Genomic DNA, 72,089 nt, shown 5'->3' on the forward strand with positions numbered 1-72,089 from the left:
TAATTATTACAAGTTATCTTAACATGATAGGTATAAGTCAATATATATATATATATATCAAATAATATATATATATATATATAGGGGTGAGATATTTTGAGACCACCTCTTATTTTAGGACCAACTAGGACCATTGATTTTTGTACACCATCATCTACTACGATATACAAGACTTTTTTGTAAAAACACTAAAACTTTCCGGCGACGAGCCCACCAGAAAATCTTGTGAAAGTAACTTACACGTGTAAGTTAACTTACACATGATTTTTCTGTGGGTCCGTCGCTGTAAAGTCTTAGTGTTTTTACAAAAAGTCTTGTATATCGTAGTAGATAGTGATGGTGTGTAAGTTACGAAAATCAATTGTCCTTTTTTGGACTTTTTTTAGTTGGTCTCAAATTATCTTTCCCCTATATATATATATATATATATATATCAAATAATATGTATATTATAGTGACTTAACAATTTATTATGCTCCGATATGATTTTTTTTTTTTTTAATGTTTTACATTTAAATGAATGCAATCACATTAGGCAATTTAAAAGTTCTTGTAAAAAAATAAAGTTTCTAAAATGAACCCTAACATACACACACACATATATTTACATCGAGGTTGGAGAACTCGGGATCGGAACGACGAGGGGGGGGGGGGGGGGGAGTCAGAATCTTTTGAAAACTCGGAATCGGATCAGAGAGAAATCAGATTGATTTTTTTTTAATATAAAAAAGTAATAATTTATGAAATTATACGTAGTTAGAAACATATACATAATACTTAAAACTTCAAACAGTTAAAATAAACTTAAGCAATTTTGGATTTTATATAAAGCTATTAAGAGGGAAAAAAAAAGTTGACCAGAGTTGACTTGATTTTTGACCCGAGTTGGCCGATTTTGACCACGGCCGAGTTTTACCAACGTTGACCCGATTTTGAGCTGTTGACCCTTTTTTAGTCCGATATGGTCCGGATTGTCTCCCGAGATGGACTATCCCCGATCCGATCCCGATTTCTCTGCCGGTCTGGCCAAATTTTACAACCCTGATTTGTGTGTATATATATATACATGTTTAAAGTTGAATTTCATTTGAAACGTTATAAAAATGTATGTTGTGGATGAAATTTTTTTCCAAAACCTTATATATATCTATTTGTTCACATGTGAATGAAAACGTGAACAAATTCATTCACAACTTCACAATGAAGGTTTTGGAAATTTTTTCTGTAACAACATACATTTTCATAACGTTTCACATGTAAATGAACTTAAAAAATTTGATCCAATACATAATTAGGAGTTCTTACGGTTCTTACAAACAGAAGGGTTCTCGAAATAAGGGATGATTTTATTTGTAAATTTGATTTACGCCAAATTTAAATGTTTTTGAAATATCATCAAGCACTGCGCATTCCACGGGTGCTATTCTGGTGATCTAGTCACTATAGACTATATGAAACATCATTTCCTGTTCATTTAGGGTTGAGGTAATCTGATGTTCTCTCTTTATTTGCTTTAACAGAACCCTCATACCGCTGGTTTTGTATTGGAGGACTTTGATACAGTTTTCGCAAACAAGTTTTACCATAGTCATCTAGATGATCTGTGTGAGTTTACTCGAATTTCGTATACACGTTATCTTTCAGTCATCAGTCTTCAATCTTCAATAATATACTTAGGCTTAGCTCAATCTTATCCGAATTCAACTTTTTTGTGTAGCTAATATAAATTCTTCAGCCATAGTGGCGGCTGCTTCCCTTGTTGCTCGAACACTTTACATTCTTGCCAGTGATAAGAAAGATCCAAGTGCTTCATCCTTGAATGCAGTCAAGGTCAACACCTCTTTGGTTAACGAACTTTTGGGCTGCTTATTAAATTGTGATCCAGGTCTGTCATGTGATCTGGTGAACTATTATATAAAACCATTCTCTACCTGCCCTAGCCATTACGTTGGTGTTATTCAAGGCGAGCCTTCTTCAGAACCCAATCTTGGTTATGTGGGGGATGTTTCCAGATTTGTGTGGAACTTTTTGGCTGATAAAACATCTACCCCTTTAAAAAATGTTAGTCCTTGCTCTGAAAACTGCAGCAAGTCAGGTGGAGTATGCATTAAACAAGAAATAGATGGGAAAGGAGTTTGTGTCATCTCCACAACCAGGTATCTTGCATTTATAGCGTGTTATGAATAGATGCGGTAAAAAGGGTGGTTCAGGTGTATTTGGTAAATGGGTCAAATCATGTAGGTTTATTATGCATTTATGCAAAATTGTTAATTTCTCATACATTTACTGCATACAAACCTTCATATGCATGAGATGATGACACATGGCAAAATCATTAATATGTATTAATATTAAAATGTTCAAATTGTAACTTAGCTGGAATGGCTAGGGTTGAGTTGGCCCCTAACATTTTCTTTAATCTAAATTTTTGAGTTTTATTATCAAATAATTAAAGTTTTAATTTCTTGATTTTTGAGTAAAGTCTGAGTTTTATTTTTAATGCCCTTGTAACTTTAATTTCTTGACTTTTCTAATGAAGTTTATTCTTTAATAATCTAAAAATTAGATTTACTAAATTTGATATTTATCTTTAAAAAGATGGTAACTCAACTAAAACTTGCCATTTATAGGTAATTTAATAATCTAAAAATTAGATTTACTAAATTTGATATTTATCCTTAAAAAGATGGTGACTCAACTAAAACTTGCCATTTATAGGTACATGGCATCCTATTCCACTCGCCTGAAATACGAGTCAGAGACCGAGGCCTGGAGTGTGTTGCCTCCAAATTCTTCAGATCCCATGGGGGCATCTGATCCCATTTGGACAGAAAGCAATTGGAATATAATTAGTCTGCGCGTTTTCTCAGTTCAGAGTGATACTTATGATCATCTTATTTTGGCAGCTGGCTTTGCTGTAACAACATTGTCGTACATCATAGTCGTTATTGTAAAAGCTTTCATTGCAAAAGCTCTAAAGCAAGATTGATTTAAGATACATGAAGATGAAACCTTACATTTAGGGGGTGAAATATTCAACTGTTGATCTCAGATCCCAGTTTGGCATTACTTGTCCAAAAGAGTTTGTAAGATCAATAATTGTATCTAGCAAAATTTTGTAACCTGAATTATGTAGCTATGAATAACATATTAACATGAGAATAGGAGGAACTTTCTGATTCACTCGTATTTTGTGATTTTATAATTTTTGTATCTTTTGATAAACTTGAACTCTATTTCCATCTTCCTTTTCAACGGTCATATTTTATTCTTGGTACCGATGTTAAAAACAATACCCAATTTCGTCGAAAGCCAGGTATGACTGTATGAGGAATGTAAGAGTATCTTGGCGTAGGGATAAAAAAAAATTATGTGTTAAAAAGGATTTTTAAGCCAAAAGGGGTGAACTTTTATGGGCCAAAGCGGCAAATTTCACCCCTCTGGGTTGGTCTCATTTTGCACACTTTTCTCTTCCTATTAAATACAAATTTCCTTTTTATTAATTTTTGGTCCATTTTTTTCTTTCTTTTATACTTTTACATTATTAGTTATATTTTTCAAATGAATATAAGTATTTGTCATTTCCAAAACAAATGTATACAATCATAAATGGTTGAAAATATTATTTTATGAAAACTGTTATGTAAAATGACTATTTATTTAAACGAATCATGTCTCAAATCATATATTTTTTAGATAACATATATAATTAAATTACTAAAACTTCAACTTGACTGTAAACGAACTGAACAATTTATGAAAAGTTTATAAACCGAATGAAATACAACAAATATCGTATATTACAAAACCTAATTAAATAATACAACAAATCTCATTTTTCTCATATTTAACGTTTTTAGATGTCATGTAGATTTATAAAAATTAAGTTCCATTAAATAAGTATATAAATAATATTGACTCAATTATTTTAACACACAATTTAAGGAGTTATTCTAAATATGCAAACTGGTACTTTAATTCAATTTACCCTAATAATATAATATATGGATAAATATTGATTGAGATATATAATAAATCTAAAGTATTATTAAGAAACTTTAAATTAAGAATTTTTTTATTCAATTTCAAGTAATCATAAGTTATTTATATTATTAACAAAGATATATTATAACTTATGAAACGTATATAATCATAATATAAAAGTTAAAACGTTAGAGGTTATTAATAAAAATTATCAATAAAACAAAAAAGAGTTTCATGCCTCTTTATTATGTATGTATGTGTTAGTTAAGCCCACCATTTCAAATGTGTAGTGATTTGACCATAGCAGAAAGGGCAAATGGGGCAAATTTCGTCCCTTCTAGGGTAAGATGTCAATAGATACACTCCATGGCGTCAATAGCATGACCCTTCCTTTTTTTTTGGTAAATAGGAAGATCCCCGTACGTTGACTTTTATAACAACACCCAAAACATTACAAAACAAGTAGTGTGACAAAAGATCATGCTGGTTCATATACGGGACATACCCCATATTAAACAAGGGAAACCAAAGAAAAACATAGCCAAATAACCAATACAAAGCCAAAATAGAAGAGTACCCTAACTCATCACAACAATTAAGATAGACATAAAGCAATCAACCTCAGCCTGCATCTTGAAACAATGAATCCCCATTAATTTGCCAAGCATCGAGCATAGCAACAACTCGAGCTGTCTTTATGAACCTCAATCTCCACAACCTTGAGCGAACTGTATCTTTAATAATGTTGCAAAGAATGTCAGAAGGTCGGGCATGATTTGCAAAGAGCCTATTATTTCTCTCCTGCCAAATGAAATAAGCTGTAGGAGCTACAATAAGTCTTCCCACAACATTAGAGATTGACTTGAGTTTGCTTTAGAAACAAACCAGTAAGTAACATCCTCCCATGAAGTCGAAACAGCCTGCATACTTGCAAATCTTCTTACATTGCACCAAACATGTGAAGAGTAAGGACAATCAAAAACAAATGTACGTGGATGTGAATCAAAATCAGCCGTGCATAGTGAACAACACATCATGTTCATATTCCTTCTTCTTGCAGGTGACCATTGAAGAATTCTATCTTGAGTTAAGAGCTTTCCACGCATTATAAGCCACAAATTGAAGGCATGTCTTGGTTTACATTGCAAAAACCACACAGCCTTCATCTAATCAACAGATTGCTCCCTACTACGAATTAATAGACTTTAAAAAAATAGTAGATAAGAAAGCTTTTTCTGTATTGTATCGCTCCAAATCAGTTCATCTCGTTTATTCACATGTTGTGTTATCGCTCAAGATCAGCTCATCCTGTTTAAAGTATTTGTAAATTCAAGAGAAATGATAACACCAATTCCGCAAAACCCTAACTTTCTCTCCCTATAACAATAGCGACTCCCCTTTTCTTCATTTTTCTACCCTAATCTCGTAATCTTGGACTGATTATGGAGGTTGTGTATGATCATTTTACTCTTTTGGTGATCTGATCATGTTTAAGTCTTTTTTTTTTGTTCAAAATTCACGTGTTAGGATTTTCTCTTCTTTTTCAGTCGTAAAACCCTAGTTTTGTTATTTCTCTTTTCTGATTGATTACCAAGCTTGTGATCACGGCTAACTTGATTAGTCCAGCTAGATCAATTGAGTTTGTTAATTGATTAATGGATTTGATTCGCTAGCTTTTAAAATATCTCACTACCCCTTTTGATCAATTATCTCTACATCAACTTACATTACTCGACACCACCACCAATTGTTGCGTCATGACCACTTGTCGCCGACACCCCCAGACCACCGTCACAACCACCACCACCTTATTTGGTCTGTAATATTTGGAGTTAAGCAATTAATTTTTTTAAACGCTACAAGAAAAAAGTTATCCAGTGACAAAACTTAACCTTATTTGGTCTCTAATTAACTGTGATAATGACCAAATTTAACTTGTTAGTGACATAAATGGGTTAGAGTTTATTTTTGGATTAACTGCTCTTAATTTAGCTTACTTCAATCATTTTACTTCTGGTTTTCGAGTTTGCATGGTTGTTGAGTTTAATGAAAGGATCGACTAATGCTAGGGTTTTTGTCCCTGGTGGAGGGTTGGCGAGTAAAGTGAAGGAAATCGATGGAAAAATTCCTGCTCCTGTTCGTGGAATTTTGAAAAACCCTAACCCTAAAAAGGGTTCAGGAGATTCAAAACAAGTGTTGACAGGTTCTGATGAAAAAGTCACGATCAAGGATGGATCTAATAATGCTACAAACCTAGGTGATGGAGTTTCCATCAATAAAACTGCTAGGGAATCTGTTTTGGAGTCGGGTATAAGGATGATGAATCGAATATTGTGGGTACTCCTAGGCAGTTGAAGCAAGATCCTGTAAGTCCTTTCCGTTCAGATGAGATAGAACTAGATGAATACTACTATACTAGCATCCAATTCACGATGAAAGTGCACCAAGGGTTATACCAAGGGTTATACCAAAGGTTATTGTTCATCTACAACCAACTAGCTCAATTGATGATGTTAATAAGACAACTAGTGGTGAGGAGATGGTTGATAAAGTTGAGTCGACGTTATTAGGTGGAGTTGATGCGGTTGATCCTAAGCCTATTGAGACAGACACCTCCAGGTCATGAGGGGGTCGAATCTATAAAGAAAGCATGAGATACAATAAAGGCTGGTAAGAAACATGTTGAGTTTGAAACCGAGTCGAGTGCAAAAGGTGGTGAATCTACTGGACAAAGCACGTCTACTTCCTATGCAGCAAAGTTAAAGGTTGGATCAATTAAAAAAGTGGTTAATTTTTGAAAATTTGAAAACTTGGTGTTACCAAAGTTTGTGTAGTTCATGATAAGTTTGCTAATACCTTATTTGGTTACTTCTTAGGGGATAGGCTGGCCTACCCAGTTGTTGAATATTTTGTGAAGACTAATTGGACGAAACATAGGTTGCAAAAGGTTATGATGAATGCTAATGGTTTTTTTTCTTTAAATTTGCTGATAAAAAGGCGATGACAGATGTGCTAGAAGAGGGACCTTGGCTTATCCGCAATATACCCATTTTTCTTAATGTACCAAATGCGAGACTGAAAAAGAAAGATATTAAGGAGGTGTGGATATGGATCAAAATTCATAATGTCCCTATTGCAGCTTATTCAGATGATGGTTTAAGCAGGCTTGCGTCTAAACTTGGTACCCCTAAAATGCTTGATGCGCATAGGAGTGCTATGTGTACTGAATCTTGGGGTCGAAGTAGCTATGCCCGAGCTTTGATTGAGATTTCTGCCATGTCAGAGTTTAAGGATACACTTTCTGTTGCAATTCGGAATTTGGAGGGGAATGGCTATACCAAGGAGATTATGCAGGTTGAGTATGAGTGGAGACCACCAAGATGTGTGTTGTGTCTTTGGCCATCATTTTAATGAATGTTCAAAGAATGTACAGGCTGCTAAGCAAAAGGAAAAGGTTGATGAGGATGGTTTTACCGAAGTGATTGGAAAAAAGAAGAATGGCTCCAAACTGGTTATCAGGTGGCAAATGCCAAGGTTTGAATATAGACCGGTAGTAAACCAGAAGAATTCCAAAGATAAACCGGGTATTTCTAAGTCAAGTGCTAGTGCTTCTCATGCTAATATTACTACTAGTGAATTCCAAAGATAAACCGGGTATTTCTAAGCCAAGTGCTAGTGCTTCTCATGCTAATATTACTACTAGTGAATTCCAAAGATAAACCGGGTATTTCTAAGCCAAGTGCTAGTGCTTCTCATGCTAATATTACTACTAGTAACTCTTTTGCTGCTCTTAATGAAGATAAAGAACCAAAGGTAGACGATAGTACAATGAATGCTAAGTTTAATGTTTCCATATATTCTGATGGTGAGGAAGTAATTGATAATGAAACTGCTAAATTTATGACTTTGGGTACAGAAGTTAAAACATGGGCAACCACTCCTGCTTCCGTGGGTTTAAATGGGTAGTATAGCTTCATGGAATATAAGGGGGTCGAACCGCCCTCTGAAACAAAAGGAGGTTCAGCAGCTGGTGAAGGATAATTAGCGATACTGGAATCTTGTACGGATGTTTCCCAACTCTTTAATGTTTGTAAAAAGATTTGTAGTTCATGGTATTGGACGTCCAATGGCGGAGTGTGTAGTAAAGGGACACGCATTATGGTGAAATTTTTGTCAGTTGTCCCAAGGCCTACAGTTTTAGAGACCATGAGCTTGGAGAAGATTAAAGAAATGCTTAGTGAACTCCCAGAGGCTTTAAGCCTACTTTCCCTGGCTAGAAGAGCTGATAGGACTAGGGCTCATTATTCCAGATTGTGTAGGACCCTAGCTATGACGGTTGTTCAGGTCCCAGTTGGTGAGCTTGAAATAGGTGGCAGACTTACAGATGTGAAGTCATGAAAGAATTTCACTACAACATACAATGCCATTTAACGATTACGAATATAAACAGCAAATTTCACAAAAGTATAAGAACCTATCAGTTGTCTTTAGGGTCGTTATGACCATCAATCTTCTAGATGATCACGGAACGCGGACCAATTACTCTCAGGAATAATTCAAAACCATGTAATTAATCATGGTGGTCTTTGTCCTGTAAACAATAATCGACCCTGCACCAACAAGAATTGGTTTTGAACACTAAATATCCGTTCAAGAATTGCTGTTCAACTCTACAAGGATTCTATAGACCAATTTGGCTGGTTAGAGGCCACATCAACCGGTGAGATCCGCAAAGCCTTTTTATGGAATTTAAGAAGGCTTGTCCGGTGGCCAATACTTATATATGTAATTCCTGCTGCATTAATTTTTTCATACAAGCGAGCCTGCAAACATAAGCATGTATCGTGTTAGCGACAATAGTAACAAAACTTTGATACCGCCTAATCCATTCAAGAATTGCAGTATAACTCATTGAACATTTCAGTATGTATTATGTCAATTTTCAATGAATAGTCGCGGTAAAACAAAACCTCTAAACAATGAGACATCTTTGTGACTTTACCTAACTGTGATAGTGCCATAGTGTTTAAACATAAAAGTAACTGGACATATTTCTTCATTAATTTGCTGGGTGTATGCACATTTTGTGGAAAAAATCAATCGAGTAAAAATCTTATAATTGATTGAAATAATTTACAAGTGGCATCTTCCAAGACTGTAACGAAGCTAGTATAGTTCAATGCAATTTTTATCAATCTACCTATGAATAAGGTCAATTCAGGTTCTATTATCTGCAATGGGCAAAAAAAAAAAATACTAGCTTAATCCGAAACTTTTCAAACGGGCCACATGGGCAAAATGTCACCAAAATGTATTTTAAATGCATAGAACCTCCTAAATCATTTTATTCAAGAAATTATATTATTCAAATAGTACATTTTAAGAATCATACTGGATACTAACTATTTATATAAGAAGGTATCAATAACGAGTAAAAAAGTGTTCGGGTCAACCCAAGTTTTGCCCCATATTAGAATTGGTACAATCCCATGTCGGCTAGTTACCCAACCTGCCCGGACCCCAATGATGGCATCTGTAATATTGTTAAAGAAGTACCTCATTGGCTTCATCTAGAGCACTTGTTGATTCATCCAAAAGAACCAGGTCTGGTCGAGAGAGCAACAAACGTGCAAACGCAAGCCGTTGCTGCTCACCAAGGGAGAGAACACTCGACCATTCATTGATTGTATCTAGACCGCTGAAACGTGACAACAAAAAGCCAAGATGCACATCTTCTAAAGCTTGGATCAAATCATCTGTAGTAGGCTGCTGAGATCGTGCGCTAACATTATCAAGGGAAACCACTGAATCTGTATGTAGATTAACAATCACAAATTTATAATATTTTTCAAGACCAAAGTGGCAAAGTCAACTCAAAACAAACGCCAACTTCTAAAAGCATACCAGTAATTTTGGAGTCATGTGGAGTAGAATCTGAAACATCAGGCCAAGTGGGATAAAGCAGCTGTTGCCGAAGGGTTCCTAAAACCATATACGGCCTTTGGGGAAGGAAAAATACACCTTTAAAATCCCGGTATTTTGATATTTTATCGCCAACCTTACTTTCATCCACTATGGTTTCTTCATTATGAGCCACATCTGGTGCATATTTAGCATAAAATGTGATCTTTCCACTACCAGTACGCCAAAGACCAGCAATGGCTCTTAACAAAGATGTTTTCCCACTCCCACTTGGTCCAGTAATCTGCCATTGAATTAAATAGTCAACAAACAGTCAACAAATATAATAAATAGTCAATATAGAGTCCTAACCAGCAAATGTTCGTTGTTGCAGACTTCCAGTGACAAATCCCTGATGAGCAGGGCTTTATTTGTGGGAGTCTGTACGGTCAAACTCTCAATCTCCAACAGATTTTGGATCTCTAGAACTTTCATGGGCTTCGGCGAGTCCTTCACACTGCAATATGTTAATTGAATCTCATCTGAAGCTTCCACAGGACCATTAGAACTGGTGCTGTCCAAGACATCATCAAATTCCCCTGCATGAATTATTATATTAAACTAAGGCTTGACTTCCAATGTAGAGTTGGAAGATTTAAGTTTCGAATGATGTGATATGAGCTAAGATGTACCTAATCGATCAATGACTGCTGAAAAGGCACTGATAGCCTGAAATTGATATACGATGAGGGAAAAATCTCCAAGAATATGATTAAAAGCAGACACAGACTGATTTATAACACCAAATTCAATCTTTCCAGAGAAGAACATGGGTGCAACAACTGCAGCAGGAAGAATCTGAATCAAGTAGCGATAACCGCTGGTGAAAAACTCGAGGTTTCTTGAAGATATCAACAATTGCTGTGAATTGAACATAAAATAAAAGTATTAAATAAGGTCAACTTTGTGACAAATGCGTTGGCGATATTGTCTCCATACATCATTATCATTTTGTATCTAAAATAAAGATGTGTTGTAATGATCCAGATTGTAATTCCATGCAACCTAATATTTGAATGTAAGCACAAAAATGTAAGGGTACTAACAGGATTTCATACAGTTAAATTTCCGAAAGCACTACTGAACCGCTGCAAAAGAAGTTTAATTTCATTTTCCTCGCCACCATAAAACGCAATTGACTCGGCATTTTCTCGAACACGTACAAGCCCATAACGAAAATCTGCTTCCATTTTCTCTTGCATAAAATTCAGGTTGACCAGGCCCTATAAATAGCATGCAATAATGCCACTGGTTAATATAATAATATACATCTGATGTATTTGCAACCTCAAATTTTAAAAGATGGAAATCTCACCTTCCCAAGGAAAATGCTGATGGCTGTTCCACCAAGCGAATATACTATAAGAACAACAAATAGAGGTGGATATATGCCAAACAGTATGTTGCTGAAAGATATCAAGTCCACCATGGCATTAAAGAGGGTCAAAGAGAATGAAAGTGATGTTCCCGTGAAAGAACTCAAATCATCAACAATCCGTTGATCAGGGTTATCAATAATGGATTGAGACTGTATCTGGTAAAACGTTTGATTCTTGAGATAACGCTCCATGTAATACTTCGTCATCCAAGATCTCCACCTCAAAGCAAGAGTTTCTCTTGCATAATCTCTAAACACAAAGATCTAAAAAAAACAATATGCAGAATGAGCAGGACTAGCAGCTAACCTAAATCTTACAAGGATATTTGATATTAAGCTACTTTGTTTGACCATATATGCAGCAATTCCACTATCATTTTCACCAAAAAAAAAGTAGCACCGTATTGGTAGCAACAGTGGAAATTTTTTCAAGAAGACAGGTGAGCAATACCTAAAAGAATGCAGCAATGTGCTCACCGGAATTCCACCAGCAAAAGCAGCAAGGTAGTACGTTAGTTGTGTGGTAAACTGTTCTTGATCTTTATCTAGCACAATTTACGTAAACACTGAATTAGGATACTCAGATAATGGCAAAAGAACACCGAATGAGATAAGTCAGAATCAGCAGTGTGTGTGGGTGTGGTGTATGTGAATATAGATTCCAATCCTTACTAGCAAGTGCATTATAGAAATCACGACCCAGAAAATTGAACCCGACACTAATTCCAGTAGTTCCTAAAGTTAGAGCAAACACTGATGCCAATTGTATCCTTGCTTGAACTTTATCATCTGAAAACCAATATGGTGCAGCCACTTTATAAAATCTCCTGAACAGCGTTGGCAGATCAGGCCCCTTTCTCGGCACATTCTGATATTAGATAAAACAATATAAACATATAAGTATCAAATCAAACCCAGTTAACAAACTACAAACATGTTTCACACAATTTTCAATATATAAATAGCAGTATACAATAGACATACATATAGAGTCGGCATTAAATAAAAACCAAGTATCTGGTAAAAACCGCAAGAGCTACTCGCATTTCTAAATCTAAACATACAAGTCAAAAAAATCACTAGTTCAGTGTTTATCAACCTTACACGAACTGATACAGCTTCAAATAATCAACCATTGCAAAATGTCAAGAACTTCACAATAGATAGTCGTGAATGTATCAAGTTAACACTTTCGAATTTCATCAAGAACTTCAGTGGTGATATAAATTTCGTAAATAATACCTAATTCCTCGTGCATTCCTCAAATTCATGTGTAGTTAGTAATTGTTACCAAATATCAAAATCCGTATTTTAAACCCTCCCACATTAACACATACAAAATCTCAAACCAGAACTAATCAGTTACATGTTGAATCATATTTGAATGATTTGATCAACTCTGTTCACATGTGAACGGATAAAATAAGCACATACTTTACTTAATTATTAACTTTTTTCGTTCTCATCCGATCTCCATCACTTTTCGGATGCGATTGGACTTACGACACATAAATTAACATGTAATTTAATCTATCGTTGTCTCATTTTCAACTTTTTTAAGAGATTCTGGTATCAACATTACTAGCGCTTTTCGATATGCATCTGTTTACACGCTAAGTCTAGATACACAATTCCTAAAATTATTAATCGCACTACATTCACTCTGCATCTGTTTACAAGATGCGTCTAGATACACAAAATCCGCATATATATATGTGTGTGTGTGTGTACATATATACATTAATACATATACATATAGATAGAATGATAGATAATACCTCTTCTGGTTTGGTTGGAGTAACAGGCGGATCAGCCGGAGATGTGACGGAAGACGACGACTGCGACGAAAGAGGTTTAAATTTAATATTTTTGCGTCGTTTCATTTGGACAGATTTAGAGGATTTGGAAATGGTGAAGGAAATGGTGCTGCTGCTGAAGCTATTGTAATTGTTATTGTTGTTAGAATAATTATTATTATAACATCCTATTGATGTTGTTGTTTGGTGATTGTAAGTGACGAAAACAGTAGCATTCATATTTCCGTTTCAGGATTTGCGTGCTTGTGTGTGTGGTTGGTTGAAATTATTGATTGATTGATATATTCACAGTCACAGGTTATCCATATATTAATAACAAAAATAATAAACAAACGGTTCCTTCATGCGCCACATCTCTTTTTTAAAAATCGAAATTCATCTAACAATATCTAATCCCGTCAAAAACATTAACGAGGTGAAAAGCAAACAGTTATGCCTCTACTTGAACGCAAAGAGGACGAGCACTAACAAAAAAAAATATATTAAATTTATCAGAAGATGTTTCCTCTTAATTGAGTTCAGACGCTAAATTTGTGTTTGTAGTATTTACCCCTTGTAAAGAAACCAACTTTGCAGCAGTTTAAAATTTTAAACTATACATCACCAAACATGCTTGAGTAGAATTTAAAGTTTGTTTAATAGTGCACGACTAAATATTGGTGATGTACATCCAAATACTTTTAAAACTCCTTTCCGTTTTCAGTAAGTTCCCTTTGTCCCATTTTAGTTGTCATGTTGACTAACTTTGACCGTAAATAACTTTGTTTGTACTATATAGTAGTTGATGATCCTTATATAAACGAAAAATACATTAAAACCCAATTCATTCATATATTTTATACCAAGTGTTACATGACACAAACACAGTTATTTATGATCAAAGTTAGTCAACATGACAACTAAAATGAGACGGAAACTTTTTTTGCATTGTTTGGATAATTGGATGATCCAAAAACCAGTTATGGTGTTAGACTAATTGATACAGGCATATCAGATATTTTTAACTTGGTTAAAAGAATGGTGAAATATAGGAGAATATATAGTAATTAATGGAATTCAGACACTGCAAGAAACCCTATCTCTAGTCTTGCTGAGTTGCTGTTGCACATCATGTAATCAATGTCAACGGTTATGATTACACCGAAACCAATACAGATGAAGTATATCAAATCATACTAACTTAAAAGACAACAGTAGTAATTATGAAATGATTATATCAAACAAATGACGCTACATATAATTAAAAACATCCAAGACCAAATTTCCTCCAAAACGTTCTTAAGAACAGGGTAGTACCAAAGCAAAGCTACCTTGCTTAATCGGTTTCTTTCCCCTATTGACCATCTTTGACTTCTTCACCGCCAGCAGCGGTTGTAGATGTTGCTTGTGTTGTGGTAGCCATGACCTCTCCAGGGGGTGGGTGGTCAAACTTGCATGTTGGACCATACTTGCAAGCGCCGGTCTTCATGTAGTATGGGCAATTTACAGCACCCTGTCCAAGTGTACATAACAGAAGTTCAACGAGATGCATCAAATGCATTAAGAAAACTGGGAAGAGATATAAAATGATGAAATTTCCAAAAGCCGTTCAAGTTCATGACTGTTCATGTAGCCATGGATCGCAGAATGTCTAAATAATAGTAAAACTAAAGAGGTTATGGGTCAAATACCCACAATGAATTTTTAATGATTGGTGAAACACTCTTCAAAAAATTTAGATTATTATCGTAGCAATTTTGTTTTTGTAATCACATTTAACGGCTAACAATAAATTTACTAAAATAAAAGTCAATACAAAAAGGAGAAAAATCAAGGATCAAGGTGTCCAACTATAATCTCTACGTAAGTTCATCTCATCAGGCTAAGAATATGGCGGGGTTTTCTTTTCCTGTAATATCCATTGGTAATAATCGAGTAAATGAAGCATATAATGGTTTTTATTTTGTTATCAAAAATACTTTTTTGAATTAATATTCGAGCTTTTAGAGCTAAGCTAGAGCCATCTAGAATCATCAAGTGGAGCTGGAGCCTACGTTATTAAGGCTCGTCAAGACTCAAGCTATCAACTCAAATATGAGCTTAGGTTAAAGAGATTAATCTGAGCTCATATCAACTCTTTTGTAGCTGAAGAGTGAAGAGATAACATTAGCTTATATCTCTACACTTTTGGCATGTCAAGAAAAGCAGACATCTGCGGCCTAAAACTACACGAGTGGATAGATTTATATTTGTGCAGATCAACCTAGTGGGAGTATAATTTAGCAAAGAATGTTCATAACTACATATGTCTCCACCTCTTTGGTCTAGTTGCCAGTCAGTTGGTGGTTGGATTAATTTTCTACCGAGATTAATGTCACAGTAAGTGAATAGCCATACTCCAGTGGTTTTTGTACCATTTTCTTTTTAGGTATTGTGTATAAAATAGTTAACAGAACTTTCTTTTGCTCACACATTGATAGTGTCTTAGAGGGTCTCCATGGCATTGACTGAGGTCCACGTTAAACCCCTTTTGCGCCAAGGCCAGCACGAAAGGTCAAGTCGAGCGGGTTCCCTTCAGCTCGTCCGAGGTGAAAGGTTAAGTTTTGTTTTCTTTTTCAGCAACAGCTATATACATTGGATGTGGTGTGTGTGTGTGTGTAATGGCTGTGATGATCATTGATATGAACTAATCTGCGCAAAAAGTAGAAAGGGATATTGGAGGTCCGGCTCGAATCTTGGCAGGGCGAACACCCAAAGATGGCATAGTGAGATTTACTATGTAACTGTCTGTGTACATGTTTGCAGCCCTGGCGGATTCCTCTTCTTTTGTTTCCAACCCCCAGATTCCATATATGAGCCTAACCCTTCTTAAATTATTTAAGACATATATGGGTTTTTTAACTTATCTTCTTTTCTTTTCTTTTCTTTATTTCATCTGTTTTCTATATTTAATAAAATGTATTATTCAATTAATTATTTTATTGATGATGTAACGGTTTAAAACTGGGTTTACAATGTGAAAGGTTGGAGATTCTTGGAATGCAAACCAAAACCATGGGATGGTAATTCAGATTAGAGCATACCTCTCTTCTTGGAAGACCGGCAAGAGTAAGCTTGACATTGTTCTGTTGAGATTCTTGTGCTTGTGCTGACAGTAAAGGCGCTGTCCTGTCAAGGGGGTGATGAAATTTGCATCTCTCCCCAAACATGCACTCCCCAGTTTTCATATAATGCTGTAAAAGAAAGAAAGTAAAAACACAAAATCCAAAACAAAAACAAAAACAAATTAGCTATGAAGATCTCAATTATTGCTGGATTGTCTAGGAACAAATGATTAGATCTGACACGGAGTGTTAACATGCCACATGAACTATACAGATACTCACATCACATTCTGACTGGCCAGGTCGTTGAGGGTAGAGAGTTGGAGCCAAACCAAGCTGCGATGGGAAAAATACAAATTACAGATCAGCAGTTAGCAAGGATAAGGGTAAACGAGAAAGTAATATACCAACCATCTGAACATCTCCCTTCAACCAAAAACAAAATGACAGACACGAAAGGACACAAACCAACCAAATTGTACAAGTAATTATTGGTCAAAACAAAGTGTGCAGATTTTAGGGGAATAGCCATGAGTCGCAAGATCATCTAAAAAGGCTATCTATCACCCACACAATATTAGAAGGGAAGGTTTGAGGATTAGTCGAAAAAGGTAAACATAAATGCAAGTTTAAACAGGTAAGTGTCGCTTGGGCTGGCCCGTCAACACTTCTTTGTCCACTTTTCATGAACCTTATACATATTTTAGTTTTATCAATTTAAATTTAAAAAGCAGGTTATTTACAATCTAGTTCCTTTAATAGAACAATTTAAGATGTTTCAAGCATATAAAAGAAAACCTTGATGACTTTCAACCCATTTCAATTTTAACAATGTTTTGAAATTCTACCCATGGTTGAAAATGACCTTCACAAAATGCTGTTTGACTGATTGGTTAATCACCCAATGTCAATTAATAACGTCTTGTCCACATATAGCAGTTATTTTACATGAATCAACCACGCTAATATAGTCATGGAGGCCGTACTTCATGCTACCAGTTGTATTTATATTCAGTGGCATAGATTTATGTATCAAATACAAATAAATCCGTAGTGACTTTAAAAAAACTCTATAAATGACTTTTTTGACAATAAATATGGCATACAGAGCATGCTATAACAAAAACAAAAAGTTCAAAAGTTTGAACTGACAGCTAACATGCTAGAAATACTATGAACACTAATATGCTATTTAAAACATGCTTATAATCTTCTACTTTACCGTTGTTTGAGCAATCCGTGGATCAACAGTTTGCAGCACAGAGGCAGCTGGGGTAGCATAAGCATAGTTCCATTGAGCAACCGGATTGGATACAATGGCACTAGACGGATCGAATGCTGCATGAAGTAGTAGAAACCAATCATCAAGTATGCACAATTGCACAGTGAAGAAACTTCACAGAAAAGAGACTATGACATAGCCAACAAGAACAAAAATATAAACTTTTCTCATCACCTACCATATCTCTCTGGATGATTATAGCGACAAGTGGCCCCATACTTGCAGCTGAAACATGAAAAGTAAGACTCGAATCAGGAAACTGATACGCAGTTTATCATTCTTGTATCTAATCAGAAAAGATGATGTACAGAAACTTTAATGAACTTGTCAGAGTGCTAACCTTCCCGTTTTCAGGTAGAATGGGCAGTCTGCTTCACCCTGTTTTATTAATCAGCAAAAAAAAGGTGACAACAAACAAGTAAAATGTAAGAATAGGTGATTGGAAGGCATGCATACACAAGAACACATCAACAGCTTGAGGATTCATGAAACATTCATTAGTCAACCACCGCCCCATAAAGAAGAGTTATAAATGCAATAACATTATAATATATTTCTACCAAGCTTATTACCAGTCTAATAGGTAGGCCCTTTGAGTTATGCATCAACGCAGGGGTAAAAAGGGGCACTGAAGGTGTCAGGTTTCCATTCGTCCCGCCAGTGGTCGCATGCCCACCATGACCATTTTCCGCACCGGCAGTTGGTATAGAGATGTCCTTCGGGTGATGGAATTTGCAGGTTGAACCAAATTTACATATGCCAGTCTTCATGTAGAACTGCTTACATATTGACATGTCTAGCATGTTAAATGCATTAATAAACGAAATGGCTAATAAAGGTAAAAGTGCAGCACTCGTACCACACATGGGGGCTCAGATGGTCTCTCTGGTAAAGAGCCATCATTGTTTTCGGCAGACTGCAAATGCATTAACCAGCAACTTATTAGTTCAAACATGAATGCAGATCAAACCAGTATATCACAGTGCAAATAAATACATAGAAAAAGCAACCTTATCTTTTGGGTGATTAAATCTGCACCTGGGACCAAACTTGCACGTTTGGGTCTTCAAAAAGTACTGCATAAAAAAACAATTTACTTGCACTGGAACATTCATTTGTGTATCACCACAAATATATATATATATATATATATGATCAAATCAGATTATAAATCATATACGAAGATAATAATTGATCATAAAATTTTTATCTGGAGTATTTCATAACAAAGCTTTATGCATTGTCAAAACTGTTCCGAAAGAATAACTTTTATGGTAAATAATAGCCCCTTGTGGTCCTTAAATGTGTCGCTTTCTTGATACGGCAATATTACTTTATTAGGGACACTCAAATTCAGACACTACACCTCCACACAGCATTGTCAATTGAACCAAGCACGGACAAGCAAATATATATATATATATATATAGTGGGATAAATTGAGCCTAGCTAATTTGAGTCCATATAAGTCCATGTAGCTTACACATGTGTAAGTTAACTCCGACCACCACCACCACCACCATCATCTCCAGCCACCACCATGATCCTCCGGTGACGGCGACCATATCCGGCGAGACTTACACATGTGTAAGTTAACTTTCCGGCGATGATGGTGGCTAGTGGTGGTGGTTGTCAAAAATTATGATTCAGAGCGGGCTTCGCCCTTAAGGATATTCATAAACCAAAGCTGGTGGGGGTGATAGGTCATTGAGGGTGATAGGTCATAGTGTGATAGGTTATAGAGGGTGATAGGTCATAGGGGGTGACCAGTGATGGGTGATCTACCTAACGGGCTCCGCCCTTAGCCGCTATGGCTCCGCCATGGACTGACGGGTTCCGCCCTTGGCCACTGCCATAGTGCCATGTATTGAAGGGCTCCGCCTTTAACCTTCATTGTTGTGTACATAAGTTGTACTTTACTTACACATGTGTAAGTCTCGCTGGAGATGGTCGCCGTCGCCGGATGATCATGGTGGTGGTCGAAGATGATGGTGGTGGTGGTAGGAGGTGGTTGGAATTGGAAGAGATGGAAGAAAATCAATGGACTTTTTTTGGACTCTAAATAAGCTGGACTCATTTTATCTTTCCCCTATATAGATACATATATATATATATATATATTCATCCTAATTCCAATAAAATAAATACAATGATGCTGGATATGTAGAACACCGTAAATGATCAACAGTTAAACTAACAAGAAAAAGCATACCGGGCAATCTTGGGCTCCAGGCCTCTCTGGAAGAGATTCGATAGGAACACCGACTGGGACCTGCCATTTAAAGCTAAAAATCATTTATAAGAAAAGTAAACAAACAGCACATGCCAAATACAAGTCAAAAATTAAATCTTCAACTAAAAAACAAATAATGAAAGTTACATAAACAAGAAAAAGGGGGGAGGTAGGGCCAGCCAAGAAGTTATTGACAAAAGAAAAGGTGTTTACTCCACGAGATGTATCATATCATTTACCCTATAACTAAGCCATGCCTTTCCTCCTTATGAAGAACAGTGCCCAAAAAATCACTTTCATTATTAAGCATCATTTCGATTGACAGCACCAAATTTACCATTGTAATCAATAGTTTTTTGAAATAATAGGGTAAATATCTAGGGATCTATGGAACAAGGGGAAAAAAATCATTTTGTCAATCATGTCATATGCCAAGACCAACCAAATCTGTTGATAATTTTCATTTCTCGTCCATCAAAAGCTTTCCTATGCTAATATAAGCTTTCCACACACCTAAAATGAAAACCACCATGGAAAAAACTGGATTTTCAGTATTCCAATACTCGATTTCGATAAAGAACCCATTCGAAAAATCTCCTGTTTAGAAAGGGAATAGTGCATCGAAGTGTATTAAACTTTGCTCGGTTTGCTATTGTGTGTATCCAACTTTAAAAACCTCTATTGTGCGTATAAAACTCTTACTCTATCATATTAAAGTATCCAACTTGCAACCTCCATTGTCTGTATTAAACTCTATTGTTTGTTTTGTTATTGTAAGTATTAACTTTAACCATGTTCCTATTGTATGTATGCAACTTTGCCTATTTTTTTATTGTGTGATAACCAACTTTAGGTGTTCCTGTTATTGCGTGTATCCAGCTTTAGTTGTTTCCGTTATTGTGTGTATCCTTTCTAAACATAGATGACATGTTACCTCAACCGTGAAAAAGTAAGGGGGTGCCTTGTTGGGGGGTTTTTGGGGGTGGGGAATGGGAAAGGTAATGAATACTAATGCTTGGTTGTAAAAAGGAAAAGTATTCAATGCCTAAATGTGAGTATTGGAGCATTACCCAATAAATTGGGGGTTAAGGCATTCATTACCCACTAATCTCTTCTTCCCTTCTTTTCTATTCTCTACAAAGGACAGTTGGAATCCACCACTGCCACCTTCAAACTGCCGAAACTGCCGACTGCCACTTCATCCATCGAACCCATTTCTGGCCACTACCAGTCCACCAGTTAGCTATGTAACACCAACACCACTAACGCCACCACCACCCTACTATAAATACGCCCATTACCATCTCTGACAATCACATCAACGACGTTAATTACAAAGGATCACGATTCGGTAAATATGGGTGTGTGTGTGTGTTATTCATATATCAACATATGTGTTTGTCGTGTATGTATATATAAATATGTGTGTATACGTGTATGGTGTCCAGAAAAAATATAGTGATGGTGGCCAGAAATGGTAGGTGGTGGTGGTTGAGTCGTATATTTTAAATAAAGAGGTGTAAGATGTATGGTGGCCTTGTGGGTGTGAGATGTGTATTTACAGTGTATATTTTAACTTTCTGAAAAGCCAGAAAAGGATGGATCTACACCAAAAGCATTGATATACTTCAATCATGTTCGTAAATTTTTGTTGTACATTTTATTTTATATATAAATTATATATACATATGGAGTATTAATCAGGCATGATGCATGATTCCTGGATATAACCAAGCAAGCCTAATACAATGAAAGTATTCCTTAACATTCCCTTATATTCCCTTTCCCATTCCTCCCGATGAACCAAGCACCCACTAAGAGTTGAGTACTTACAATAGATGTTTAAGTTGGACACACATAATAGCGAAACAAGTAAAGTTTATTATATCCTCATGCACTAAGCCCATTATGCAAGAACTTCACACTAAATGAGAAAAAGAAAGACACCAGGTTCTATATTTAAAAGAGCGCCTATAAGTCCACATTCTAAGAACATTATAAAACTCTCTAATGGGGATTAGAGACCAACAGGTGTTTAACAGCTTATTGTACTTTCCTTATTCCTGCTCGGTAACGTAAAGCAGCTAAAGCGATTCATAATATATAAAGTTATATATAAACTCAAACACCTATATATAAAATATAAATATATAGAGAGAATTATCATAATCCATGACATAGCAAAGTTAGTTTACTTTTTAGTATAGATTCTAAATGACTATAACAATTTGAAAAAGATACCGTGCTGGAGCATAAACGATAAATTTACAAGTAGGACTGGTCACCAGACACTAATCACAGATTTACAATGCAAGCTTGAAAATCAGGAGGTTCGGATAAAGATCAAGAACTAAATAAAACCTGATGATCAAAAAAACCTTTAGAAATCCTAACTCAGAACTTACAAACGCCAACATAAACCGAAATTTTCCCAATAAAATTAGCACACTGTAAAATGGTCCAAACATAGGAGTAGGATCCAGTTTTCGAGTATAATGTGAATAAGTTATAATCAAATGTTTGTTTGTAACTATAGTCATATAACTATATGTAGATTGTAGATATATATTATCAACAAACCATCTGCGTTAGGACAAATATGAGATGGTATAAGTTGTAAAAAGGCCCAAGTATAAGAGTAAGATAAAATTTTTAACTATAATATAAATAAGTCATAATCAAGTGTGTATGTAACTATAGCCATAAGTGTATTATTAGCAACTATGTATCTATTGAATATTATTAGCAAACCATCAGTGTTAGGATGTATAAGAGAGTAGTATAGTACATTGAAAATAGGTCTATGTATAAGAGCAGCATATAATGTTCAACTAAAATAGAGAAGCATACAATGTTCAACTAAAATATAAATTAGGTAAACACAAAATAATGTTCACTTATCATTATAGCCATAGAGTATAACTATGTATTTACTGAAAATTAACGATAGAAGGTCACCTCTTTCCAATCAGGGATCCCACCCTCAGGGACCCACAAAGGATGGTCAAACATGCAGGTATCTCCAAACTTACAAGTTCTTGTAAGCATGTAATGGGCACAATCCTTTTCTCCAGGCCTCTGCGGGTATACAGGCAAACTGCTCGCGAATTTAGGGCGCTTGACTAAAGGGTTGGTAGAATACCAAGCTTCACTTTGCCCAATTGTATTATGGGTACCAAGAAGAGACTGATGATATAATGCTACGATAGATAGTACACACGTATAAATAGGTTATTAAATAAATATATAAGCTATTGATGAAATTAATTTGAGTAAATATATGTAAGCTATTATAGAATTTAAAGTTCATATATATAGAAAGTAACATATAATATAATTTATTCAGTAAAAGATTATAGATGTATCAACAAGCCCAAAATAATGTATAAGCTATACTGATATAATAGCGAATTATAAAGACCAGAATGAGATAAGATTCAACAAAATATCAAATACACAAACATTATATATATTATATAGAAAGAATATAACTTACACGTTGTGGTTTGTTGATACTTATACAAAATAAGGATTAAAGTATACCTAATTTATAATATATAGTTGCCTTCCAACAAAAAAAAATTATAAAATAGAGTTGCTTGTATCAAAATCAATCTTACAATTATTCCATTATAATTTAACTGTTGAACTTCAAGTATGAAAAAATGGCATTGAACTTTCAAAAAATCAATTAACTTTTACGCCGTAAAACCTACCGACTCTACATGAGTGTAGCCTGTTAAACTTCTTAGTTCAAAAGCAATTACATAGTGAACTAACGTTTAAAACAACATGACCTACCCACCAATTTTGTATTTAAAAGCCAACTAAATAAAATACAACCATAATGTTTAAAATTTGGTAACAATCAATGTACATGGAATCAAAAACTGATAATACTTGGGAGTTGGAACTTGAAAAATCAATGATTTGCACCGAATTTTTCTGGTTCAATAGTCTACCTTTCCATTGTTTATGTAGGAACTTACAAAAAAAAAAAAAAACTGAAGTTTTGTTATGAAAGAATCTACATTTGTCATAAAGAAACTCCAGCTATATGTGGGTGTTTGTATTATGTCCTAGATTTACACTATTAACACTACAAATAAAGTATAAATCATATACGAGTGTTTTCTAAAACAATTTCCGAACTTAACTTGTTATTACAAAATTTAATTTAATACATACACACATTCTATCACAAGGTATGAACTAATACACGCACAGCCTATAAGGGACGAGATTATTTGGATTCTTTAAATGAAACTTTTATAGTTTCCACCATAAGTTGTTTCATAGTTGATATATATTATGTGTACAATAAATGAAGATTAAGGCTCAGTTAGTCTATCCTTCCCCTCTTTGCCTTCTACCCTAATAAAAGGGTTAACTAAATACTAGTTTATTTTATGAACTTTGTTCTACATAAACATCCATAACTTATATGATTGTATCTGCTAGATATAAGTATGTATATTTAAAAATAATGTATGATTAACAGATTCACCAAAACTCACCCGTATCGGAGAAAAACTGATACTGACTAAAATATATTACAATGTAAAAAAATGCACCTATAGATCTACATGAACCATTAACTATAGATTCAGGTACTAACTATCTTAGAAATATGCAGCAAAATGTATGTGAATATTATACGAAGTCCATAATATAACAAAGATCAAAGCAGCAGACTAGAAAAGGAGAGAAGTGCATACCAACATGCGAGAGATTGTTACTAATAGAGTCATAGGGTAAAATTCGAACCAATATTTACAAAGATTATAAGCAAGGGACAAACCATTCAATAACGTAATTACACTGTTACAGATTGCTCTTTGTTTAAACTAAGCAAAACAATGCAAGTGTGCTTTTAATAACTCAACCCTTCATAAACTTAAAAAATAAGAAATGTTGACATCATTTTGACCAATGTGTTACGAGGGTTAAGAATGTGGGCACAGCCATCCTAGATTATAGAAACCATAACCTTGGTAGCAAACATGTAGGTCCTTGCATGTTTTGTTTTCTTTTCAAAAAATGAGCTATTTGACTTTGAGACAAAAACGTACAAGCTATCCACATGAAGATTGGTACCAGATTTATACTTAACTAAAATAAGACACAAATAGAACATGAGTTTGTGGGGATCAACCTCACTCTGCCTTAATGAGTGAATTATCGGATATCAGCTATGCAAACATGAGACCAATTTCTAAATCCTATACACAATCTAAAAAGTAAAAAGAGAGGCACTTTTTATCCACCATGAAACAACACTTACGATAAATAAAAATCATAGTAATGTAATTCATCCCACTTCTTATTACTTAGGGCTGCAACCGAGTTCAGCTATTATAGATAACGAGCCGAGTTGTCATTTTTCAATCAAAACAGGATACATACACTATCACTGATAGTCATTATTTCCTGATAATTTAACATAACAACCAAAATGTGCATATATACATACATATCTAATCCGGATATGAAGCACCATATACAATGTAACATTCTAATTTATTAAATGCAACACTAAACTGTACAATTAGTCAGTTCGTGTGTGTGTGGAGTCAGAATCCAGTGAGAACCTGAATTTCAATGACAAAAAAAACACCTTTATTTTCTTTAAAGTCCATATACCAATTGAGAAAAATAGACTACGATCATCTTTATTCAACTCGATGCTTGTGTACAATAACAAAGCGAAGTTTTTTCCGACCGAAAAGGGGAAAACTTATGATATCATTAATAAAAATTTGATCCACATAACAAACATAAATAAATTTTTTTTAATAAAGGCTTCACTTTGTAAAGTAATACAAAGGCGTTCTCGCAGTTCTCACCAGAACCTAACCCTACATAACTAACATATATATATTATATATATCGTAATTCAAGTTATATATAAATATACTCATTATAACAATTCAGCACATAAATTAATGAATATGAAGAATAAAAAAGAAAAATTTGTACCTTCAGAAGCCGGCCGCTTCAAACCGGCGTAAATCGACTCGACGGAAGTCGTACTAGCATCGACATCGACACCGGGAGGACCAGGCCACAATGAGGAAGCAGTTCCAACAGCAGATGAATAAGTATATAAATTAGAAGTTGTTGATGAAGGATCTGCAGCGAGATACCTATACGCTGAAGGATCTGCAGGTACGTACTGATTTGTAGCTCCGGTATAACCGTACAGGTGATTCGCCATTATGATTTTATTGTAATATATAGATACAGATCGATGATAGATAGATATACGGATTTATATAGATGATGAGGATGATGGATTGAATAAGCGAAACCCTAGAAAGTGGAGATAAATTGTTAAAAATCTTTTGCTACTGGGGTTGTTAAAGTGTTATATAGTGAAAAAGGAGCAATTTTGGTCCTTCAATATTAGACGAATGTTATATAGTGAAAAAGTAGCATTCTTTTGTTAGGAGTCATATGTCCGTGGCCACGTAGCACGGTGACGATGATGATAGCGACACGGGGGTGGTGGTGAAAGCGGCAGTGGTGACAGGCGGCGGCAATGGCCACATATGGTGGCAGTGATGAGTGGTGGAGCGGCAATTATGGTATATGTAAAAGTAATTGATGTTAATTAAGTTATTGACTTATTATAGTTATTTTGAGAATTGAAGGGTTTATGTTGTAAATTATTGCATTAAATGTATTATAAGTATATTAGGTGAGATGTTTAAATTAAATTAAAGAGTGTGGTATTTTTGGTAGTTTGGAGTTGTAGTTTGATATTTAGGGAGAGGGTTACTCTTTTTATAGGGGTGTAGATATAGATATGGATGTCATTGGGGTTGGTGACTCTTTGGTAAGGTCTTTGACTTTGGGAAAATCCACTAAGGTTCGAGTCTCACTTCTTACATTTGTAGTGGTGGATGTGGATTAATAGAGATTTTTCAAGAGTCATGGGTTTAGGAATAATAGTAGATTAGAATGTCGTTCTAAAAAAAGATATAAATATTGATAACAAAAAAAGTTTTTTATTTTGAACTTAACAGTTAGTATTCGAGACACCACGGTGACATCCAATTGGGCGGTATGCGATGCTTGAACCAAGCATGTCTGGGATAAACTCAAGACTCTCGACAAACCCTTTAATAATCCACCCATACAAATGTGAAAAGTGAGATTCGAACACAGATGGATTTCCTCAAAGCTAAATACCTTACCGATGGGCCACCAGCTCATTGTAACACACCCCCCCCCCCTCCTCTATCATATTCACATACTTATTTAACCTCAAAATCAAGTTAAATATCAAAAAATAATACAACTACTACATCATAGACATATAACACAAACATACATAAACATATACAATAACTTATATGCATACATATACATAAAAAAACAAATAATCTTGAAGCCACATATAGTATATACCTTTTTGTGAACATGGTATTTCTTTTGATATAATATAATTAAAAATAATGATAACTAGTTTAACAAATTATAATGAACTGTTAGATTGAATATTCAGAATATATATAAATTCAAACTTGTATGGGTTTGAAATGAACACGACAAAAGTGGTGTCATTTGTTTCAAACACGAATACGACACAATTTTTTACAAGTTATATGATAAGAAGTATTACGAAACCTGTTAAAAATTCTAATATAAATTGGGAACACATGAAAAAATCTGCTCAAAAAAGTGGTTATTAATTCAAATTCATCATCTTCTTCATATAAAAGACACATGGAACCAAATAGTCATAGAAAAGGATAAGAGATCCGATTTTGTGAGAGTCACAACAACTTACATTAAGAAGAAAAAACTGAATGGATACGTATATTATTAAACTTCTTATATATAATATTTTTTAAATGTGTATCTAAATTTTTTCCTCAATTCACCTTTATTATATATATATATTGACATGATAAGCATTTGGGATATCAGAAACATAGGTTTCGAAGACATCCAGGAAGACCCCCCATCTCTAGTTTCAATCGATAGTACACACAAAGAATTTTAGAATAAAGACGCAAACAATGATGTTGACAATGTAATAATTTCAAAGCATAGGTGAAGATTATAAAATTTGACTTTATGTTTTAATATTAAAAAGAGAGTTAGTTTTTAAAGGTCAAAACTTAAACCATAATCTTTTACTATGTATGTTTAGCAAGTATTATAATACAATGATTAAAACATACTACATATGTATTAAAATACATACACATTAGTTACTAGATATATGCAATAGGTATTATTTTATATATACAACTGACATAAATGAGCTATTATTAAATTTCTACACCAAGTACCTTTACAACAAAATTCATATTAAAATATAAAATATGATCATAGTTTAATAATAAAACAAGTTAAAGTTATAAATTATATCTATTTACAATATCTAACGTAATATGTATTTCCATTGTTATATTAATGTACAATTTAAAATAAATATAAGTAATTAATAAAATATATTGTTTAACACAAATATACATATAAGAAAAAAAGACTTATAGTTTATAACAGAATGGGAAGCACCAATTTGTACCACGACAAACACAATATTTTTTTATATAGTTTTTTTTGTAAGGAATATAATATAAATTACTTGGGAGTGTAATGATATAAGGGATATAGATAAAGAGAGTTGAGAAAAATGAGTTTAGAATGCCATAATATTTGAATAAAAAACTTGTATTGAAAATTTGTGGATACTTACAACTGAGAAGTGAAGGCCATTTACAGAGCCTTGAAGCTACATTATTCTAACTACATGATTACAACGTACAAAAGAAAATCAAAACAAGTTTTAAGATGATATCCTTTATTTGAATTATTATAATTGAATATTTTTTGAAATAAAAGGAAAAGAATCTGTATTATTTCTTGTCGGCCATGCTTTGAAATTATTACTTTGCCAACGTCATTGCTTGCATCTTTCTTCTAAAAATCTATGTGTGTACTGTCGATTTGGAGACGAGGGATCATCCTGGATGTGTTCGAAAATCTGTGTTTCTGATATTCCACATGTTTATCTTGTCGCTTTCTCCTACAAATGGGAGATACATTTCCCAGTTCTAATGTACCCAAATGTGTACATAGTGTCCTTCTGCTACTAATTCACATTAGCTAGTGGTGGTTAATTTATGGTGAGAAGTTGGAACTCGATATTCGTCTTTGATTACTTGTTGATGGAGTAGACGGTTCTTGAAACTTTGAGTTGAGAATAAGGATGATATATTTGTTTGTCTTTTTGGCTCAATGTTCCCATATGGATCTATTGACATATTTTGAATGCTTATTATGTAGCATAATCAAATCTTAGGCTAATAACTTCTTGAAGATCATTTGGTTTGATTGGATTATCAATCTCATTACTTTATGTTAATGAGATTGGTGACCCATTAATAAGATATCTGACTTTGAGGTATATAACCAAATATTTGGTCATTGTTTATTGATTCATTCCATAACCTTATGACAACTAAACATAACAATGAATCAGGGGCGAGCCTAGCTTGAGTCAGTTTGGGTTGGTTTTGGTCCAAAATCGAAACCCAAACCGAAACTTTCGGATTTTGAAAACCATAAACCGTTGGATTTGGTTTTGATTCAGTTTGATTTGTCGATTTTTTTTCTGTTTTGGGTTGGTTTTCGGTTTGATTTTTTTCTTGACAAAATATTACCGTTTGTTTATTGATTCCTATATTATGGTATATTTACATGTACCAGAAAGCCTTAAACATGTGTGGATATGAGAATTTTCATGCACTTGATTTCTATTAATGTTTCCAAAATCTAAACTAGTAAAAAACAATTATAAATTGCAATATATCTTGTAGTGACAGTTAGTTGAGGGGTCCAAAATTATATATCTTTGTGAATTTAAATCACATGATATATATCATTTCAAGCAGAGAAAAATGGCTCCACATGATATATCACTCGAGTTGGTCAAAATAGTTAAATGTTGGATGTTTGTTGATAATAAATCACGTCAAATATCAGATGTGTAAAAACTAACAACACTTGAAGGGCATAATATTCACACAACTCTTCAACAAGTTTAGTAATGAACATAACAGCCCTATTGTTCCGATGGAGAGAGTAACCTATGATTAGCGTTTCGGAAAATTTCCAAACGAACAATTTCACAAAATGTAAAGGTATTCATATTACAAATCTTACTAGAACTGCTCGTTTTTTTTTATCAGAAGCTTGTGATTTGGTTTTTGATGCCGCAAGTAGCGGAAAATGATTCTTAATTGTTGGCACTAAAAATACAAAAGTTGATTCTTGTAACATCCCAAGATTTTAAAGTAAAAGAAATTAACCCCTTTTTATAGTTTTAACATTAAATTAATTTCCTAGTATTTTATTTTTAGATATGGGGTTAATTTAGTTGGAACTTTAACGGATAGTGGGTAATTTAATACCAAGAAAATCATATGGGACGTGGCATCTCCAAATAGTGTCAGCCCTCTTTTTCTTTTGAGTCACCTCCCACTTCACTTTTTCTTCTTCTTCTTCTTTTTCTTCTTCATTTCATGCATTCTTCTTACTTCCACTAAATCAAAGTTTAATATCCCAAGCCTAAGGTAGAAATCAAAATAATGATCATCATTAACAACTCTTATCAAGCAAGATTAAAAAGTTAGGGTTTGTGGAATTGTTGTGGAGGTGGCCGAAATTTTAAAGGAAGAAATTGTGAATTGAAAACCCTAAGTAATTGTCTTCTTTGTTGAGGTAAGGAATTTCCCCCAATTTAGCTTTATCTTTTCTTTTGCAATAAGGGTTCATGAAGGAACCCAAATTTGGGGTTTTGCTAGAAATTGGATTGTGGTTAAATTTCCCCAATTCCTTAGTTAACCTAGTTGTCATTGAGTTATATAATGTGTTTGATTATGAAATTGATAAGTTCTTATGATAAATTGAATTTATGAGAAAAGAATAAGTTTTGTTAGCTATTGAAATGATGATGAAAAGGGTAGAATGAGCTACCTAGTGTTATATATATAAAAAACTCTTATATTTTCGGTTTATCGAGTCGGGTCCTTTCAATTCTGTAGCTGTTAGCCTGTTAGCTGGTGGGTGCTAGCTGTAACCGATAGTTGGAGGTTGTAGTTGTTAGATAAATTTAGGTGTTTGACAGAGTAGTTGTAGCTGTTAATAATATATGTAAAATGACAAAAATAGGCATACACATATTTTCATTCATAATTAAATATCACACGGTCATTTTAACAAAATAAAACATAATCATTTACAAAATACTCGAAAATATAATATAATAATACTAAATCACTAATGACGTGCATTCCATATCAGAGTAGCAATATTGTTACGAACTTGTTTCATCTCATTCGTTCTTCCTCCAGATACACCGTCGATGTTTGTGTCACGGTTACTAACATCATGTAGTTCATCTCGTGGCGTGTAATTTGGATATTATTCCATTGTAGTAAACAAGATGTCTTCTTGAGAATTACAAATATATTTATGCAATGCAAATATAGCCATAATAATATCAATTTGTGTTTGCACGTTATACTTGGGTATTTCACCTAATATCTTAAATCGTTTCTTCATCTGTTTAAGAACCGACATAACTCCAAAACCATTTCTTTTGGCCAATTTTCTTTCTTCCCTGTTTTATTATTGGATTCTTTCTTCCCTTTTTGTTTTTTAGATTCCATCTAGCAACTATATATACACAATTGCAATATGAGCTTATAAATAGCTACAATACACAATTGCAACACGAGTTTATAAGTAGCTACCCTATATATGTATGCTTCAGTTTATAACTTTACACATAAGCTTTCATCTATATATGGGCTAATAAGAGTATAGTCCAATAAGTTAATTAGTCATATCATCTAAGATGGTTACACATACAAACAATTTATCTAGTTACTTCAATATTAATGAAAAAGGTCATGTTTATAAATTGCATAATATTATGGTTCAAGAACATGGTCATGTTCCTAACTTTTTTGTTAGACATCCTTGCCATTAAAATCATTACTTAATGCATAACTTCAAATATAAGTTTTTTTTTTCAGAACCAAATATAATACTTGTATTAAACGAATCAATCTAAAAGTTATAATTCTACAATTAGTTACTGAATGAGAATAATATATGACCAAGAGAATTAGAACTGTGATGAATCCTTTAATTATATACTATACATGTTTCATCTTAATCAACACATATACATAAAATATGCGTCGTAAACCACCATCCGGATATCAAAAATGTAAAAAGAAAAAACTAGATGAACAAATGATAAAGTCTCAAGCCGGTGCTTTGGATAAGTTTATACATAGACAACCGGTTGAATAGCACGTTGAGGCTAATAAACCAAACATCATTAATGATAATCATTACCATTCCTTACCTCCTATAACATTTATCGTCGTTTTTATATTTTAGTTTATATATTTATAATCGTTGCACCTATCCTTCGGGTTCTTTTTTTCCTCGGCTGAGGTCCATAAATCCTCAGAGACGGCACTGGCTGGTAGGTAGCTGAGTTTTTTTTTTTTTTTTTATATTTTAATTTTAGTGTTTAAGTTAACGTGTTGTGTAGATGTTACTTTAACTTCTTGAGTTTTTTTTTCCCTTTATTTTGAGTGGTAATATTTTAGTCATTCACACTATAACCACTAAATCCTTTTAAGACCTTTTCTTTTTACCATTAAAGTTTTATGTTTAACAATTTATGCGATACAATTTTAGTCTATTTTAATTTTCACAATCAAAGTTTTTAGCTTCTTATATACTACCTCCGTCCCATTTTAATTGTCACGTTGACCAACTTTGACCGTAAATAACTTTGTTTGTACTATATGTTAGTTGATGAAACTTATATGGACGAAAAGTATATTAAAAACTCAATTCATTCATATATTTTATACCAAGTATTACATGATACAAACAAAGTTATTTACGGTCAAAGTTGGTCAACGTGACAATTAAAATGGGACGGAGGGAGTATGTATTTTAAGAACATCGTAAGTTCATATATTCGCCATCAAAGCTTTATGTTTTAAAATTAACGGTGTATTATTTAACAACATATTTTTTTTTTTCTGATCATATAGTTAACATGTTAAAATTAATTACCGCATTCAAATCAATGTTTGGTTTTTAATCATCATATTCATTCCATTACCCCATCGAGTTGTTATTTCATTTTCAATTGTCATAAGTCATAACAAACATACTTTTAATTGTTTTTATTTAAAAAATATTCTAATTCGAGTATCTCATCTCCCCCATCAGTTTTTTCCTTTTTTTTTTCCTGAAAATTGAAGTGCTAAAAAATGCCACAATAAATCAATCAATCATCAAACAAAAACAAATCAATGAATTAAAACAATCATTCATTGATTTAATCGCCTTCAACAAATTCACTAATCACAATATACCGAATCATTCTCTTAGTTTTTACTTTCTTTATTTTGCAAGAAGAATCTCAGAGATATGGAATTCAAAGCGCGTGATTATAAAGCTAAAGAAGAAGCTTACTCTCTATCAGTTACTCGAGTTTCAGTTTCTTCACATCCTTTATCTTCATTATCATCATCATTATCATCGTCATGTTCGCAGGTTTACATTCCTTCCTCGATCACATTGCTATGTAGTTATTGATTGATATTTGGTAGTGAGGTCGAGTTTATTGATATATGTATTTTTTTTATGATCACATTGCAGTTTACGATAACTTATTTCATTTCATTTTGAATAAATATATAATTTTATATGGATATATATACAAGGCAAACTGAGCTGTGCTGCTAATCCTTCTTGTATAGCGAAACCAACACGTTTACGAACAACATTTATAGATATTGGCGACATAACGTTACAATGCGTGTGATAAGTAATTGAACTAGGACATTGAAAAAAAAACCATGAGATACAAAATTTGGCAACTTGCTATATGTGAGTGCTTGTGTAATGCGGCAGATGATACGATAGCCACAGGTGTTCTAAAAATTAAGTTATTAATAAAAACAAATTCAAGTATTAATATTGATATAAAAAAAACTTTTAAAGATTTTAGAAGCTAAGTAGTAAATAGATGCCTAAGTGGTAGGCAATGGTGATGATGTGGTCTGGGATGTATGTTGGGTGCAAACCTATGCTACACATTCATATATTTAAGAAATAAATGCCAATATATCTTAAGCGCTTTATCACTGAGTGGTTTAGAGTAGAACCCTGTTAGACTTGTATATTGGGCATAGTGATGGCTAAGTATCAGTCTCGTTTTAATGAACCTAGAGACAGAGTCATTGACATTTAGGGGTGTTATCGAGTCGAGCCAAGCTCGAGCTTAACATGGCTCGAGCTCGAACAATATTTGCTCGGCTCGAGCTCGACAGCTCGACGAGTTTTCAGTGTGTAGGCTCGAGCTCGACTCGTTGTACCCACATTATGGCTCGAGCTCGGCTCGAAAAGCTCGAAAAAGGCTCGAGTTTGGCTTGTGTCTATAAACATGACTCGAGCTCGGCTCAAAACTCGGCTCGAAAAGCTCGAAAATATATATCACTTATAACAAAATTTATACAAATAGCCCTTGTAGAATTATAAATTTACTATTTAAGAATTATATATATAAATATATACATAGTATATGGAAAGCTCGAAAAGCTCGATAAGTATTCGAGCCGAGCTATGTAAAGCTTGAGCTCGACTCGATAATTATTTCGAGCCTAGGGCTCGAGCTCGAACTCGATAATAGTTCGACTTGATCGAGTGGAGCTCGAGTTGCTCGAAAAAAGCTCGGCTCGTTGGCAGCCCTAATATACATTAGACAATGACTGAATGACATGTGGATGATGTAGACTGCAATGCAGGCAGAGGCGATGATGTGGACTGCCATGTAGACGGACAAAATGACATATTTGATGACACGGACCACTTCATAGGCCAGGGGTGATGGTGTGGAATGCCATGTAGACAGACACAATGGCATTGATGATGTGGACTGTACATTGGCAAGGGTGAAATTGGGGCACGAATAACCTTCTGGCTGGACACACAGCATAAACTTCATAGGAATTATGTTGTTTTTGTGCAAAGTTGGATTTATTGTCACGTCACGGTTTTTATCAATGATGAAAAGTACCTCAAATAAGGATGATTTGAATATAAGTTATGATTATACTTAATGTTTTATTTAAAACTGATCACAATTATGTTCTTTGTCTTTGAACATCGCCAAGGACTTGGGTTTTCATTTATGTTTCTGTTTCTTGAAGTTTCATTTGACAAATATAGATATATTCATTTTTCCTTATAGATAGTCATTCCATGTTCTTGAAAGTTTAGTATGGTAATGACCGGTAACTCCTGGTTATATATCTTAGCTTTGTTGCCTTTTTATGAACTCAATTTGATATTTCTTGTGAGTTTTCTGTGAATGCTTGACTTGTTTTGTTTAGACCAATGCAAGGGAATGCAAGGGAATTACACTTGTAATTATCTTTTTGCTTGTGGATGTTAAATATTTGTACATTTGTGATTGTAATCTCACTTATAAGTTGTTTGTTATAGTGAGTGTCATATCAATTTCTAATTTGGTTGTTTCATAATTTCACCTGATAGGATGACGTGAATATTGAATTCTTTGATCCGTTAAGGGGGGTGTCAATGGAAATCACGGAGCCTGTTGAAGATATGGCTGCTGCAGAAAAGAGTCCTGCTAGTCAAGCAGCCTCTCATCTCCCTGCAAAGGAATGGACATCTTTTACTAAGCTATTAATGCAGAGATTCCCTGTGCCAAAAATGATACCAGTTTCTTCGGTAAGTCTTTCAAACATTATGGTATATACAAAACCCAAAATTATTAGTTATGTGGATAAAGTCGAGTGATAGAATTATAAGTCAGTTCTTAACCCGGATCCTTTTTCACTACAGTTGTCAAGCAAAACTATAAAAGGGAGTAAGGGTATGGTGTATTACTATCTCTCTTGTTGCTTTTTCCATCTCCTCTTACCCATGACGAGCCGTAGGGCATGGGGAGATGATAACTGTGAGATTATAGTTGACTAACTTGCAAATATGTTTTATTAATTTTCTTATCAGGAATTGTAGAACTATCAACAAAGATGCAGTCAGATGAACTGAATGATTCTCAACCATTGTCTGAAGGAGGATTTAAGAGTGTTACCCAGCAGGAATATATCAAACGCCTGCATCAACTTAAAGACGAGATTATGCGTGCTTGGCGATCTGATGATCGTGTGACATCTTTAAAGATGTCAACTAAGGTAGCTATACATTGTTACTTTTTCCTAGATAGTCTGTTCCGAGAAGCTTATTTATGTGGTTGTTAATATGTTAACATTCATTTTTGGATAGTGGTTTTAGATTCCCATTCCTTTAAACTTCCATCTGACAAAAATCTTCCTAAGATTTAACCCTCTTCGAAAATGAAGTCTCATTTCTTCTGTGTGCTTAAATCTCAAAACTTGAATGATCGAGTCTCAACTGGAGCCTGGAACATCAGGTTTATGCCTGCCAACCTTTCTGCCTTCTGAAGTATTCGAAATAAGAATTTGGTGTCTATAAAAAATCTAAAATATGCAAGCACCTTTTTCCCTTTACGTTATATTTCTAAATCAGATTTTTTTAACTTATCCTTGGTCGAATAATCTTTTATTCTTTTTACTAGGAAGATGAGTAAGATGTATGGAGTATATAATTTTAAATTTTAGGAGTCAAAGTTTTGTCACCTTGCAGGTTGCTAGGCTTCTGATGGACACTTCTGTGGCCCAATTTTACCCAACGTTATTTGTTCTAGCTACTGATATACTGGACATGCTAGGTGATATGGTATGGGAGCGGATTAGGGAAAAAGCCGAATTTGCAGATGACGGGACCAAAATATGCACTTTACCAGGTTTTTACTTCCTCTGCGGTTTCTTCTTATGTGACTAGTCTATGGTTATGCCATATATTTAATCTAAACACACCTTTGCAAGAAAAATTATTAAATTACCACATTATACTAACATTGTTGTAATACAAAGACAACAAGTTATCTAATATATGTAATACTATTTAGGGTTAAATCACTGGATGGCCAACGTACTTTCCTTCTTGTACATGGTTGACCATTAAACCCGAAAACTAAACTGTATGACCAATATATTTTTCAAATTTGTACACGGTTGACCAAAAGTTTACCGGTTGACCGGTGATAGCCGGTTAAATGCATTTTTCTTTAATTAAATTATGATGTGGATATTACGTGGAAAAAAATTAAAAAAATTAATCACCAGATTACCAACGAACTTTTCTAGTTGTACATGGTTGCCCAACAAACTTGTAACATTTATACATGGTTCACTAATTGTTGACTGGTATATCGGTTAATATCTTTTTAGGTGATCAGGCAATGCCGTGGACTATTTAAAAATATGATATGAATTCCGAATCGGCAAATATATATATAAAAAAATCATATCCCGTCTATGTTAAGGATGTTAGATAACAAAGAAGACATAATTCAGTTTAGGGTTCATGCCAACTGGGGGAAAGGAGAACGAACATTTGATTCTTGTAACTTTGGTGATTCGGAATCCATATCTTCTTATCATTAGTCCATGTCATTATCAACTAAGTGTCACGTCACCTAAAAAGAGTATAATTGATAAATATGCTTGGTCATGAATTGGTGAACCATGTACAAATGTTACAAGTTTGTTGGGCAACCATGTACAACTAGAAAAGTTCGTTGGTAATCTGGTGATTAATTTTTTTAATTTTTTTCCACGTAATATCCACGTCATAATTTTATTAAAGAAAAATGCATTTAACCGGCTATCACCGGTCAACTGGTAAACTTTTGGTCAACCGTGTACAAATTTGAAAAGTATATTGGTCATACAGTTTAGTTTTCGGGTTTGATGGGCAACCATGTACAAGAAGGAAAGTACGTTGGTCATCCAGTGACTTATTATCAGTCGCATACTTATCACACATTGGTTGATGTGGTCATGTAGACAGTTTTGAAATGAGAGTCATGACTCATGAGATATCGGTTGTACATCAGTATTATTACTTTACTCTATATATCAATTACCAAAGCCATGTTACTGTTCACTTTGAGGTTTTTTTTTTTCCACCTTTGGCTTTTTAGTAGTTTCACAATACTTGCATTTTATTTGGTCCGCATCACATTCGTTCCTAATTTCTATTAGCTTTACAATTTTCTCTAGTCACTTATGGTTTTCCAATTCAACCTTTAAGCTATCTTCATCTTTCATATGTAGTCTTTAAATTTGCTTAATATTAAATTTGACCTTAGGTTTACTTTTTGTCGTTTGTTTCTGTTGCAAGCTATTCTGCCACGAAGCATGAGCATTATAAATCTGGTTACAATAACTTTATGTAGTATTTTTATGACATCTATAATTGTTGAGGCACATATAGCATTAAATTTCATTAAGAAGTTCTAAACTTCGGCACCTCTGAGTGTGACCTCAGTAGGATCTTCTATCAAACTGAAAGATATGTATGACCTATTGCAGATGACTTTAAAGCAAGTAATATATGCCTTGAAGCCAAAGAGACATGCAATAACTGGTTCAGAAAAGTTGCTTCTGTCCACGAGCTTCTTCCACGCATGTGAATCCCTTATCTTCATCTTTCATTCAGTACATTAAACACTATAGAGATGTGTAATTTCTCTGACATTATGTTGTTTACTTGCTGTTTATTCTTTTACTGCAAATGTTAAACATCTTTCCACTAGATGTCGCCTTTTGGTTATGACTGTATCTAATTTGACATTTCTCTTTAGTTATCTCGAACTTGCAATATTTTCATGCTGGCGGTTCCTGCGTGATGATGTTGTGGATAACCTGATGCGTTTGGCTACAATGATAAGAGGGATTGCAGATCCACTGGCATCTGCCTACTGCCGCTTCTTTTTGATTCACTGTGCCCAGAAACTCTCTCAATGCCATTCGGGTACATACTTCTTAATTTTTCAACATTCAAGATATCTGTGTCTCAACATATTTATTCGTATGATGCCTTATTAAAAAACTTTCGTCTCCCAAAAATATAGAATCGGTAGTGAATTGAGAATGCTAAAATGTTTTTTTTAAGCGGGGAATTGGTAACATATGTGTTTTGACTATTATGTAGGGCATCTGATATCTTGCATTAATGACCAAAACGTTGTACTTGCACGTATTGTGTCCACGAAAGAAACTAAGTATGGGAATTTTTTGGGAGATCAAAGATTGCTTATCAGCTTGATGGAACCAACGATTGAATATAACATGAGATGTATCTTTAAAGATCCAACCCAGGTTATATATGGACCTTCCATTGTGTAATCTCGTGTTCCTGGTGCACCTTGATATGTTGACTTATGACAATGTCATTGCTGGTTCTTTCAACTATTAGAATAACAGTATTCTTGATATTCACAGGTTGCAAATATGATTGTGAGACTTGATTTAGGGAAGAATCCATCAGAGATAAATGGAAAAGTTCCTTGGATATCAATTATCCTCCATTATTTACTTAAGGAACTTCCAACTGAAGTAGTGTGTACTAATGCTTTAGAAATTCTTCACCTTGTTGATTGCAGCAGTGATTGTTCATATGACCAGGTACCCATTAAAAGATCCTAGTTGGCATCCTGTAATTCTAGTTGGCATTCAAGCTTATTAAAACCATTCTCTTTGCAGTGTTCAAATTACCAGATGCTTGGACTAAAGCTCTGTGAGGGAATATTCCAAGTGAATGCAGTTAATGCAGTAATCGATGAAGTTATTCGGGTACTTGCTGTTTTCCGTTCCATTTTTTTCTTTGTGTGGAAGCTAAATTGTACCCGTTATCACCAGCTCACACTGTCTTTTGACTTCATGTATTTTACGCTTTCTTTCTCTCTTTTATGATTCAATTTTCTAATATCTATGATGTTCACCTTTACTTTTCATCATATGATGAATAAAATAGGAACACGTTTCTTAACACACAAAAGTATATAATATCATATGTAGGGTATGCAATCAACCATATTGCTCTGTTTTAGATACATGAGTTGGAATTTTGATTTATTCTAAGTATGTTTTGAAAAAGATCTAAGCAATCCATTAATTTTTAACAGCAGACGCTCAATGTAAGGTATACTTTGTCACAAGATGCACCTGTTACAGTTCCAATATTGAGTGAGCACCAGTTGATAACTTGATATTTGTGTGATGGTTTCTGACAATCTATTCCCCTGTTTAATTAATACCTAATATAACATCTAGCATTTTTGAAAAACTGAATGAATGTCGTGTTGGTAGTTTTAATAATAGTGGTATTTTGAGATGTTCAAAATGAAAGCCGGTAATTTGTTAGTATTTCAGTTTTAGTTTCTTTCCAGGTTGCTACCAAAAGGAAGAGTCTTGATGAGTACTTGAAGATCTTGGATGCTTTTATGGATATTATTCTTCAACATAAGATGGTAATTTTGTATACGCATGATTACATAATATAGCTTGTTATATGCCAAGTTGATTTCATTCCAATAAACTATTTTTGGTTGTTTGAGATTACTGGTGATTCAGTATGCATAGCATGTGAATTTATGCCACGCTTGTCAACCTATTATGAAAAGAGTAGATATTTTTATACGATTGACCAGTATAGGCTCCATTTGTGGTTAAGTTTTGCATTTATGGCCGAGAATGTGCGATATATATGAGAACTCGCTGACTAACATTATATCTTTTTGCAGGATCAATATCTAAGCTTTGTTCTAAGTGAAATTTTTGAGAGATTGTGCAATGAAGTGGTTACTGAAAACGAACTGTCCAGCCTGCAATCAATTGTTGTAAAGCTGGTCACCCATTTTGGTGATATGAAATACTTTTTTGAATTAGTAAGATTGTTATTCTTGTTTTTGGCTCTTTTGGGAAAATTATGAGAATGGAAACAGTTTAATTATCATCCGAACTTTGTACTTTATAGGCCCTCAACCCATTTATGATTTTTTTCATAGCCTGTTTTCTCATTGGTTCCTTCTTGTAGTATTGACCTAAAAGTAGTTCTTTTCTTACTACAGGACTATCTTGTTGACATATTAGATGTCATGCATGGGAGCTCAAGAAGCATCGTTAGTATGCACATCCTTACAAATGCAACAAGGTATTGTTTTATAGTATGTGCTGGCGGAACTTCATTAGCATGCCCCTGCTATTATATATAGTTATTTGTTACACGTATCTGTTAATCTGTGCATATGAAGTAAAACATACAAAATTACTTGCGAGTGTAATTTGGTTCTTTTGTCCTTCATGATTTAACAGAAATGATCGCATTGATGATCCTACCACGATGAAACTGCTTTTTGATGTTGCACAGTCTCTGCATGATAATGTTGATTTCTCAAGCACTAAACAGGATGATAATCATCAAGCAGAGCGTTTGATTGCTTGTTTTGTTGATAAGGTAAGGTGTGGTGTTTTTCAAATTAGCCTTCAGGTCTAATTGAATGCTCAGCATGCTTTGTAAAAGTACTTTATGCATATTTCGTTATACGTCATGATGTTTGTTCCTGAAGACCTCTGACTTTATCTAATTTAATGTCAGGTTGACCATGGTACGGATCTGGATCGCCATTTGACATTCTTGGTTGAATGTCGTGGAGCTTTTAGCAGCATGAATGATTTGAAGGTTTACACTGTGAATTGTCCCAAACTTTCAAATTTAATTTATACTTTGCATGAGAATGAGTCAGGACGGTGGCTATCTCGATGTATGTAGAAGTAAAAGCATTCCCATGGTTTATGATGGCTGCATGCTATTAGTCTATTACTGACAGGTTGACACGACTTGCAGGAGATCCTTGTTCATTCGAGCAATCTTTTGGCAACTAGAGCTTTGAGAGAGAAAAAAGATAATTTAAATTTTATCAAATCTTGCGTTACATTTAATGAAGTTACAATACCATGTATTCCTTCTTATTCCAGGCAGTTAATCTTATATCTTGAAACGGCAGAGGTACGATGTTGTAAGATTTGGTTAAGTTAAAACCACAATGAATTGGGTCACCAGGAGCATTCACGGGCTTATGATTTCCATGTTAATATCAGGTTTCTTTATTTGGAGGACTGATTTCTCATACAGATGGACTTCTCGATTCTGCACTCGGTTGCTTACAAAATGTTTATCTGGTTGATGGTCAGTTTCATCCATTCTTTGCATAAACAGTTTTGCCAGAAAAGTTATTATATTGCACTTTTATCAAACTAACTGTTTTATTCTCTTTAACCTCATTACATATCATGCATGTAGTATAATAGCGACTTTTGGGAACCTTTTATGCTGGGAAATATGTTAGTCGGTAGAATTCGTTTAGGCATTGTTCTTTTTGATCTTCTTGTACTAATAAATAATAGAGGTGGCTATATCAACCTTTTTATATCACTTGCGATGGGTAGATTCGGTTATGTTTTATTTCACATCTGCAAAATCAAGGATTAGCTTGAAATAAAATAGGCAGATTGGTCAAAAGTCGCCTGGAGATATATTTAATTCATAAAATCTCTTGAATCATTTAGTTCTAGAATTTGATTGTCACTGAACAATAGAGTTTCAGAAATCATATGTCACACTAATATTTTTTTTAAAAGTTCAAGTTATTTGGTCGAACATGTTTCAAGTCAATCCTCCTTGAGCAATACAAGTATGTTTTAACCACCTCACCTATTAGCCCCTTCTATATATACCTAATGAACAATGAAATGTCATATCTCTTTGCATTCTCTCAAACAATTTTGGCATGATTTATTTAGTTTCTAAGTTAGCTTACTTGAGTATTCTAGGCTTGAGAAAATCCAATGAAGACGCTGATGGTATTGTTTCCTTAATCAGAAAGCTATGCAGCTTCATGCTCTTGGTTCCAGGTTATTTATATGTGGCTTTCAATGTTGTAAGTTATTGTTTATTACAGAGTAAAATATATAAAAAGAGGATAAGATTCTTTTGAATATGAATTCTTTTTGTCATAAGCACCCACTTAAGTATTCTAGTTATCTGATTTTGACTTTTCTTTTTAAAGGTAATTTGGAACAAGGAGTTGCCCACATTCCAAAGAGCATATTATCTTTGCTTGATTCAGAATCATGGTTAGTCTTTTATCTTTTTAACAACATTTAAACCCAATCCCGTTAAAGGCATGGTAGTCTTTTAACTCTCAAATAATCAAATTGATGATAAAAACCGATACCCAATTATTATTATTATTATTTATATATATTTTTTAATGTTTTATAACAAATTTATAGGATCACACCCAAAGTCAGGATACAAGTTTTGTGTTCACTTCTTTCATTATCTGCAACATTTGCTCAAAATGAGCTCCCATACCATGCAATTCATGAAGAGGTACTGCTACAATCATGTCTACAATTTTTATCCTTTAATTGCACAAGTCAATTCCATAACATAGAATTGGCCAAATGGACGGGCATGTGACGAGTAAAGTGGTTAGCTTTGTGGGTCGGGCGGTTTGAGATGATCTGGAACAGCTGTGCTCAATCTTTTTATAAACAAGCAGTGACAGTGATAAATGATGCTCTAATAAATATGATATTTATATAATCTTGATCAAATATCTTAAATAACTTGATTTATAAGGTTTTATGCATCTGGGGTACATTGAGTTTTTAATGATCCATTCGAACCCATTGACCTGTTTTCTTTTTAGCAAATTTAATATTTTTCTAAATTTGACCCAATAGACATAAATCATAACCCAACTTGTCTTCTTCAGAGTAATTTGACTAATTGACAATTGTTTTCGTTGTGTGGGTAACAGGATATAGACAAATTTTTTGTTAATTAATCTGAAACGATATGAAATATAATTCCTTTTTCAGGTTATTGGCAATGACCGTTTATTCTTCGGTCATGCGACATATTTCCAAGAGCTTGGATCATTATCTAGTGTTATTCTTCGTAATATGATTGATACTATTCAAGGAGAATCTTCTCAGGTGATCAAGCAACAGTATGCTAGTATTCCTTAAGGTCTAGTGTTTTATTATAAATTTTTAACAATGCTCATATATAAATATTGCTTAGGTTACCCGCGGAAAGTTGGCACTTGAAGCTTGCAACTGCATTGCCTCATTTTATGAAGTAAGTTGGATATGCTATATTAAGTATGTAATCTATCTTTATATTAATTTACATAACTGTTTTCTGTGACATTATCATTGGATTTCTGTTGTGTGTTAACCAGGTGAATCATGAGATATCATCTGTATGCTCTAAGTTGGTCGAGACCGCCACATCATGTCTCGGAGCTGATAATAGATACTTGCAGTCGACGATTCAATTTGTTCATAAAGAGTCCTCAACGTGTCTCTAGATACAATATTGTACATTAACACAACATGTTTTTCACAAACAATTTGATGATAGAGTCATAAAGAATCTTTTGTGTAGCCCATTGAATACTGTTTTCTACAGTTGGTAAAATGTGAAAGTTTTAAGCTTCCACAAGACTAGAAGTTTAACAAGGAGTTTAATCGTGTACGCTTCCACGGGCTTTTTCTTTCAAACTCAATGATGTTGTTTATGTTCCAGGTTCTTATAACTCTTCGTCGACTCAAATCAATGATAACCGAACCAAATAGCTTATACGTCCATCCACAAAGCTAGTGCATCTATAAGATGTTGCATGTGTTATTACCATGACCTAACTCATCATATTTAATAGTAAATCACATGAGAATTTGATGGAAAAAGTACAGATATTATGCACTTTTTAAGAGTACATCCCTTGAACTATGTAATCTCATATCTTATATACCCTTGTAAAAACAATCATAATAGTGAAAACAAATAATAAGACGACACTATGATAAATTCGAGATATAAATATAAATATTATAATATAATTTAAAATTCTATAGGTGTTAATGTTTGAAATATTGACATTACACTATAACCTTTACTCTATACCATCTTTAAAGAACATTTTTAAGACTCATTCTTTATGTATTTTTTATATGGTGAATAGTAAAATTACATGTTAAAGTAGATTAGTTATATCAATAAACATTAAACTTTTTATTAAAGTTGAATAATCATTTTGATAACAATTAAACTCTATGTTAAAATTGAGTAGTCATTTCGATAACCATTAAATTCCGTGTTCAAGTTGAATAGTCATTTCGATAAACAATAAAATTCCATGTTAAAGTTGAATATCCATGTTAGATAAATAGTGGCTTAGCAAATACTTTAAAACTTATTAACATAAACTTATTAGTTATTACCAGAATATCACTAGGTATACTTGGACACCATGTCAGCCTAATATGACCCAAAAGAATATTACTTGGACACCATGCTAGATGGTCATATTTTCTGTGCGGATGTAAAATTCAGATGATTGGCTTGATTTTATTTTTTAAAGAGAACAACGGATAAATGGCTAACACCTCTCATATAAATGCGCTCATGCCGGTTCGACTCCTAGCATGCCTAAAAGGTTTGCTCCCCATGTGTTAGATGTGTATAGCATTGCTAAGGCCACCACATTTGTATGTGTCAGGATTTGAGCCTGAGACCTCCAGGAGGAAACCTAATTGTGGAAAAACTTCTTACCACTGGGCTAACACCCAATGGCTTGGCTTGCTTAACCCTAAGGTTGAACCATTGTATGATCGCAACCCTCAAAAGTACTAGCAAAAGCTAAAAAGTAAAAACTAATTTACATCTAGTGCTAAAAATTACCGGCAAGGTTGTCTAATGATGGTTTGACTCTCATGTTTCGTTGCAAGAGTTTTGGGTTTGAAAGGAAAACTTTAAGCGTAGATAGTTTGAGAGTGATCAATATTGAAATGGTTTAGTACCTTTACGCATGTATTGAATAAAAATTATACTCCGTAAGAAAAGAGCCACCTATTCTAAGATGAAACATATCCAACGATAAATACACATCAAAATCCCAAACCATGGCTTGCGAAATTCTTAAATTTGCAAATTATGGCTTGCATTTTTGCATAAGCGCAACCACAGCTTGCGACCTGACCCATATGGCAGCTCACTTATATTCTAGACAATCTTCTACCAAAGGATTTTAATGATCCAAGTTGATATATATATATATATATTATATGAACCAAATTGCAAGTGATTTCAATATACTTATAAGATTTGTATTTGTTCTGTCACATGCACAATGGGTGGGTCGGCCGAGTTGGTTCATACCTCATTCTATTTGTTTAACCTGTTTACTAACAGCTTTTTTGAACATAAATATAAAAATATACGTTTTGCAGGTGAATCTTCTTGGTGTGCAGTAGAGTCAAAAGGAGTAATATTTTAGAACAAGTCGAAAGGGGTCAGGCAAAATGTATTAGTTCTGTCAGGTGAATCTTGCTGTTTGTATATGTTCTGTCAGTTGCACAATTGTTGTGGGACTCTTGTTAGTGCATATAAATAGTGGCAGTGACCAGTTATGGCCAAATGGGACAGTGTAAGTTAATATGCTAGACGTCCAGATAGTAGTGATTTTATGAGTTACCCAATTCACAACACTAGCTTATATATGCAGGAAAAGTCGTAAGGGAGTCAGGACGATTTAGTAACTCATTGTATGCTAGACGCCTAAAGCCTGCCCAACCTCCTGCAGATGCAGGTCAGTTGTTTACAATGAAGTTGATATGATGTTATTATCTAATAGATACATGGTTAGATGGACTTAGTATTTAGGAGTTAGGAGCTGTTATGTGGAAATATATTTTTCACTTTTTTTGGGCTATGATAGTTGTTCCTGGTGTGCAGTAGAGGTGGCACAATGGGTGGGTCGGCCGTGTTGGGTCATAACCTATTATGCTGATTTGTGGTTATAAATAGCCAGGTTCATACTGTATGTACCTTAGACCCAGACCAGTTGACAGACATATAATCCAAGCATAAATGCATAACGGCGGCCATCTACAAATACATTGTATGACATGATAGGGGTAAGCAAAAACATACGAATAGTGCAAAATTCTATCCGGCAATTTTAACTCATTTAGTGCATTGGCCATCTGTAAATATGTTGTTAAATGGGATTCTTAATTGGATTGTTTGCGGTTGAATCTTGCAGATCATGTATCAGGTGAAAGCAGTAAGGGTTATAGTTTGTTAAAGCTGTTGGTCTGAATGTGACGCCATTCTTACTGTCCGTAAATATTAATGAATAATGATGCCAAACTAATCTTGCAGGTACAATTTCATATAGTTCATTCTGGTCTTTTGCTTGTTAAACTAGCTTTCACCAGTGCATTGACCATCTATATATATGTGCATGTTACAGCCTGACCTAAGTGGCAACCATCATACAGTAACATGTTCTGATAGTGGTAAAAAGGGTACCACTTGTTGACGAACCCAAACTCGTCACAGTTACAAGGTCTTTGCAACCAGCTTTGTCACTTATCTCTGACCGTGATACAATTTCTCCAGATTCGGCTACAGACACTAGTTAAAGGTCAAGACAGTTTCCCCTGATTTATTTACAAACGCTTTCTATTCGGCAACATAACCTATTGTTGAAGGTCGAGTTGTTGATATCCCGTTTACAGTCTTGGTTGACAATTAAAGAAGGGGTATATTATTCACATGGTTGGTTTTAGTTGACAATTAATGAGACGGGTAGATTATAGACATAGTTGAGCTTGGACAGAATTCATATATACCTATGTATAATCAGATTTTCTTTTACCTATGCAGTTTAAAATTTTAAATGTTGCATAAAATGATATGATAAGTGTATGATATTACTATTTTGGCAAAGCTACAACAAGAGAAATAAAGCTTCAGGTCTAATGTATAATCATGGAAACAAACAAACAACAAGCAGGAAGAAAGTTGCATAAAACTCTGAGAAGGCATTTTAGCTCAGTTGGTAAGTGAGTGGCAACAATACAGTTCATTGCAGATTTGAGTCTAACGAATAATGAGAGTAACTTTCTTAGTTTGCTACATCCAGATATAGATTTGCAGAAGAACGGTAGCACTGTCCAGACTACAATCAAGGTTCACCATACATACCTGAGTAAATTGACATGGATGTTTTAGATGAAAGACACGTTGAAAAGGTTAGCATTTTAAGAAACCAATCTTGCAAATCCAGACCAAAAAGAAATATTTGGTGTTTATATAACCTATATTGGTTAAACAAACTAATGACCAACAAAGACGTAAGTGGTTATTAGATATTTTTGTCTGATGCAACCGATAGATAATAACTGGATACGAATTTGATTAAGTCCAAGCATATTTTGCTTAATTTTTTAAAAGGTTATTTGATTAAAAAGTCCCTTAACTTGTCACAAATACTTTTTTTAAGATCAAACAAAATATTTCTCTATTGTGGGGAATAAAACCGGTAAAATCGCCTATAAAGGGTCTTTACCGGGTAATGAATGACGTGGAATAGGTCATCCCTTAGGTGGAATCTACTTAGCAGCCAGGTGTATAATTATAACCCACTTAAACAGTTAAAAACCCCTATTACTTACTTATTTATTTGTCTAAATAAATATTACTAGATCATCATCGTCTTTGTGATATACCGTTACAACCTATGTACAATTTCAAGACCAACCGCACAAGAAGAAGGAGAAGATTTTTGAGTGGTAATGTAGTCAGAGAAGATTCTGATGATGAATTTGAGGTTGTTGAACTGATCTAACAAAACACCAATTCTTCCTTTTTATTAGCTCTTATTTTTTTCTTTTTCTTATCCTAATCTAAATCATATCCAAATTCAGTTGGAATTTATAGATTAAAGAATCTCTAGTATGGGTTAGGAAATCAAAACTAAGAATATCAATTGGAATGTGATGATTTAATGATATAATTTAATTTACGTATAGGAAATTATGGAATTTATTGTTTTGTGTTAAATTTTGTGTTGATTATAGCGGCGTGATTTTGATGGTGTACTTATATTGGATTGAGTTCATGTTACCAGTATGAATGTTTCATAAATTATTTAAATCAAATTTATTCTTATTTTTATTTCACCCTTTTAATGAGAAATGGGATGAAAAATCCAGATCATAAATTTGACTAATAAAATAATTTAAAATGAAATTCAAAATAAAAAGTGACCGGTTACTTGATGATGGACCCTTTATAGGTGTTTTTGCCGATTTTGTTTTCCATAATAGAGAACTTTTTTGTTTGATCCTCAAAAAAGCTATTTGTGACAAGTTGGGGGACTTTCCAATCAAATAACCCTTTTTTAAACGAGGACTTATGATGCACCGAAACTTCAAACAGGTAGGTGCACCCGTTTCGGAAACTCCATGTGAACGGAAACTCGTACGAAACACGACGAAACGTTTCCTTGAAGTTTCCATATATACCGAAACGTTTCTGTGAAACTTCCATACCGTATTCAATTAATAATAGGGTTTTAATGAGCTTTTTCTATTCCAAATGCATAGCCCAAATACAAGCTAACTACATTATACATTTGAGATCTCCATCAAGCATTTTTTATTCCCTCATTGATTAGTAAAAATTTAATCCGTGATCACCGGTCACCATTAAGCATATATTATAAAATTATACATATATAATTATACATAATCTATTAAGTCTCAAGTCTTTCTCTATATAAAAGCAATATATTTTTATTTTTTAAAATATTTTTATTGTCGTATCTTTGCCGTACCTGTATCCTAACTTTTTTAGTTTTGTCGTTTCCCGTTCTCGTATCGTTCTCGTGCTCCTTTGCCGTATCCGTTTCGGTGCTACATAGGAGGACTACCATCTAAACCAAAATACAGATGACATGTAGCACGACTTGGATCGACTATGAATGGAGTTAAACCGAAAAAACCATGAAAGCCGAAAAATCCGAACTGAAAAAACCAAAAACCAACCATTGGTTTTGGTTTTCTAAAAACTGAAAGTTATGATTCGGTTTTGGTAACTAATGAAAAACTGGACCAAAAAAACCGAACCGAACCAAAAATATATATTGTTTACTATATTTGATATTTATATCATTTTATTATTCATTTTTGCTAAATATGTTAATATATTTGCGTTCTTAGGTATATATAATACTCCCTCCGTCCCATATTAAATGTCCAATTTTGACTTGTCAAGTCTTCTTCTTGTAACTTTGACCATAAATATCTTTATTTGTGTTATATAATAGTTGATAAAGTTATATTAATAAAAAGTACATTGAAAACTCTATCCGTCCATATAGTTTATATAAAGTTTTATATAATATAGACAAATACTTATACGGTCAAAGTTTAAATTTGAAGACTTGACAAGTCAAAATTGAACATTTAATATGAGACGGAGGGAGTAATATCATTTATATATTTTAACTGAAAATATATAACAAGATCGATTTTCTTTAATAGTTATATAATTATACAACGCGTAAAACATATAAATAGTTATATATAAAATTTGCTTGAAGTTTGTACAACTTACTTTTATGGATTTGTTGTCATTGTTGTGGTGTTATTGCTACTAATATTGTTTTGAAAACTTGTTGAAATTAATTATGGTGTAATTATAGGGTAACTTATAAACTTTAAGCTCAATTTGACGTAAACCACGAGTGGTTAAAAACCGACTAAAACCGAACCAAAATAGACCCGGCCAAACCGAAAAAACCGAAACCTAATGGTTTTAGTTTTCAAAAACCGAATTATAACGGTTCGATTTCGATTTTAGTCAAAAACCGAACCAAACCGAACCGTATTCACCCCTATATTTACCAATCTTGCATTTCAAAGGGTGGGGAATCATATCATATACGATCATATGAAATGCGGCAGCGTAAAACAGAATCAAAGAAATAAAGTAACCTTTTGTAGATGTCATTTATGTTACGGTATCCATTGTAGAAGATGAACCACATCAAGACAGCAACCAAAGCATCTATATAACTGTTAAGCCCAATCTAACTGTTTTATATTTCTGTACTAAAAGTTATGTGTGTTAAAACAATTAGTTAGTTCAACATAGCATAATAATAATAAAAAAAGGATACTGAACAAATAACGCTCCCATGTAGGGATGTGTACGGGTTCAAACCCGACCCGTTAACCTCCTGGGCGGGTCGGTTCGTGCACGGGTTTTGTCGGGTCGGGTTCGGGTTTTTAAGTATGACCCGGGAATTTTTACCATGTTGGGTTTTCACCTACTGTAATGAACTCTGCTGCTCGGCTGTAATGAAACCTGCTGCTGCATATTGGAATTGTAGCATATGTCTCTTCATTCTTCAATTTTATTGGTATAGAAGTCTTTGTAAAGAAGCTTAGATATATTGGATGTAAGTTACATATATACATAATACAATATATAATGGGAAATTGAGAATATATGGGCTGTAAAAGTAACCATGTATATTTAATGTTATCTATTTACCTTGAAATATGTAGATCCATGGGTTATAGGTTGTAAATACTAAATAAACAAATAATAGTAATACTTAATATTAAATTATTAAATGGAAAATTGAGAAATGTCAAACGACATTATTGGTTTGACTGAAACGTGTCCATTTCCACACCACAATTCATGACCTCTTATACCTTATGAATATTAGAAATATGAATGTAAAGTACATCCATTATTGGTTTGTCAAAGTGATCCTCTTTTCTGTACCAGATACACCATCGTTATTTCTAGAAGTTATACACCAAAACTCCTCATCATCAACTAATACAATTTTGTATGTATTTTCTAGCAGGATTCGAATTTCTTCTTGAAGTGTATACGGCTTTGTCAATTTTATACAAATACCCATTATCTCCTCCTCTTCTCGACCGTTCACTCTCACTCTCTCCCACTCCCACCTTCCTAGCCATAAACACTCTCAAATACTCAAAGATTTACATGGATAGTATTAATATATCAAGGTTCTTGCAGCAACTTCGGGTTTGTCGGGTTTTGCCGGTTTTGAACCGGCCCGACCCGAGAACCGAATCTCCATAAAAAAATGAACCGAAACCCGACCCGTTAAGCTCTCGGGCCGGTCGGGTCAAGTCGGGTTCGGGCGGTTTTGAGGCGGGTCACGGCTCTTTGGGTCTTTTGCTCATCCCTACTCCCATGGGTCGAGCATGTATAGTCCAAACGTGACGTTATATAAGTAAATTTTGCGTTGAACCCAATTCATTTCTAAACCAATAATTACAACACACATATATATAATATGGGGAAGTGGAGGTAGTGTTGTTAGACACTTAAGTTAAGTGAAAATCTCTCTCATATGTGTTGGGTTTAGTTTTCCTTAGCCCATGAAGAAAAGCCCATCAAATAGGCCCATATACAAGAGTCCTTTTGACTCTTGCTGACTTCAGGTTTTAGGGCATCATATGATGCATATGGGCAACCACTATCACTTAGACATAAAAATAATAGAAGAGAGAAAGAGAAAAAGAGATCAAATTCCATCAGCTCGTTTTTATCCTGCAGCATCCCAGAAAACCTTCGATCCCCGGAGATTGAACTGTTGGATGGTTCTCATTTTTGGACAGTAGCTTCACAGCATCTGGGACAACATTATGGACCGTTGAATTCGTCTCAAGAGGTCTGAAGCTAGAGTTACATTGGCTGGAACAGAGGGCAGAAAATCTGGTGATATTGTTCTTCTTTTTTCTTTGTTTTGTTTCCATACATCTTGATGCTTTATTCCAAGTGTATGATGATTTTTGTATGCCTCTAGTATATCTAGGGAAGGTCTGATTGTATTGCTCTATTATTGGTGATAGTGGATTTTATGCGGCCTAAGGGTCCCGTGGTTTTTTACTCTCACTTTGAGAGGTTTTCCACGCTAAAAGTTCTTGTGTTTGTGTGTGCTATTGTTGGCTGATCTTATTACCATTAGGGGCTGATTTTGATTGCATTTAGTGTTTCCTATTTGTTAGTTTCCTCATAGGTTCACACGGGTTGGGAAAGGTTGCCAAACGAAGGGGTATTTCCGCATTCGTATTTACCGTTGTGGCCTTATTTCCCATCAGAGTGGTATCAGAGCCAGGTTGCTTATTCGTGAATCAAAACTTGTTTGAAAGGTGGAATCTAATTCAAGTAGGATGATTTTATTGAATGGTTTGAACTATCATGCTTGGAATACAAAAATGGAGGATCTTCTATATGTAAAAGATTATTACTTACCCGTATTTGCTACAGATAAACATGAGAATAAAACAGATTCAGAGTGGGAGATCTTGCATAGACAGGTTTGTGGATATATTCGGCAATGGGTAGAGGATAATGTTTTGAATCATATTATTGAGGAGATACATGCTCGTACTTTGTGGAAGAAGCTTGAAGAGTTGTATGCTCAAAAAACAGGGAAAAATAAGTTGTTCTTGATCAAGCAGTTATTGAAGTTAGAGTACAAAGATGGCACTCCCATTACAGACCACTTAAATGCATTTCAGGGTATTGTGAATCAGGTTTTTGGAATGGGTATTAAATTTGATGATGAGATTCCGGGTTTGTGGTTACTTGGTACATTACCGGATTCTTAGGAGACTTTTAGGACATCTTTGTCCAACTCTGCAAAAGATGGTGTTATTACCATGGAATTGGCTAACAGTAGTGTTATGAATGAAGCGATGGGAAGAAAGTCACAAGGTTCCTCTTCACAGTCAGATGTCTTGGTCACTAAAAGGCGGGGGAGAAGTCAGAGTAGAGGTCCGAGTAACAGAAGTAATCAGCGTGGTACTAGCGGTTCCAGTTCCTCTAAAGGAAAGTTTGTCTTGCCTCGAAATCGAGTCGTATTGTTCTTGTTTCTCCGATATGAAATACGTCCTGGAGGAGGAGGAGGCATAGAAGAAGAAACAACAGGAATAGTTTGCGAAGAGTTAGTTGGTTGAGTCGACATTTTCGGAATTAGTTTTGAAAAACTAGTTTAATTACAAATCAAAGAGATTTTTAATTAATTGAAAGCACCTTTTGCCCCACGGTGGGAGCCAAATCGTTTTGGTTAAAAATTGTCTAAGATAATCTACGTTGAAGACTTAAATCAATTCTGTAACCAAATTTTCGTTCGTGAGGTTAAGGGCTTATAAAATATGTTTAGATTCAAAGATGCGTAAAATTAAATATGGTGATCAAAGATTATGTCGACTTAAACAAGAGAATGAGGACAAAGATATTCGCAAGTTATGTATTAAGAACAATGTAAGATGCAATTAATATCGTAAGAAACAAGATAAACAAACAGAATGTAAATAATGCAATAAAGTAAAGAGTAAGGAACAAAGAACACCAATATTTGTTGACGAGGAAAAGCCCTTAATCCTTTGAGGATCGCCGGCATAAAAACCCCGGGAGGAAACAATCGTCTCTGCCTTTGTTCTCTTATTAATCGTGTTTAAAATGATTACAATGATGAATTATGTTGATCGATGTTTCTAAGTGTAAATATGAAAGTGATGAGAGTAATGTGCGAATACAAGTGTTTATGAGCAGAAAGATCATAAATTAGATGCCTATAATCGATCAACTTCCTTCGTTTATATAGAATCAAGATCCTAAATAATCTTCTGTCTTTGTAGGGATCTTCCAGGTCTTCGTCAAAGAAATGTTGGAGCATATCTTGACTGATATTATAGGCGTTTGAAGATATTCACCTCGTGTGGAAATCAGCTTGAAGTCCGATTATGTTGGTGGACTTAGTCTGCTTTGCGTGTTGATGAGATAAAACATGTGTCAAATCCTTTTTATACCGTTAGAGATATTCTTCAATCGCTTGATATGGAAGATTCTGGAATCTGCATATTTATCTCATATGGAAATAACAATAATATTCGAAACATATAGTTAGCAATATGTCAATAAGCAATCAGAATATTTTGCTATGTCAAGATCCTGAGTTGTCAAGATCTTGAGCCTTCAAGATAATGAGACATGAAATTTTACCCATAACACTTAGGTTATTGTGAGCATTAGAAATGAGTAATCACGACTCGATTACATTCCTTGCATATCCTTTGAGAAAGCCCTGACAACCATTAGACTTTACATGAGTTCCATTTTATTAAAGTTTGATATGTTTGGCCTAGGTGAGTTTTCCTATCCATATCTCTAGATGATATAGGGTTTTCATCGAAGGGTTCAAATTGGGTATCTATTATACAGGTTGCTCTCTAATACATGCCGGTTAAGACAACAATAATAAACTTCATGTCATTCGTGAGTAATTTAACACTTCAAAAAAAAAAAAAGGATTTTTGATGAACAATAAGTGTATACATTACTTTTTCTTAACATTATACCATTAAACATCGTTTTATATAATAGTTCAAACGTCTCACATTGTTTTTAAGGATTGAGATTCTCTAAAATTTAATACAACTTTACTAGCAAAGTTGGTGGTATCTTGATCTTTGAATTAAAATTAATGGTCAAGATTCAAAATTTATCTTTTAATCTTGATCTTTGATTTTGATCCAATGGCATTATTAACAACTAAAACACATGATATACTAAAAATAACCTTAATAAATTAATTTTCAACATATATGCCTACACTTTTTAAATCGACATTCCTTTATATTGATACTGATTTTAAAGTAAAACAAGTATTAAAGTAATACTTGTTTTACTTTAATACTTGTTTTACACTACTTAACTCCTACTCATACTAGGTTTTTTCCTCTGTTTTATATATTTATCTTCTTTTATAAGAACCATAGCCTCTTTAAAATGTACATCCGTGTTATCAAAATGTTACTATTTGTATTGATTTAATTGTTGTTTTATGTTATTTTGATATACGACATAGCGTAAGATGTTATATCATTGATATCATAATGTCTTTGTTTGTGATAGTGTAAATTATATTTTTCGATCAATAATTTTTTTAGCTTTGAAAAGATGTGACAACAGACAGGGTGACAAACAATTTTTTCTTCCGTTGAATGACAACCGAAGTTATGTGTCCGACAAATGCATATTTTTTAGATTTTCTAACCAGCCACATAAACTTCTATGATTTATATTTGAATTTCATTATTCACAGAAAGTCATTACATTAGGTAGTTGGGAAACAAAGTTGTTCCATCACCTCTTTTTGAATAGCAAACCCGATTATACTAAATACAACATAACTAGACTAAAACTTTTGTAATGTATGTAACGTTTATACGTACATGCACATACACCTATGAATATTGACTCCCCGCGTAATACTACTTTGGTACCTTATGCTTTCATCTAAACCTATATCTCCTTACTTCAAAGTTATTATAGTCTAAACTGAAACGAAAACAATGGCAAGCACTCAAGTACATATTAAATGTTTCTGCATAAAATAAGCGTAGTGTCTCTTTGGGATGCCCGACAGACATACCTAGTTACAATGATATCAACGATAAACTTTTTAACGAACAACCTAAAAATCTTTCTAAAACTAATTATCTTTTCTAATCTTGCCCTCTGTTTTTTTCACATATCATCATCTTATAATTTGAAGGAATCCTAACTATTTAGTTGGAAGGATTAATCATATATCTATACTTATCTATACTATATTATAAAGTAAAAAGAATTTAGATTTTCGAACTTAAATTTTCAATATTGATTTTAAGTACTTTCCCAAAATGCATCTCTTATCTATTCTATATTTACTTAAAATAACTATAATATTCTTTCCCTCTTCTCAAATCTCAACCAATCATTTTTTTTCATCTCTTCCCCATAAATCATTTATTCATCCAATTCAATCAAAATCTTTTAACTCAAAACCCATATATCGATAAATTATAAAAATTATATGGGTGTTCTTAAAAATTCATGCTCTTTCATTAGATATGTCATTCAATATACTTTCGACGAATTTTTAAATCCGAGGATGGAGCCTTTACGGCTAAGGTATTTGACTATCATACTCTATGACATATCAACTCCTATGACATATCACACTCTATGACATATCACACTTTATGACATAGCTATCACCCTCACCATCTCACTGTCACAACGCGCGGGTACTTACTCTCATTTTCTTTAATTTAAACTAGTTTTTTTTTGCCCGGGCGTTGCCCCGGGACACATAACGATACTTTAAATTTGCAATTGCTTAAAGTCAAAACACATACATAACGATAAATGAGCTTTAAAAAAGTGTATAAAGGTGAAAAAAGATATACAACAAACAATGAAAAGTGGTTCAAAGAATATTTAAAAGCTATCTTTCTTGTTATAGCGGAAACGCCGCTTTATGGTGTTATATTAATCACATGTTATGTGATTACCCGGTTGTTGATTGTAGGTAACATATATTAGTTGTTTTCTTATTTTAAGCAACACTAAAGAATCCTTAAAAGTTAATATACTAAACATTATTACTTACTTTATCTCAATACTAAACTCATAAAAAGTAACAGATATATAGTTAAATTTACATGTTAAAAAAAATATATATGTTAATTAGATGGTTAATATGACAATATATGTAATATTGGTCATAATATTAGTATTAAACTTTTGTTACAAAACTACTTATAAATGTAAATATAAAAGGTATCGTCTTATTAATTTAGACATATTTTGGACTATGGATCCCAACAAAAATCTCGTCTTATTAATTATGAGCGTATCAAGGCCCGGGATGCCCAACAGAAATCTCGGGTCAGGTGGGCTACTGAAGGTGACGAGAATTCTAGATATTTTCATAAGGTGATTAATGCTAACACTTCCAATAACCGTATCAATGGTCTCTTGGTGGATGGTATTTGGACTATGGATCCGACATCTATTAAGAATGAGGCTGTACGTTACTTCTCAAATAAGTTTAAAGAGCCTATGATGACCAGACCCACGTTTAGCTGTACAAACCTAGCTCGCCTCTCTGATTCAGACGCCAATCTATTGGTTGCTCCTTTTACCATGGAAGAAATTAAACAATCCGTTTGGGATTGTGGCAGTGATCGGGCCCCTGGGCTTGATGGGTTTAATTTTAAATTTCTCAAAAGGGCTTGGATGGGTCTACAAGATAGTTTTATGGCTTTATTTTCAGATTTCTTTACCCGTGCAAAGGTGAATCAAGGTTGTGTTGCTTCTTTTATTTCTTTGATCCCGAAAGTCAGGGACCCTCTTCATTTAATGAATTCAGACCCATAACCTTAATTGGTTGTGTCAACAAGGTTTTGTCAAAAGTATTGGCTAACAGATTAAAAGGCGTAATTGGAGGCCTTATCTCCCCCGAGCAATCAGCGTATCTTGCTGGTCGTAATATTGTGGATGGACCTTTAATGTTAAACTAGTTGTTAGGTTGGATGAAGAAAAAGAAAGCTAAAGGGTTATTTTTTAAGGTTGCTCCAAATGAATTTTTCTCATAAATGGCGAAAGTGGGTTATGGCATTGGTTACATCAGCAAGGGCCTCTGTTCTTATTAATGGCTCACCTACTGTTGAATTTCCTTGTTATCGGGGACTCAAGCAAGGAGATCCATTATCGCCATTCCTATTTGTTATCGCTATGGAGGCCTTGCCATGCTTCTTGAATCAAGCATGTAGGGTGGGGTTATTCTCAAGGCTGTCTTGTACTCCATCAGACCTTATTCTTTCACATCTGATTTACGCAGATGATGTAGTTTTCTTGGGTGAATGGTCTATGTTCAATGCAAAAAGCCTCAAGCGGTTGTTGAGATGCTTTTATTTGGTCTCAGGATTACGTGTGAACATGGCGAAGTGCAGTATTTTTGGAGTTAGGGTGCAAGGAAGTGAGGTCCAATCCATGACCGAGTTCTTGGGCTGTAAGGTTGGCACATTCCCTTTCGAGTTCCTTGGCCTTCAAGTGGGCGCTAATATGAATCTCTGCAAAAATTGGAAGCGAGTGGTTGACGTCTTTCAGAATAGGTTATCCACTTGGAAAGCTAAACACTTATCATATGGTGGTCGTATTACATTGCTAAAATCGGTTTTGAACTCAATTCCTACATACTACTTCTTTTTATATCGTGCCCCGGAGGCGGTCATTGAGTCATTGGATCGCATTAGGCGGGTTTTCTTTTGGGGTGGATCTGATGAAAAATCTAAAATAAATTGGGTCGCTTGGAATAAAGTTATTGCCCCGGTTGAATATGGCGGGGTTGGTCTGGGATCTTTAAGAGATGCAAATTTAGCTATGCTTGCAAAGTGGTGGTGGAGGTTCAAAGTTGATATCTCGGGTCTCTGGAGGCAAGTGGTCTGGGCAATCCATAATAGCTCTAGAAACTGGATTTTATCCCTGTTAAGATGTCAATCGCTAGTCCGTGGAAGCATGTTTTTAAGGCGGTAATAGGTCTGGTTGATTATGGCCTAGACTTTTCAAGGCTACTGAAGGCACGGGCTGGGAACGGGTCATCGATCAGGTTCTGGTTGGATTGCTGGTGCGGTGACCAGCCTTTGGCTGTTGCGTTTCCGGCCTTGTTTAATCTTGAAGTCTATAAAGGATGTGTGATTTCCAATCGGGTCGTGCAGAGTTCAATGGGCTACACTTGGGCTTGGTTATAGAAGAGAACGCCAGCGTCTAGGGAAGAGTGCAACCAACTTCACCAACTCACAACCATGTTTTTTCCTCCCCGCCTCTCGGATGGTCCTGATAAATGGGAATGGATCCTTAATGGGTCAAAGGTTTTCTTAGTGTCTGATATTAAATCACACTTGGCCAACCACAGGTTCTCACATTCTGGGTATGTGTTCAAATGGAATAATTGGGTTCCCCGCAAGGTTAGTATTCTATCATGGAGGGCTCCTCTTGATCGCATTCTTGTATGTACCGCATTAACTAGAAGAAACATTACCGTGGCCTCAATCTCGTGTCCAATATGTGGTTTTGGGGAGGAATCAGTGGATCATATATTCATTGACTGTGGATTTGCCCATTCTATTTGGGCGGCTATATCCCAATGGTGTAATATTCCCCCAATATTTGCGTTTAGTTTCAAAGATTTGTTAGACATCCATGTCTACATGAGGGGCTCGGTTTCACTTAAAAAGGCATTTTATGGGGTTGTTCTAGTAGCTATTTGGTGTATTTGGCGCGTAACGACGTAGTGTTTAATCGAGTGGAATGTTCTTTACAAAGGTGTGTTGGAGAGATTAAAGCCAAAAGCTTTTTGTGGATCAAGAACCGTTCAAAGGGGAGATTGTCTTGGAACTCTTGGGCATCTTTCAATCCGGATAATATTGGATGATAGTTTAGTTTGTATCGGGTGTTTGTACTTTCTTTACACCGCAATAATTCTTCTCTTTTTATCCTTTTAGTTAGGGGCTGTGAACTATTAGGGATGTATGTCAGCAGTTTGTTGACTTTGGTGAATAAATGAATTTTGATTGATCTTTTCAAAAAAAAATTTAAACATGTTAAATTATTTACATTAAAAAAATAAAATTATGGAGTCATATGTAGTTGTGCCAGTGATTGACATACGAAGAAAAAGATATGGCCATAACCGTTTGATAGAGGAGAAGGTATAGGTGGAAAGTGCAAATGCAGACACGTGTAACAAAAGGCAGTTAAATAAATTTATACTTCTTCACATGTAAAATGTCAACTAACTAAGCCAACAGAAGATTGTTAGCAACCAACTAAGACTAAGAGGAGTGGTGTTGGGGGAAGGAGGGGGCGACTTCTGTCATGTGGGATAAAAAGAGTTCCCCCTCAAAAAAGGTGGAAATGGGTGGGTTTTTAAGGGGTGGACGACTTGTGCCATGTGACATGTGGTAATGATTGATTTAATTTTATTTTTGATTTTTTGTAAACTTTGTTATAATAAAAAGGAAATACATATATATTTTAAACATAAACAAAAAACAAATAATATTTCCAATAAAAAAAACAGTTTTTTATAATTAAAATACTCGGCTGTTTTTTTTTTTTAAAAACTGTTTTTTTTTAAAATAAAAAATTGTTTTATATAAAAAAAAACTCGGTTTTTTTTTATAAAAAAAACTATTTTTTTAATATAAAAATTTGTATTTTTTATAAAAAAAAGTCGGCTATTTTTATAAAAAAAAATTAAAAATTGTTTCTCTTTTTAAAAAAATCCAAAGTATATTTAAAAAAATAAAACTAAAACAGTGATGTGTCATATTTTACACCATTTCCCACGTGATTTTAGAACCAACTATTCGTCATTTTGATAGTTTTATATCCAACTTTCGATGCTTTGAAGGTGTGTTGAGTGTTTTCAGGTTGGAAATTGATTAGACGAATGAATTGGTCGATTTTGATGAGTTATGGAAGAAACGGGAGAAGGATTCGGGTGAAATCAAGCGAAAGATGAGGAAAACGAAATCTGGAAGTTGTAACTGCCGTAACCCAGTAACGGCCGTTATAGAGGTGGTTTGTGGTTTCTCCTGTAACTGGCAAGAGAACTAACGGCCGTTAGAAATTAACTGGAGTGTAATGGCCGTTATTGGGGTAACGCCCGTTAGTGGTTAAGTGTAAGTGTAACGGCCAGTTAGTCCAGTAACAGTCGTTACACGCGTATCTGGTATATGGGTTCAGTTAGGGTTCTGCACTTTGGACGAATTCATAACATAATTTTATTAGTTTTCTCATAGTTTGGAATACTTTGGAGCAAACAAGTGATTAGGGTTTCACATATTTTCAGCTTTGGATTGTAATCATCATTGCTACTGGATTATCTTCATTCATTTGGTATAATATGATTTCTTCTCTATTTGTTTGTTCTTGTGTTTTTAATATGAGTAGCTAAATCATTTGCACCCGCTTGGGTAGTAAGCATGTCATAGGGTCGAATTAATGTTGCTTGTGAATGTTGAACAAGGTTTATATGTTTAATCGAAGATCCACATTTATTTGGATTTAAATATTGTTTTCAACTTTTATATTAATTGATTGATAATTGTAATTAGAAGTTCGGGAGAAATCTATGTCATTGTCAATTGATTTATGAAATGGTTAATCGGTCTATAATTAACCTGAAATCGTTTGAGTTCGGGAGAAATCAACGATAAAGATTAAAAACAATTAAATTCATTTTGAATGTGTAAACGCCTATGATAGAGGGATCTGATTAGGCGAATAAGCAGTTCGGGAGAAAGCTTTCAAAAGATTAAATCATAAAATCAACTCAGGAATTTAATGCTTAACTGTTTAGAGTAGAAATTAAGTGCGGGGGCAATAATTATGTTTTGAGCAGTTAAAGTTTCAAGTATAACGGGAGTTCATCTTGTCTACTTTTTGAGTCGTTCAACAAATGCAAGTAACATTTAGACCCGATGATTGGCATGTGAGCTGATCCAAGTAGGTGTTCACTTATAAATCAGTGTTAAGATTCAACCAATCAAATACTCTTTTGCGATTAATCCTACGGGATTACTGACTTTCTTAACTAACTTTTGCAACATGACAATTCGGTCACAAAACCCCCCTTTTAAGCTGAATCATTTTATTCTAACAATTGCTTATTAAGTCCTTGTGTTCGACCTCAGTTTACCAAGTCAACTATACTGCATACGAACGGGTCCACTGCCCGCAAGTGTGTAGTAGTAAGTAGCTAGGTATTTCGTGTTTATAAATTTAAGACTAGAAAATACACATCAAACAGTTTTTTATTTTATAAAAAAAAACGAAACAGATTAAAAAAAAACAACGAAACAAATTTAAAAAAAAAAAAAAAAAAACCGAAACAGTTTTTCTTTTAAAAAAAATGGGCATACTTATATATAAAAAAAATAGTATGCGTAAAAAGAAAAATACCACATTCCGGGTCTTCGGTCACCGATAGCCAAGCCGTAGCTAAATTCATTTCTTCCGACGGTAACCACGTTTGTATGACATTTCTTGGTCGTGGTTCGTCTTCGCCGACCACTTTTTTCCTATGTCGCCTTGGTTTTGATGGTTGAGGGGGTGGTTGTGTCTCTTGAACAACATCATCATCTTGAGAATCTAGTGGTGGAGTCTCAACTAGCCTTTGACGATTAAAAAATGAACCGGGAGTGTTTTGTTGGCTAGACGACCCACCAAAAGTTTCATGTTGGCTCGAACCACCCATACCCATACCCGGACCCATACCCATACCCATACCCGGATCCATACCCATAAGCGAACCCATACCCATACCCATTTGTTGATTAGTAGACATATGTTAAATCAATTGGAAAACTTGTGGGTTATTGAGTAAATTAAGGTCGTTTAACATATCGGGTTGTTGATTTGGGTTATTTGGACGTTGACTACGATTACCCAGGGTAAAAGGGTTGTTGTTGAAATTGTTGTTTGGAAACATTTTTGGTTAAAGATGAAGAAGATGAAAGTAAAAAAGGAAGAAGAAAGGGATATGTGTGTGTGAATTGTAAAAGGGAAATGGAATGGAAAGGATTTGTTTTAAAAAAAAAGGGGGAATTTTTTTTTTTTTTTTTTTATCTTAGTCAAACTAGTTGGTAGGCATTTACTCCACCTCGGTCAACGTGATGGTCAAAGGAAGAAAGGGCGAGAGGGAGAAGTCGGGCGAATGGGTTGTCGGTCGACGGGGGTGATGCGGGGGGCGACGGTCGGCGAGGGAGGGCAAGGGTCAGGAGTTTCAAGGTCCACTCCGCTCAGTCTAAAGTTATTAAAAAGTAACTAAATGAGTACTGTAGTAGTTAAAAACTGAATTGTTATACATAGTAATTTGTTTAGACAATGTGCCAAACCCGATCACCTATCCGTCAAGTCGGGTCATACTCTCTCTCTTTCCTAGGGTTTTCGTTCCTCCCTATAACCTATACGTACAAACCATCTATATCTCTCATTCTATATCCTCTATATTTTCAAATCAACAAAATCAATCAATCAATCAATAACATAATACATCAAAAAAATGAACATCGAAATCATAGGGCGGCATGCGCTTCTCTTCGACGACGATGCAAACGCAGCGTTCGTAAACTCCGACGACGCACTTGTAGAATGGAATTCGCTTCTAATTGACCGTTACGACGTCCGTCACCTCCTTTCCACTCCTCCGCCGTCCCGCCGCCGCCGTAATCCACAAACGTCTCATTCTTCCGCTGCCGATGCTGAAATTGATTATGAACGGTATCTGGATCTCCATTCATCTTCTGATGACGAACAAGGTAGTTATTATTATGACTTGAATTATATATACATACATATATATGTATATTATTTGTATTAATTGAACAGTTTTTAGTTTCTGACCTAAGTGTATATATATATATATATGTAAATTATTTGTAATAATTGAAAGCATTTTGTTATGTTATGTCAGCCAGTGAGAGTACTTTATTAGTTGAAATTTTCATGTGGTTGTTTTTTGGCACAAACCGAGTCCGATTGTATCTATCTATATCGTGTCAGTTGTCGAAAGGGATTCATCAATTGAAAGATGAATGTGGCGGTTATCGGAATGGGATTGAGCCGGATTGTATTGCTTTATTATATGAAATGTTCTAGGGAGATTGCTTTATCTGATGAAACTTAAATGTGTCGTTTTTTGGTATGGGATTCAGCCAGTTTGTATCTCCTTATGTTAAATGTTAGTTATTGCTTTATCAGATAAAACTTGGATATGTCTCTTTTTCCCGTAGTGTTGAGTCAGATTACCTTTGGTTAACTAGCGAGATTGCTTCATAAGTTGAAACTTGAATTGTTGGTTTTTTTTCATAGCCGCACTGAGTTAACTAGGATTGCAATTTGTTATTAGATGGTAGTAAGCAATATTGCTTCATCGGTTGAAATTTGAATGTGCCTGTTTATGGCATAGGACTGAGTTATTTATATTAAATGTTAGCTAGTGAGATTAGCTCTTTAGTTGAATCTTGATTGTGCCGGTTTTCAGCATGAGCTTGTAAATAAATTGTTGCAAGGTGATGTTCATGAAGGTGGGCAAATGCTTTTGCCGAGTTCTAGAGATGCTTCGCTTTTTAATACAAATCCTTTTTATGAGTAGTATGTTAATAGTAGTTATGAAGTGCGAAAGAGTTGGTTGACAGGATCCGGGTTTTGAGTAATGAGGCGATGTCTTGTCAGATGATATAGAACCTTAGAAGGGCTTGACTGGTTGACATACAGTGCAAGGTTATTTAGCTCTTAAGTGTTTGTTGTATTTGTTTAATGCTGCTTTAGAGATTTGGCGTTGTTATCTTAGATGATATAGAAACTATAGGTTCTCTGTTTTGTTTGGTCACGGGGTATGAAACCTTGAAAACTGTATGTATGTACCGCCAGACTGAAATGCTTTTAGAAAAAGTTTTTATGGTGGCTCTATAATAATTTCTTAGGGAAACCTGTTATAATATTCACATCATTCTGTTTGTTATATTTCTCATATTTTTATGTTTTATGCTAATAATTATATTTTAACTCCCACTATGCCGGTGTTCGTAAATCTCATCTTTGTATTTTGTTGTATGCAGAATATGCGAAAACAGAAGCTGTGGGTGGCTTTAATGCTGTTCCTTTTTCATATGGAAACTATGAGGATTCTAATGATCAACAGAAGGCTGAGACTGAATCGGAAATCTCTGGATTTCATCCCCCTTTCCCTGTTCCTCGCAGCTTGGTTCAAAATTTGGTAAGTTCGAATGCATCAACTTTTTATAAATTCTTGACCTTGATGTTATTGTTTATATTTAACTTCTACTCAGATGGATGTGACTGATGGATGAATTTTCACGGTACGTATGTAATTTAAAGGCTTACCATGTCTAAGTGTACAGATTCTTGGAGCAGAGATCGAGTTTTGACCTAAGGTTGCCATACACAGGCACCATATTCTCTTTTGATATCATGTGCAAGGGTCCGTGCAGGTGGGTTAGGATTATAGAATGTTTTATTACTGTAATAAGGAATAATCAGCACACAACTTGAGAATGGAAGCAACACAACTTAAGTAAATAATATTCTATTGTATCTTTTTTTTTTCCACATATTTTGTCAGTCTTATTCTTCCTTATTGGTATTTTGAGTAAAGGGCTATATATTTTCATGAAAATGGTTTGCTTCCGTTTGCTAAAAGGCAGTCTTCTTCGTTTTCTATTCGTTTGTGTTTTTCTAGCCTCCTACAAAGAAGGTACACCAGATCATTGCAAGGACTGCTCTTTTTGTTAGCAAGAATGGAGGTCAATCTGAGATTGTTTTGAGGGTGAAGCAAGGAGATAACCCGACGTTTGGCTTCTTAATGCCTGACCATCACCTACATCCGTACTTTAGGTTTCTGGTTGATCACCAAGATCTTTTGCAGTCGAAATATGAGGGGCAGGATAATGATAAAACATCCAATACTGAGAATGCTGCAGGAGCTGGAGCCTTGTCTTTGCTTGGTTCTGTTTATGGTACTGGTGAGGATGAGGATGCGGGAGTCGAGCATGCATCATCCCCTGGAGAATGTGTATCTGGTAACACTGTGGATATAAATGCCACCATGTCTCTTGCAACAGGGAAAACCAATGCTGCTGGAAAAGATGAGTCTTCAAAGCATTCACTTCTTTCAAACAAAGACGCTCCTATCTTGAAAAGAAGTTCTATATCAACTGCATCAAAGACTGGAAGGACAAGCAGTATGAATAAAGGAGAGTCTTTGGGTTCACTTCCTGCTGCTCCAGATAAGTTGCGGGCTTCTTCGCTTCCGCCTATTCCGAAGACTGAGCAAATGCTCCTGGATCCTCCATCTGATATGAAACCATTGGTTGACAAGATTGTAGAGTTCGTCATCAAGAATGGCAGGCAGTTTGAGGCAGTACTTATAGAACAAGACCGTGGCCATGGGAGATTTCCATTCCTACTCTCATCTAATATATTCCATCCTTACTATTTAAAAGTTCTGCAGAAAGCCCAGGAGGTACCCGTTTTTTTTTCAACAGTCTGATTAATTATATTTCTTGCTGATGTTTAATGAAACTGCTCTTTGTGCTCAACTTCACCTCATTTTCTTCAGACTTCAATGTTGTTAAGGGAATGACACGAAGTTTGCAGATAATTTACATGCAAATTCTTGAGTAGAGCTTTTAGCTGTTAAAACTAATAAGGGCCTGATTTACTGAATTACAATATTGAGTATCAAATTGCAATCTGTAGCTCCATATAGAAGCTGGTTGCTCTTACTTTTTTAAACTGCCTGAGAAGTTTTGCCCGGAATAATGTAGGATGCTCAAACTTGTCACTTTCTATTTGTTTGTTCCCGCATCAACGAAATTACTACTTAAGTCGGCCTTCGGCACAATATTCAACTAATGTGTGCTTTAGTGCACACGTTTGTATTAATTCTACTCTCAAAGTTGGAAAATGAAAAAAATTTGGACTTTTTTGGTGGCAAGTTGATTAATTATTCTCGATTTTGAAGAAATATCTCTTGAGTTTTTAATATATGTTTTCGATGGTCTTTAACTTCGAGTGCCCCTAGCGCACAAAGTTACGATCATGGGCTGGGTTGTTTATATATAAAACGGGTACATAATACATCTGTTTGTTCTTCCATCTGAAGTATTCTGAACCCTTAATTTTTCTCAATAGAACACCGTGAAATATTTACCTTTGTGCCCTTGCTGTCATAGCTTTCTCTGGGTGTTTGTTATATAGGATTATCTGCAACAGTGTGTGCCTATTTTTTGTGAAGAAATTTTTAATGGCACTGTAGTCTAGCTAATTCAGATTTTATTCTCTGATTACTTTTTTTTTCGTATTGTAGTCAAAATTAACGATTAAGAGTTTCCACAATGAGAAAGAGGAATCCAGAGGAAATATCTGGAACAAGAAAACGTCCGTCTCAAGGGAGAAAAGGAATCATCTGGTGGAATCTGATGATATACCAGTTGATCCTGAAAGGAAAGAAAAGTTCAAGATGGTAATTAACAAGTCTAAAAAGGATGGATCAGATTTGCCAGCTAAAGCCACACAACCGGAACCTAGAGTTCAGGTAGATGCTGCTCAAGCAGCAGCTATTCTTCAAGCTGCTACGAGAGGAGTCAACCATCCTAGTTTAGGAATTCTGTTTGGGCAACCCTCGAATGGAGCTAAATCCTCTGAAGCACAAATGACTCATGAGCAGAAGTTAAAGGCAGAGAGACTAAAACGGGCTAAAATGTTTGTGGCACAGCTGAAAAGTGGAGCCGCTCCTTTAAAAGCTGAAGCTCCACGTGGCTTTTCGGTCGAACCGCCAGGAACAGCGGTTGACAGTGGCCTTGCATCCAAAGATGGAGTGAGGAGCACAATTCCTTTAAAAGACGCTTCTGAGAGAAAATTGAAGTCTGAAAAGGAACATTTGAATGTGGAAAGACGATCAAAGAGGAAATACCGAGCTAGAGGCGAAGCATCAGAAGTAGCAGAAGTTGAAGAAGAAGAAGAAGATGATAATTCTGAGGTTGATGAGAGAGATGGAAAAAAAACACGTAGACGCCATACAAAGAAGCACCGATCTCGTAATCATTCAGTTGAAGCTGACAGTGAAGATGATGAAAGAGAGTATAAGCATGTTAAAAGAACACATCGATCTCATCGCTCTTCACATAAGCATGATGACATGGACAAAAGCAAGGAAGAAAGGGATCATAAGTCATCAAGGAAAAAGAAGCATCGATCTCCTAGCTCTTATGAAGATGATGATGGACACAAAAGTGACCGTGAGTATTCCAGAAAGAAGCACCGGTCACGTTATTCTTCATTTGATGAGTCCTCTGATGAAATTGATAGTGACCACAAGTATTCTAGAAAAAAGCGTAAACATAGATCTCACAGATCTTCTCATCACAGTAAAGATAGGCACAAGGATAGCAAACGCCACTCGTCTAGGCATAGACAGGAACGTGACGTCTTATCTGAAGAGGAGTCGAGGGACCATATCAAGGCTGATAAGCATAAAAAGGGATCAAACTCAGAAAAAGAAGAACTTGAAGAGGGGGAGATCAGCTCAAAGTTATCGGGGCAATCAAGAGAGAGACCTTTTGCTAAAGTTTCTAGTCGCGAACCTTCGGTTGATATATCAAGTCAAGATAGGAGACCATCTAGCCAGCCCATTGATACAACTGAGGTCCCTGAGGACCTCAGGGCCAAAATCAGAGCAATGTTAATGTCCACAATGTAAGATCTAAATTTCTGTTATTAGTTTAGCACTTTGGCTGTTATAGTATTAAATGTTGTTAAATCCATTTTCCCTCTACTGCTTCATGTTTTCATGATTTTACTTTTTAACGTGTCTAGGAGATGCATAAATGCATACAAATATATAATTTCTGTTCCAAAAGAGAGCTCAGGTGTGATCTTTTGAGCCAGGCTTCATAATTTTCCAAACTTGTAGAATACTAGAATGTATGGAAAATTTTTGTTTCTCCATTGTCCCACCCTGGTCATTGTCGCTTGTTCTTTTTCTGCCTTCCATACACAAACTGGATTGAGGTTCGTTTGGATCTTGACCAAGTCAGCCTCCTTATATCTATCTAGCTATCTCTCTCTCTCTCTCTATATATATATATATATATATATACATATATATAATTATTATGTTTTTATTCTATTGTTTTGCCCCTCAAGTCAACAATAGCTGCTGGAAGTGTATGCTTTCGTTTTTGTTTTCTTTTGGGTCAACAATATGAGCTAGTGAACTACAAGTGTTTTATCCAAGCACTTGGACCATACTACGAACCCAATATAAATACAAGACGTGAACTCTTTTTTTTTTCCAATTGTTATGTTGCATGCTTGATCTTCACCCTGCCAGTTCATATTATCTTGTTATATTTAAAACAACTGTCTCCTTCAATGGTCTCCTGCTAGACTTTCTTTTTTGTCAAATTGTAACGCTATCCATTATTGAATTATGGGTTAGAAAGAGACATTGGCATGAAAAATGGGCAACCCTGTGATGGTGAAAGTTGACAAAGCGTCATAACCAGGGGTGACTAATTGAACCATTTAGGATTAATGCCATTGAATTGGTCTACTACCACTTGTTGCTTAACCCACATCGAAAACCGATATAAATGAAAATATTGTAGAGTCAAGTACCTGGTTTCTTCTTGAGAGCTCCATTTTAACTACTCTTGTTGACATGTAAATTAAGGCCAACAATTATCATTATGCTTTATTTTTTAAGAGGTTGAAGTACACAAAATGTTGGCAACTCTTGCAATTAGATCTTAAAATACTTGAGTTATTTGAGCAATTGAGCATAAGAAACAAGCTCAAAACGTGTAGTCGAACTTGAGCATATAAGAGCTTGAATTGAGTTATTATCGACCTCTCCATTTTAGCTCGGTATTAGTCGTTTAACTTTGATTAGAGTGTTTTTTTTTTCCTGGAAAGCAACCCCAATCTCTGGCTCGTTCGCATGATTCGTCCAATGCAGTTGTTCCTATAGGGACGAGAGGGAATGGGGCATTTGTTTGTTTGTTTTTTCTAATTCCAACGGCTAATTAAGGTAGAAGACAAACAAGTGTAAAACACATAATTAAAGAAGACATTACATAATTAAAACACGAAATACAATTTATTGTGGAACAAATTGCTTGTGCGGTTATCACCTTGGACCATTTGATCATAACTGCTAAAGCAGTTTATGAGATGAAATAAGTTTTTAGTATGTTATGCAAACTTTTATGTTGTAATGTTTGTTTTTTTAATAAATCATGTAATGTTTTGTGTGTTTTCTTTATTTTAAGTATTGTAAAGGTTTTTTTAAATGTGTGTGTTTTTTTATAAATAAATCGGTGGTTGTTTTTATTTTTAATGAAGTGTTTTTTATTTGTGTATGTTTTAGTTTGTTATGATTTTTGAGGGTTAAAAGTGTAAAGTTTAGATATAAGGGTAGGATCAAATAATTGATGGGTCCAAGACTAATCATTGAGGGATGAATGCATTTTGTGTGTTTTGGCGAGATTAGTCCTTTAGTGTTTTTTGCTAATGTGATGCTGACATGGATTTCTCTGGCATTGGGTACTCTCTTAATGTCTTAATTTTAATTTCTAATGCCAGTATCAACTATGTGCTAGGCATAATTTTTTTTTTTTTTTTTTAATGATTAGACTGAACATAAGTACTAGGGTGTATGATGCGAGATTTAGAAATTGTAGGTCAAGGACTTATTTATCGTCTTGTTTTCATTTACATATTCAAAGCATGTGGACCTAACCCACATTTAAATTTAAATATCTAATATAGTTGTCCAATTTGGTGCAGCTAAGTACGTGTTAGAATCGTGTTAGCAGAATCTCAGTCAAGGGTCAACTCTCATTCTCTTTTTCTTATTAATCTTTTGCCCTTTCAAATTACATTTGATTATGATTGCTGTATAATATACAGGACCTGGTCAAACCAAATAGTCAATTGGTAGCACTAAACGATCAAGAACTTAACAAAGATTCCCACTGCATTTGGGTTTACTATACATGATTGTATGTGTTTACTTTTCCTTCTAAATAGTTAACTTGTTAAAATTAAAAATATCATTCTTTAACCTGATGAGAAATTAGACTGAATTTTCACCTTCAAAATAGGATTGAGATCGTCCAAAGTTATTCAAACTTCATAATTAGACTGAATTTTAACTTGAAGTTGTTTCCAACCTCACCTGTGTAGTTTGAATAACTTTAGAAGATCCTAATCCCTATATTATTCATATTCCCCACTAGGATCTAAGACTCGGGCTGAGGCCACTAGCCTCGCTGACATCTCTACGCTCGTCTAGGGTTTAATCAACGTGCATCAAGAAAAACAAAGAACAAAAGTTTCACCCTCGAATTCTAAGAAGCTAGAATAACTTCACCTATAAAGTTTGAATAACTTAAGAGAATCTTAATCTATAATATAGTCACATTTACAAATCAACATTTTTAATTTGCCATGTTTCTTTCATATCATCATGTAACCAGTTTTATTTATAATAAACTCATTTTGCTTAGTTTTTGGAGTTTATAAATAATAGCATTAGTCAGAAAAAAAATTTAATTAATCCATCATTGGTTTTCACCGGTCAGTCTTACAATCAATATGAAGGAAGATAATCCATGACCGGTGTTCATATATAATTTGATCTTTTCTGTTACCGTGTTTTGAGAGAAACTCATATGTACCCTATTTACACCAATGTTGTATTCGCTTTTTAAAGCACCCCCAATGGTCTTACCCAATACTAACCAATACAGTGTCACATCAGCAAAATCTTTTTTCAATACATTTTCCTCAATTCACACCCAATATCCAATACATCCAATATTAACCAATACACTCCAACATATTTATTTTCAACCTTTTAATAAATAAAACAACAAATATAATTTCGAAAATAAACACAAATATTATATTTTACACTTTTAGTCCCCCAACGTTCGAATTCAAAGAATTTACACTTTTAGTCCCTCAAACGGCTAAATAATTCAAAACA

The 72,089-nt window shown here is 34.5% G+C and overlaps 6 protein-coding genes across 8 annotated transcripts in view; 4 read left to right on the forward strand and 2 right to left on the reverse strand.

The window, feature by feature from the left end:
• The window catches only part of LOC122593112 (nicastrin), a 9,822-nt gene extending 6,639 nt beyond the window's left edge, over nucleotides 1-3,183 (forward strand). For both annotated transcript variants that reach the window (XM_043765469.1, XM_043765468.1), the window contains exons 14-16: nucleotides 1,521-1,605; nucleotides 1,718-2,156; nucleotides 2,719-3,183. In XM_043765469.1, coding sequence (XP_043621404.1) covers nucleotides 1,521-1,605; nucleotides 1,718-2,156; nucleotides 2,719-2,989 — 795 coding nt within the window. In that variant the 3' untranslated portion in view covers nucleotides 2,990-3,183. The remainder of the gene's footprint in view (nucleotides 1-1,520; nucleotides 1,606-1,717; nucleotides 2,157-2,718) is intronic.
• Nucleotides 3,184-8,387: 5,204 nt separating this feature from the next.
• LOC122592361 (ABC transporter D family member 2, chloroplastic-like) lies at nucleotides 8,388-13,481 on the reverse strand. The gene is made up of 10 exons (XM_043764569.1): nucleotides 13,102-13,481; nucleotides 11,996-12,191; nucleotides 11,801-11,868; nucleotides 11,261-11,587; nucleotides 11,004-11,168; nucleotides 10,578-10,806; nucleotides 10,258-10,484; nucleotides 9,889-10,189; nucleotides 9,541-9,794; nucleotides 8,388-8,807 (listed from the first exon to the last, which is right to left on the reverse strand). The coding sequence occupies exons 1-10, from the start codon at nucleotides 13,357-13,359 to the stop codon at nucleotides 8,655-8,657; spliced, it is 2,178 nt and encodes a 725-aa protein (XP_043620504.1). The 5' UTR covers nucleotides 13,360-13,481; the 3' UTR covers nucleotides 8,388-8,654.
• A 667-nt stretch (nucleotides 13,482-14,148) lies between these two features.
• On the reverse strand, nucleotides 14,149-26,045 carry LOC122593864 (zinc finger CCCH domain-containing protein 37). Its single transcript, XM_043766317.1, has 12 exons — nucleotides 25,718-26,045; nucleotides 22,697-22,938; nucleotides 19,718-19,777; nucleotides 18,516-18,581; nucleotides 18,365-18,421; nucleotides 18,078-18,281; nucleotides 17,846-17,883; nucleotides 17,684-17,730; nucleotides 17,446-17,561; nucleotides 16,506-16,559; nucleotides 16,203-16,352; nucleotides 14,149-14,632 (listed from the first exon to the last, which is right to left on the reverse strand). Exons 1-12 carry the CDS (start codon nucleotides 25,953-25,955, stop codon nucleotides 14,474-14,476), a joined length of 1,431 nt encoding a protein of 476 aa, XP_043622252.1. The 5' UTR covers nucleotides 25,956-26,045; the 3' UTR covers nucleotides 14,149-14,473.
• Nucleotides 26,046-33,062: 7,017 nt separating this feature from the next.
• LOC122593861 (VPS35 endosomal protein sorting factor-like) lies at nucleotides 33,063-44,289 on the forward strand. Of its 2 annotated transcripts, XM_043766312.1 has the most exons (23): nucleotides 33,080-33,349; nucleotides 35,354-35,551; nucleotides 35,666-35,696; nucleotides 35,834-36,018; nucleotides 36,491-36,650; nucleotides 38,284-38,380; nucleotides 38,556-38,725; nucleotides 38,906-39,072; nucleotides 39,196-39,378; nucleotides 39,457-39,546; nucleotides 40,143-40,223; nucleotides 40,497-40,640; nucleotides 40,824-40,906; nucleotides 41,068-41,209; nucleotides 41,351-41,434; nucleotides 41,600-41,761; nucleotides 41,854-41,941; nucleotides 42,586-42,666; nucleotides 42,822-42,888; nucleotides 43,048-43,147; nucleotides 43,642-43,758; nucleotides 43,847-43,903; nucleotides 44,007-44,289. In XM_043766312.1, exons 1-23 carry the CDS (start codon nucleotides 33,224-33,226, stop codon nucleotides 44,133-44,135), a joined length of 2,742 nt encoding a protein of 913 aa, XP_043622247.1. In that variant the 5' UTR covers nucleotides 33,080-33,223; the 3' UTR covers nucleotides 44,136-44,289. The 2 variants fall into 2 exon arrangements, with proteins under 2 accessions (XP_043622248.1, XP_043622247.1); XM_043766313.1 differs by lacking the exon at nucleotides 44,007-44,289 and having other exon boundaries at nucleotides 33,063-33,349; nucleotides 42,586-42,692; nucleotides 43,847-43,905.
• A 15,021-nt stretch (nucleotides 44,290-59,310) lies between these two features.
• LOC122590843 lies at nucleotides 59,311-59,799 on the forward strand. Its single transcript, XM_043763019.1, has one exon. The coding sequence runs from the start codon at nucleotides 59,311-59,313 to the stop codon at nucleotides 59,797-59,799; it is 489 nt and encodes a 162-aa protein (XP_043618954.1).
• A 3,707-nt stretch (nucleotides 59,800-63,506) lies between these two features.
• On the forward strand, nucleotides 63,507-68,859 carry LOC122591006. The gene is made up of 4 exons (XM_043763186.1): nucleotides 63,507-63,831; nucleotides 65,134-65,291; nucleotides 65,775-66,557; nucleotides 67,404-68,859. Exons 1-4 carry the CDS (start codon nucleotides 63,576-63,578, stop codon nucleotides 68,793-68,795), a joined length of 2,589 nt encoding a protein of 862 aa, XP_043619121.1. The 5' UTR covers nucleotides 63,507-63,575; the 3' UTR covers nucleotides 68,796-68,859.
• Nucleotides 68,860-72,089: the final 3,230 nt, after the last annotated feature.

Source organism: Erigeron canadensis, chromosome 3 (genome assembly GCF_010389155.1).
Source record: "Erigeron canadensis isolate Cc75 chromosome 3, C_canadensis_v1, whole genome shotgun sequence".
Classification (NCBI taxonomy): Eukaryota; Viridiplantae; Streptophyta; class Magnoliopsida; order Asterales; family Asteraceae; genus Erigeron; species Erigeron canadensis.

Bases quoted from the DNA above. Each gene is read 5' to 3' on its own strand.
- LOC122592361 (XM_043764569.1), bottom strand. From the start codon at position 13,359: ATGAATGCTACTGTTTTCGTCACTTACAATCACCAAACAACAACATCA. The intron at 9,795-9,888 runs GTATGCTTTTAG...ATCTACATACAG, and splicing joins ACATGACTCCAAAATTACTG to ATTCAGTGGTTTCCCTTGAT. The intron at 8,808-9,540 runs GTACTTCTTTAA...TTATGTTTGCAG, and splicing joins CTCTAGATGAAGCCAATGAG to GCTCGCTTGTATGAAAAAAT.
- LOC122593864 (XM_043766317.1), bottom strand. From the start codon at position 25,955: ATGGCGAATCACCTGTACGGTTATACCGGAGCTACAAATCAGTACGTA. The intron at 19,778-22,696 runs GTGACCTTCTAT...TTTAAATGGCAG, and splicing joins GGATCCCTGATTGGAAAGAG to GTCCCAGTCGGTGTTCCTAT. The intron at 16,560-17,445 runs GTAAAGTAGAAG...TTCCCATCGCAG, and splicing joins CACGGATTGCTCAAACAACG to CTTGGTTTGGCTCCAACTCT.
- LOC122593861 (XM_043766312.1), top strand. From the start codon at position 33,224: ATGGAATTCAAAGCGCGTGATTATAAAGCTAAAGAAGAAGCTTACTCT. The intron at 35,552-35,665 runs GTAAGTCTTTCA...TTTTCACTACAG, and splicing joins AAATGATACCAGTTTCTTCG to TTGTCAAGCAAAACTATAAA. The intron at 43,148-43,641 runs GTACTGCTACAA...TTCCTTTTTCAG, and splicing joins ACCATGCAATTCATGAAGAG to GTTATTGGCAATGACCGTTT.
- LOC122590843 (XM_043763019.1), top strand. From the start codon at position 59,311: ATGTTTTTTCCTCCCCGCCTCTCGGATGGTCCTGATAAATGGGAATGG.
- LOC122591006 (XM_043763186.1), top strand. From the start codon at position 63,576: ATGAACATCGAAATCATAGGGCGGCATGCGCTTCTCTTCGACGACGAT. The intron at 63,832-65,133 runs GTAGTTATTATT...TGTTGTATGCAG, and splicing joins ATCTTCTGATGACGAACAAG to AATATGCGAAAACAGAAGCT. The intron at 65,292-65,774 runs GTAAGTTCGAAT...GTGTTTTTCTAG, and splicing joins GCAGCTTGGTTCAAAATTTG to CCTCCTACAAAGAAGGTACA.